The 72,089-nt window shown below is 34.0% G+C and overlaps 1 protein-coding gene and 1 non-coding gene across 3 annotated transcripts; one reads left to right on the top strand and one right to left on the bottom strand.

Moving 5' to 3' along the window:
- Window positions 1-18,335: 18,335 nt before the first annotated feature.
- LOC139903551 (small nucleolar RNA R71) lies at window positions 18,336-18,442 on the top strand. The gene has a single exon (XR_011778364.1). It is a non-coding gene; the product is annotated as a small nucleolar RNA R71 (small nucleolar RNA).
- Window positions 18,443-44,051: 25,609 nt separating this feature from the next.
- Window positions 44,052-49,940, bottom strand: LOC139899445 (boron transporter 1-like). Of its 2 annotated transcripts, none has more exons than XM_071882266.1 (11): window positions 49,692-49,940; window positions 48,767-48,849; window positions 48,464-48,656; window positions 48,008-48,146; window positions 47,760-47,925; window positions 47,431-47,597; window positions 47,178-47,351; window positions 46,991-47,086; window positions 45,879-46,336; window positions 45,460-45,727; window positions 44,052-44,530 (listed from the first exon to the last, which is right to left on the bottom strand). In XM_071882266.1, the coding sequence occupies exons 1-11, from the start codon at window positions 49,793-49,795 to the stop codon at window positions 44,249-44,251; spliced, it is 2,130 nt and encodes a 709-aa protein (XP_071738367.1). In that variant the 5' UTR covers window positions 49,796-49,940; the 3' UTR covers window positions 44,052-44,248. The 2 variants fall into 2 exon arrangements, with proteins under 2 accessions (XP_071738367.1, XP_071738368.1); XM_071882267.1 differs by having other exon boundaries at window positions 44,054-44,530; window positions 49,703-49,720.
- Window positions 49,941-72,089: the final 22,149 nt, after the last annotated feature.

Genomic DNA, 72,089 nt, shown 5'->3' with positions numbered 1-72,089 from the left:
AAGCTTGTGTAAAACTCTTTTTGGAGGTTCAAAATTTATTAAAAATTCATTGCTTATCAAGTCGGAATTATATAAAGATTAAGTTTAAATTTGGTCGGAAATTTCCCGGTCGTCACAGTACCTACCCGTTAAAGAAATTTCGTCCCGAAATTTGATCGAGGTCGTCATGGCTAACAATAAGAATGTTATTATGATGAATATAAGTTGATTCATAGGGTTTTATCATGATTGAGAAATATGGATAAAATAATCCGATTACTCAAAACGTATGAGTGAAGCTATCGTAAAAGAGTGAAATGAGAAAATAGGGATTCGTCTTATCTTTTGACGTCATCACGTTTGATCTTCGGATTAAAGAAAATCTTTGTAATCTATATAGGATTTGATTCTTCAGTGATTAAGGAAATTATGATCCTCTTCGATTTAATGCGATGATTCATCTCGATTTTTTTGTCGGATATATCACTATAAATCCACCTCCTTCGTTTCCTTTTAATTCACACCTTCTATTCTTTCTCTATCAATTCTTACTTTAAAATTATTCGTCAATATGCTTCATCCAGTGCTGATTCTTGATATACTCCTCACTTTCATATCTGTCGTTCTTCTTTTTCATCTACCTCCGGAAGAATCTATTTACTTCTACTATACTCTTAGTTTTATAGTGTTTTTAGTTCTCCCGTGTTTTTTTATTGCCATATGCATCGATATATATGGTTTATAGTTTCTGGGTTGTTGTTGGGTTATATATCTTCCCTTATATTTCGATATCCCTGCTTCTGTCTTCTATAATCATTGTCATTCCCAATTAATGCTCTCTTTTATTTGCTGCGATTTATACCCCAATTTCTATTTCGGAGTTTTGTCCTTTCGTTTCTTCTTCATGCGATTAAGCACCGCTTGTAATGGTCCAGAATTCGCATGTATGAATTTCGGAATGAACATTGTTAATGTTTTAAGAAGGAAATTGTAATGGCACGATCTTGACTTGTCAAATTACTAGAATACCTCGGAAAAGTCCGAATCATCAAGAAATATTTTCTTGATATTTTTGAGGTTAAAGAGAATATAAGAGTCGTGTAACATAGCACATGATGACGTTATAATCTGTGAATCATCACGTTCCATTTAGAAACTCAGCATGACTTACTGTAATATAATCACGTTGATCAAGTGTCATTATATTATACTAGTTCATGCTTCAGTTCCCAACACTACTTCAAAAATATTCCTATTTTAAATTCGAAAGTTTCAGAATTTAGAAACTAAAATAATTTCTTTTATGATGTAATACAGACAGCGCGAATAGGTAAATGATTTCAGATAAGAATAATTATGGAAATATCTTCAGAAATATAGAGGATATTTATAATGAAAGATACGATGATATCTTAGAATTTCTAATATCAGAGGATGATGAAGAATATTGTCCGTAAGGGTTTAGAGTCAGGAGCAAGGTATTCGATAATGACTTCAGCAGACACGGAATCATTTGGATTCTTTGAAGGTAGATTTTGTCCTTATGATTTATCCACAGCCTTCTTCATGGTTTGCTCAATCCGTATTTTTTAATACCAAATCTTCTCTTTTTCTGAGCTTTGCCAACACACTACTCTTTATCATCAAACTTTTTACTGTTAAGGTCGTTTATAGTTTTTGCTGCTTCATCAGCATTTTGAGAACTAGTTCGCAGTTTAGGGTGTTTTTTATAAACTTCACATTCAAAGTATATAAGTCCAGAAGATAGACACATATAATTGTTGGCGTAGACATGCTGCGAGATTTCAAAATAATGATTGCTAATTCTCGATGATTCGTATGACAATTCTCGTTACAAGATGCAGATGAGTAAATGATGGGGTTTTGATAAATATAAAGATTTTTCGGAAAGTCAAAGATCAATGAAGTTGTTAATAAGTTTACTGCTAATGTGTCGAGATATGAAAGGTTCCCCGGTAATAATGATGAAGGGGTAATCATTATAATAAGGCTTATTCGAATGAACAATTGAAGTTAGTTTGCTGGAGCTGTGACAAAACCGTCTATTTTTAGAAGGGATTGAAAAGTTATTTTAGCTAGTAAATGCCAAAAGGTCTGACATGGATACGTGTTAAATTATGACTTTGGTTTCAAGAGTTTTTCAGGTACGTAACTGTGGATAACATGTGGTTGGATCATCATCTCGATTGTTCATTATTTGAAGTGTCTTCAGGTATTTCGAAGGGCTTGAACACAGATTATAATCGTTAATATACATACGATGTTCTAACACAGTTTTAAAGTCAAAGTATAGCTTTGAAAGATGTAAGAATCTAAGAGTGATGATACCGGTTATATCTTGAATTGAATTTGGCGATTTCAAAATCAGAATATGTAATTAGATTTTTGAATGAGTATGGTTGTTTTGATTTCTATAAAAGAATGTATATTGTTGTGAAAGTAGGGAGTATAATGGATGATTTGCTGAATCAGATTCGAAGAATGTAACATATTAATTGTGAATTTATATATCTCTCGGGTATTACCTACCCGTTAAAAAAATGTCACAATTAATATTTTGTAAAAAAGAATTTTATTACATCCTTTATGGAAATATATGTGTATATTTCTTCAGATGTAATATAGATTAAATGAGTTAATATTAAATTAAACTCATTTGATTTATGGTTAAGGCTAGGAAAGATAATTTCTAAACTTTAGAAATTACATAATCGTCGTAGAATGTTTTCTCAATGAAGTTATGAATCAATACTTCATCGTTGTGGTATTCCTTAGTATCTACATGGCGTATGACGTCGATGCTCATGGGACAGATTGTGAAGTTGAGGTTTGCGATGCGGTTGTTGTTGGTGGTTGATAATGCTAAAAATGAACATATATTTCATAGCATTATCCCTCAAGAAAGACAAGCTTTTAGTTGCAACTGTTCTATTTGCATGTGATATTCGTTTGAATAATAAAAGGTGAAGACAAAAGACAGATTCGACGAATTGAAGACGCAAACGACCAAAAAAGCTCAAAAGTACAAAGTACAATCAAAGTGGTTCAAATTATTGATGAAAAACGTCTCAAAATTACAAGAGTACAAGATGCAAAACGCAAAATACAAGATATTAAATTGTACGCAAGGACGTTCGAAAATCCAGAACCGAGACCAAAGTCAACTCTCAACGCTCGATGCAACGGACTAAAAATTATGAGTCAACTATGCACAAGAATATAATATAATATTTATATAATTATATAAAATTATATATATTATATTATATAATAAAAAATAACGTCGAAAAGCAAGAAAACAAAGTAATCTGAGCTGTCCCAGATGGCCATGCGATCGCATGGCCTGGAAGCACGATTCTCATGCGATCGCATGAGCCCAGAATGCTGGCCACATCTATAAATTGCAATGATTTCGGCCAAAGTTTTATATATATCTTTTTCTTTTCTTTTATCCTATGTATCAAATATCACTCCAAATATTAATCTCAATTTGTAATTTTAATTTTAAGTTAGTGATAATAATAAGGTTAGGTTAGTCGAATGTCTTATGGTTTTGCAAGTTGAAACTCTGTCCGTGTACCACTACGCTATTAATATCCACTGTAAGTTATGTTTAATTTTGTTAAATTAATGTCTCGTAGCTAAGTTATTATTATGCTTATTTAAGACGAAGTAATCATGATGTTAGGCTAAAATATTAACACGGGGTAATTGGGCTTTGTACCAAAATTGGGGTTTGGACCAAAGAATGACACTTGTGGAAATTAGACTATGGGCTATTAATGGGCTTTATATTTGTTTAATTAAATGATAGTTTGTTAATTTAATATAAAGATTTACAATTGGACGTACCTATAAATAACCATATACACTCGATCGGACACGATGGGCGGGATATTTATAAGGACTAATAATCGTTCATTTAACCGGACACGAGAATGGATTAATAGTTAATAGGCTTATTAAAACAGGGGTGGATTATGTACAAGGACACTTGGCGTAATTGTTAACAAAGTATTAAAACCTTGGGTTACACGCAGTCGATATCCTGGTGTAATTATTAAACAAAGTATTAAGACCTTGTTACAGTTTAAGTCCCCAATTAGTTGGAATATTTGACTTCGGATATAAGGATAATTTGACGAGGACATTCGCACTTTATATTTATGACTGATGGACTGTTATGGACAAAAACCAGACAGACATATTAAATAATCCAGGACAAAGGACAATTAACCCATGGAAATAAACTAAAATCAACACGTCAAACATCATGATTACGGAAGTTTAAATAAGCATAATTCCTTTATTTTCATATTTAATTTCACTTTTAATTGTCGTACTTTTTAATTATTGTAATTTTATTTCATCGCACTTTTATTTATCGCAATTTCATTATCGTTATTTACTTTACGTTTTAAATTAAGTCTTTTATATAATTAATATTTTACATTAGGGTTTAACTGCGACTTAAGTTTTAAAATCGACAAACCGGTCATTAAACGGTAAAAACCCCCTTTTATAATAATAATATTACTTATATATATTTTTATTTTTACAATTATAATTTGAAACTAATATAGCGTTAAACTAGTTTAAGTCTCCCTGTGGAATGAACCAGACTTACTAAAAACTACACTACTGTACGATTAGGTACACTGCCTATAAGTGTTGTAGCAAGGTTTAGGTATATCCACTCTATAAATAAATAAATAACTTGTGTAAAATTATATCGTATTTAATAGTATTTTCCTTATAAAAATATAACTATTTCCTAGTACGCCTCGCACACATCAAGTATTTTTGACGCAGCTGCCGGGGACAGTAAAACGCCGAAAGCGCAACGCTATAAAAAAAAGATTTTTATTTTTAGTTTATTTTTATAAAAGTAAGCTTTTGTAAAAATACGTTTTTAATATTAAAAATACAAAAATATAAAAAGAAAAATATCTATATATTTATTTTTAAGAGTTTGTTTAAAATATATAAAGTTAAAAAGTATTTTTATTTCTATTTTTGTTTTTAAATATAAGTATTTTATTATTTTATATAAATATATATTTTATATAAAACAGAAAAAAGTAAAAAAAAAAAAAAACCATTCGGCCCGATCACTGTTGCAGCCCAAAGCCTGGCCCGAAACCTTACTCCATGCGACCGCATGGAAATTTAACTATCAAACCATGCGATCGCATCGCCTGAAACCTCAGCCGACCAGTTAGGGTTTAATTATAATTATATTTATTATTAATTAAAAACCTAATTAGGTTTAGATTATTTAATTATTTAGTATTAGTTTTAATTAATTTGTATTTTAAGTTTAATTAGTTTTAATAAATTATAAAATTAATACTTTTATAAAATAAAAATATAAAAATAATATTTTTATAAAAATTGTACTTTTTACAACTTTAAGTTTATTTTTATATTTTGTATCTTTTTTATTTGTTTTGGCATTATATTTGTATTTTTCGTTCATAATTAGTTTTAAGTCATAGTTTTTGCCATAGTTATTTTTATTTCTAGACTCTTAGGCTTTGTCGTAAAATCCCTTAAGTGCTTTTTCTTTAGACTAAGTTTTAGGTGCTTTAGAATTTTGCGACGCCGTTTTTATATTTTAGTACCTTTTTAAGTTATTACCGTTTTGGATATAGAATTCTTTTTAAGCTTTAATATTTTTTAGACGCAACTTTTAATTCTAGTTTTAGTTCCTTTTTAAGGTTCGACGCGCTACTTTATTATTTTTATTTTTCGACGCCTATTATTTTTCGACCTTTTATTTTTTCGACCTTTTCCGACGCGCTCTTTTTTCTTTCTTATTTCTCGACGCTCTAGTTTTTAGGACATAGAATTTTCTATTTCTTCTCTAAAATTTCTTTAAATTTCAACGAAAAATTATTTTAAGCGGTTAAATTGATAGACATCCAAAATTTTCTGGTTCGTAGTAATAGTTGGATTTGTTAGTGGCGAGTTGTGGGCTTCCGATTTAAAGGGTCCTGGCTACCTGCTGCATCTATTGGCTATTCGAAACGTGGGCAAAATCAGAAAAGTCTATTAATTTGATAACTTTAATAATTTTCATCTTTTATAACTAATAGGATATTCAGTGAATGCACCGAGCAAAACGTTCACCACCTTTTGTACGTTCACCACCTGTAACTCGATCAAGACATCTAGCCAATATTGTCGCCGTTGATTTTTCTTTAGAATCGTCATCCAGTCAACCAAGTACTCCAATTCAAATTTCCGATAATCCATTTTTTGAACCCGACCTCACAATTGAGAATCCGAAGAATATTCAGAGACAATTCATAGATCCTGAACCACTAATCTTTCCTCCGGAACCACCAATCATTTAAACAGAAATTGTTGAGGAACCAACCATTAAATCAGAATCCTCTAGTGATTCAGATTCAACAAATTCAATCATGGAAAATATGGAACCTCTAAGTATGGAAGACCGAATGCGAGCTAAACGCACTGGCCAAGGTCACGTAATTACTAAACCAGACATTAATGCGCCAGATTATGAAATCAAATGACAAATCCTACACATGGTAACTAATCAATGCCAATTTAGTGGTGCGCCGAAGGAAGATCCAAATGAACATCTTCGAACCTTTAATAGGATCTGTACTCTATTCAAAATCAGAGAAGTGGAGGATGAACAGATCTATCTCATGTTATTTCCCTGGACTTTAAAGGGAGAAGCCAAAGATTGGTTGGAATCGTTACCTGAAGGAGCGATTGATACATGGGACGTTTTAGTTGAAAATTTTCTTAAACAATTCTTCCCGGCATCTAAAGCCGTGAGACTTCAAGGAGAAATTGTTACGTTCACACAGAAGCCAAATGAAACTCTATATGAGGCGTGGACAAGATTTGGAAAGTTATTGAGAGGATGTCCGCAACATGGTTTAGACACTTATCAAATAGTACAAATATTCTACCAAGGATGCGACATCACTACAAGAAAAGACATATATATAACAGCTGGTGGTTCCATTATGAAGAAAACTGCAACTGACGCTTATAAAATTATTGATAACACTGCTTCCCACTCACATGAGTGGCACCAAGAGAAAGATATCGTTAGATCATCTAAAGCGGCTAGAGCCGATTCTAGCCATGACTTAGATTCCATTTCTGCAAAGATAGATGCTGTCGAGAGACGAATGGAAAAGATGACTAAGGATATTCACTCAATAAGAATTAGTTGTGAGCAGTGTGGAGGACCACATTTGACAAAAGATTGTCTCAGTATTGAACAAACAATGGAACAAAGAGAGAATGTTTCATACATGAACCAAAGGCCTGGAAATAATTATCAGAATAATTATCAACCGCCAAGACCAATTTACAATCAAAACCAGAATTATAACCGAAATATTCCATACAACAACCAACAAGGTCCTAGCAATCAACAAGTATCCAATAATACTTACAATCAGCAAAGACCTATTTTTCAAAACAAACCACCACAAACCGATGATAAAAAGCCAAATTTTAAAGATATGATGTCGAAGCTAGTTGAATCTCAAACAAAATTTTTCACATCTCAGAAACAAACCAATGAACAAAATGCTCAAGCATTTAGAAATCAACAAGCTTCTATTCAAAATCTGGAACAAGAAGTAAGCAACCTAGCAAGGCTGATAGGTGAAAGAAAACCGGAAAGTCTACCTAGTGATACAAATGCTAACCTCCGGAATGAAACAGCTAAAGCCATTACCACAAGAAGTGGTATTACACTTAAACCACCTGAAATGCCTGTAATCTCTGATAACGCTATTCCTACTCCAAAAGAACCACAACCTTAGCAAGATAAGGAAACAGAACCGGTAGTTGAAAAGGTTAATGAAGATAATACAGTTAAGGCAAAACCTTATGTTAAACCATACCAACCACCACTTCCTTACCCGAGTAAAATGAGAAAAGAGAGACTTGAAGCTGAGCAATCCAAATTCTTGGATATGTTTAAACAAATAAATGTCAATCTTCCTTTCATTGATGTGATTTCAGAAATGCCTAGATATGCTAAATTTCCGAAAGATCTAATCACAAATAGAAAGAAAATGGAAGAACTCTCGGCTGTTACTATGAATGCTAATTGTTTTGCAGTGCTGTTGAATAAGATACCAGAAAAATTATCAGATCCAGGAAGTTTCACAATTCCATGTTTTCTGGGTAGTCTTAGTTCAATAGAAGCATTGGCAGACTTAGGTGCTAGTATAAATTTAATGCCGTATTCATTATACACTAAACTAGACCTTGGAGAATTGAAACCAACACGAATAAGCATACAACTAGCCGATCGATCAGTAAAATATCCTAGAGGGATAATGGAAAACATGCTAGTTAAAGTTGGTAGTTTAGTATTTCCAGTAGATTTTGTTATTCTAGATATGGAAGAAGATTCTCGAGTTCCTCTCATATTAGGAAGACCATTCTTAAACACAGCTAAAGAAATAATAGACGTGTTTGGTAAGAAACTGACCCTAAGTATAGAGGACGAGAGTGTTACCTTTGCAGTGGATAGAGCCATGCAACAACCGCAATCTGCAGATGATACATGTTATTATATTCAAACTATAGATTCACATGCAGAATTGTTAGAAGAATTTCCAGAATTACAAGGAACAGGAGAATGTTCTTTAGGAGAAGGAACTGAACCAATTGATGAAACTGAAATGTTAGCTACACTTATGGCTAATGGATACGAACCAACAACAGAAGAAATTCAAATGCTAAAAGAAGAAGACAGATATCGATATAAATCATCGATAGAAGAACCACCGACATTAGAGTTAAAGCCACTTCCAAACCATTTGGAATACGCTTATTTACATGGTAAATCTGAATTACCTGTAATAATATCATCTTCTCTTACTGAAAATGAAATATCTAAACTCATTTCTGTGCTAAAAGCTCATAAACCAGCCATTGCATGGAAAATTCATGACATTAAAGGAATAAGTCCTTCGTATTGCACACATAAAATCCTTTTGGAAGAAGGTCATAAAATGTATGTGCAACGCCAACGAAGACTAAATCCTAATATGCAAGATGTGGTTAAGAAAGAAATAATTAAACTGCTGATGCGGGTTTAATTTATCCAATCTCTGATAGTCCATGGGTAAGCTCAGTTCAATGCGTACCTAAGAAGGGTGGCATGACTGTCATCACAAATGAAAAAAATTAGCTTATTCCTACTAGGACTGTAACAGGATGGCGTGTTTGTATTGATTATAGAAAATTAAATGACGCCACCAGAAAAGATCACTTTCCTTTACCTTTCATTGATCAAATGTTGGAGAGATTAGCCGGAAATAGTTACTATTGTTTTCTTGATGGTTTTTCCGGATATTTTCAAATTCCAATAGCACCCGAGGACCAAGAGAAAACCACGTTCACGTGCCCTTATGGTACTTTTGCTTACAAACGCATGCCATTTGGACTTTGCAACGCCCCTGCAACCTTTCAAAGGTGCATGATGGCGATTTTTCACGACATGATCGAAGAATGCATGGAAGTTTTCATGGATGACTTTTCAGTCTTCGGTGATACTTTTGAATCATGTCTAGTTAATCTTGAACGAATGCTTATTAGATGCGAACAATCAAATCTTGTACTTAATTGGGAGAAATGTCATTTCATGGTTAAAGAAGGCATCGTTCTTGGACATAAAATATCAAAGGAAGGAATTGAAGTGGATAGAGCTAAAGTAGATGTAATTGCTAAACTTCCACATCCCACCAATGTTAGAGGAGTTAGGAGTTTTCTAGGGCATGCCGGTTTTTACCGACGTTTCATAAAATATTTTTCTAAAATTGACACTCCTATGAACAAACTCCTAGAAAAGGATGCTCCATTCATCTTTTCAGATGAATGCATCAAATCTTTTAATATTCTTAAAGAAAAACTCACTAATGCGCCAATCATGATAACTCCAAATTGGAATCTACCGTTTGAACTAATGTGCGATGCAAGTGATTTTGCAATGGGAGCCGATTTAGGACAAAGGATTGAAAAACGATTTCAACCTATATATTATGCTAGTAAGATGTTACAAGGAGCACAAACGAACTACACAACTACTGAAAAAGAACTCCTTGCTATTGTCTTTGCTTTTGACAAATTTCATTCATATCTCGTTCTAGCTAAAACGGTGGTCTATACCGACCATTCTGCTCTTAGATACCTATTTTCAAAACAAGATGCTAAACCAAGATTAATCCGTTGGATCTTATTCTTACAAGAGTTTGATATTGAAATCCGAGACAAAAGGGAGCAGAAAATCTCGCCGATGATCATCTTTCTCGTCTTGAAAATCCCGAATTAGAAGTTATAAATGAATCGGCCATACAAGACAACATTCCTGATGAATATTTATTGAAGATAGATTATAGTGAAATTCCATGGTTTGCAGACTATGCAAACTATTTAGTATGTGGATTCCTTGAAAAAGGATTGTCGTACCAAAAACGAAAGAAATTCTTTAGTGATATAAAACACTATTTCTAGGAAGATCCACATTTGTTTAAAAGTTGTCCCGATGGAATAATACGCCGATGTGTATTCGGAGATGAAGCTAGTAAAATCTTAAACTATTGTCACACAGGACCAACAGGAGGGCATTATGGGCCTCAACTCATAGCAAGAAAAGTTTACGATGCTGGATTCTATTGGCCCACAATTTTCAAAGGCGCACACCTTCTTTGCAAATCCTGTGATGCATGTCAAAGGGCCGGAAAAATAAGTCAACGTGATGAAATGCCACAAAATGTCATTCAAGTATGTGAAGTATTTGACATTTGGGGTATTGACTTTATGGGTCCATTTCCAAAATCTCATAATAATCTCTACATTCTCGTTGCCATTGATTATGTATCTAAATGGGCAGAAGCACAAGCTCTCCCAACTAACGATGCACGAGTTGTAGTCAACTTTTTAAAACGTCTTTTTGCAAGGTTCGGAACACCGAAAGCTTTAATAAGTGATCGGGGTACTCATTTTTGTAATAATCAACTTGAGAAAGTTCTCAAAAGATATGGAGTAACTCATAAAATCTCAACCGCTTATTATCCACAAACAAGTGGACAAGTTGAAAATACCAACCGAGCTTTAAAACATATTCTAGAGAAAACCGTAGGATCAAATCCGAAGGAATGGTCCATGAAATTGGAGGATGCACTCTGGGCTTTTAGAACAGCCTACAAAACTCCAATTGGAACCATACCTTTTAGACTCGATTACGGAAAAGCATGTCATCTTCCAGTAGAAATTGAACACAAAGCATTTTAGGCTTTGAAGACATGTAATCTTGATTTACATGAAGCTGGACGTCTACGGTTAAGTCAATTAAACGAATTAGAAGAATTAAGACAAGAAGCATATGAAAATTCGTTAATCTATAAGGAAAGAACGAAGAAATAGCATGATAAAAGAATAAGAAGTTCAAAAGAATTTAAAGAAGGAGACAGAGTTCTTCTTTTCAATTTACGATTCAAGCTATTTTCTGGAAAATTGAAATCAAGATGGTTTGGACCATTCTTAGTCAAAAGAGTTTTCCCATACGAAACAGTAGAATTAATAAATTCAAATGGGATTAAATTTAAGGTTAATAGTCACAGAGTTAAACATTACATAGATAATCCAATGGAAGTTGAAGATGCAGTTAATCACAATTTCGATACCACAGCTAACTAAGTGTGGGGAGAATCAAGTCTTTAAAGGATAATATGTATTTCTGTTAGAGTTAGATATTCTGTTTTCGTGTAGTTTCCGAGAATGGAATCCGAATGGTCTTTCCCTAGCAGACCCTAAAGAACTAGTCTTCTCCCCCCATTCTGAATTTTTATTTTTTTAGGTTTTACGAGATGAAGACTTCCTGTGAACTAAACCATGGTCTAATGCTACACGCTTTGATCGCTAAACGTAATAATGACACCCTTCCAAGTGAATTGGTATCATTAATCAAAGGCAAATTGGACGAAGTAAGAAAAGAATCCAGGAACGAAAATAATAAGTTACATTTTGGTAAAGGAAAATCAAAATCCGCAGCGAAAAGTAGAGCACGACACCTTGAAAGATGTCACAAATGCGAAAAATGGTCACACGAAGGTAAATGTTCAAATAATCAGACATATTCCAATACCGAGTTCGTTACTTTATGCAAAGAAGGACCATTCATATGTTTCGAAGAAAAATCGTTGAATGCTCGAGGTTACTGATGTGGTAGCGTGGGGTTACGAAATTACTATTATTTTTAATACAAAATACTACAAAATATGACACAAGTTTTATTAATTTACGGATGGGATATACCTAAACCTTGCTACAACACTATAGGCAGTGTACCTAATCGTAGAGTAGTGTAGTTTTTAGTAAGTCCGGTTCGTTCCACAGGGAGCTGGTGATACTTACTATATTTTTAACTATATTTATACAAAATATATATAATTATATAAGTAGTAATATTATTATAAAAGGGGGGTTTTACCGTTTAATGACCGGTTTGTCGATTCTATATTTTAAGCGTAAAGATAAATGACGATAATTAAAGTGCGTAAAATAATGACAATAAATAAAATGACAGTAAATAAAATTGCGAGTAATAAAATGACAGTAAATAAAGATACGATGAGAAATATAATAAAAGAATTATGCTTATTTAAACTTCCGTAATCATGATGTTTGACGTGTTGATTTTAATTTATTACCATGGGTTAATTGTCCTTTGTCCTGGTTTATTTGATACGTCTATCTGGTTTTTGTCCATAATAGTCCATCGGTCATAAATATAAAGTGCAAGTATCCTCGTCAAATTACCCTTATACCCGAAGTCAAATATTCCAACTGATTAAGGATTTAAACTGTGACGCAGCTATCACTTCTGTCAACAATTACACCAGTTATCACTGTATGTAATCCACCCCTATTTTAATTAGTTTATGAATATTAATTCATCCACTTGATCAGAATGAATAATCAATTACCCAACCCAATTGATTAATTAAATGATTATAACAGATTCCATATGAACATCACTAAATAGGACAACCATAATCATTATTAATTATTAGGTTAATTAATTTGAAGATAGGTTCGACAGACTCCAATGAGTTGTCACTCAATTAGACAATACCCCCCATCTATTAATAGTCAATAGTTCAATTTCCACAAGTGTCGGTCTTTTGCCCAAACCTTAATTATGGTCTAAAGTTCAATAACCCCTTCTTAATATTTTAGCCCAACATCACGATTACTTCGGCTCAAATAAGCATAATAATAACTTAGTTACGATACATTAATTTAAAAAGGAAGAACATAGTTTACAGTGGTGATTAATCGCGTAGCGTTACACGGGCAGAGTTTCGACTTTAAAACCCGTAAAATATTTCTTACAATAACCCAATTATTATTAAACTTAAATTAAACTTAATATTATAAATATAAATATATATATTCTTACAGAGGGAAAGAAAGAAAAATGAAGTGAAGGTGTTCTTTTTCATTACTAGGTGAATTCCATTTTATAGGCAAATGTTGATTTGAAATTTTCACTTATGACCCCTTAACTATGCTCAATTAACAACTTTTTATTATTTATTATTATTCTTATTATGAATTATTTAAATATTATATTATATTCTTGTGCATAGTTGACTTGTACTTTCAGCTCCGTTGCATCGAGCGTTGATAGTTGGCTCGGGTACCGGTTCCGGATTTTCGAACGTCCTTTCGTATAATTTAATATCTTGTACTTTGCGTTTTGTAACTTGTACTCTTGTCATTTTTAGACGTTTCTCATCAATAAATTGAACCTTTTGAATTGTATCTTGTACATTTGAGCTTTTTGGACGTTTTGGTCTTTCAAATCTTTGTTTTTGTCTTTAAATCTTCATTTTCGAGCGATTTGCATCTTTCGTCTTCGCACTTATTTATTTAACTATTACAACTAAAAATAAGGAAATTACATTTAAAAACTTTACATATTGGAACGATATTGCTACTAAATATATGTTCATTTGGAGCACTATCAAATATCCCCACACTTGAGCGTTGCTTGTCCTCAAGCAATACAGAACTTGAAATAAAAACATACATGAATCACTTTTTTATTCATCACATTTTGTACATCAGTGATTTTGATATAGCGGTATAAACAATGATAGTAATGATGGTTAAAGGTGGGTGTGTCATCCACAGTTGCCTCGGGTTTAGGTCAACGACACATGCAATCAAATAGTCGATTTACTTTCGGTTTCCAAAGCAAAGTGCACATTTGAAAGGTGGTTTACAGTCCCACATGACTATGAAAATGTAGATCCTTAAGGAAATTGGATCTTTATGAAAACATTTGATCTTTTTGAAAATTTAATCTAGCTTTTACCCTAGATAAGTTTTTCGGAATAACCCTTCACCGGTGTTTGCAAAATATTTTTGTGGGTTGTGTGGGTTTCAGATTTGAAAATTTTAGCTCAACACTTGTGGTTTTGTGTTACCCACTTGCTAACCTTGTATTAGGAAAGCAACACGTCCAGTTTACTTGTCCCGTATATTACCTTTCGGCAAACTACCGTCCGGTTGTAAAGGAAAGCGATGAACAAGAAACTGTTAAGGCAATGTCCCGTGACATGCTTTTAATTATGGTCCAAAAACGTGTCGGATGCTTTTACTATCCTTTGTAGGAGCAATAGTAAAGCTCACCCTTATAATTTGTCGGTTTGACACAAGGTCCTGTCTCCGACCATGCTATGCAACCACCGTTCTTACGGTTGACACCCGATTTGGTTCAGGTGACCTAATGAATTCCAATGAATTCTCAGGACTTTACGTTCAATGGTAATGAACGCATTGAAAATAGGTTTTCAGAAAACAAATCGGTTTTATTTTTGATCAAAATATTTTCTCGTTCAAGCTCGAGTTTAGATATCATTGAATTCCATGAGTTTGTAATTCTCAATCTTTAAGGTCAATCTCTAGGATTGAGTAATATCAGTCTTAAAAGCTGATTTTTGATCTTTAAGGAGATTATCCTTTCTGGGGATTTGATTCATTAGTCTTATCAAGCTAATTTGCACGGTGCCCCCCCCATTATGCGAGATAAATCCTTCTCATGGTTAGAATAAATCTGACCACATGGCGACCCTGTTTGATGCTGAGGTCCGTGGATTTCCTGCTGATTTTAGAGATGACTTTTCTAGATTTTTCGTCAACCTACAGCTGGTCTGGACGACAACTTCATGACCTAAATCAAGAAGCGCGTGTCTTTTTCGGAAGACTTTACTTCCTTTTAATGATGGATTTGATTCATCGTGTAGATCCATCTTTCTTTAAAATATATTACAGTAAACCGGGTAAAACTGATTAGTATCGTCCAAAGCAAAAGTACCTGCAATAATTCTTATACAAAAATGTGATAGATAGTTTTTAATTGAATAACTTGGTACATTCTCCCCACACTTAGCTTTTATTTATTCTTTTCTTTGCCTTTTTATTCTCTTCTATCCCATTTTAAATGAATTCAAGCGTTTTGGGTTGTTTCTCAATTTATGTCCTCGAGGTAACAATAATTTCGGCATTAACACCTAGTTTTATCGTTCATAAATATGTATAAACATGATTTTGAATTCATTTAGTTGAAATTTTTTTCAAATTTTCACAAAATTTGGCAATTAAAACAAGTGTAAACCCGAAAGAATTTATAACCTTTCCCCACACTTGAGATCTTGCAATGCCCTCATTTGCAAGAAATCAGTAAAAATTTAAATTCATGAGGGTGATTAGTGTAGAAAAATAATTAAAAATACCGAGTTTGCAAACATATTGTTGTTATTTCACATTTGATATTTTGTTTCTTGTCATCAAAATTAGTACCTTTTTCTGAACTTAATGACAGTCTTTGAAAGTGCGTTATTTTACCCTGTTTTGTATATAACATAAAATACAAACATACATAATTTTGAAGTTGGGTATATTACCCCACGTTCAAAAATTTATAAAATCTAATATTTTTTTTCGGCATACTTTAAATCAATTAAATTAAAAATAATGATAACAAAATTTCTCGTCCCGCCCTCGGTTAAAGTAATTTCGGTTCAACTACCTAATCTTCAACTCACGACGAATTTTAGAAATCATTTTTTTACTTAATGAAATAAAGTAAATTTTGTTTTTAAATTCACACAAAACTTAAATTTAAAAAGCATATTAATTTCATATAAAACCTACAAAATAAAAAAAAAATCAGAATGGGGGGAGAAAACTAGTTCTTTAGTGTCTGCTAGCGGAAAAGACCAATCGAATTCCATTCTCGGAACTACACGAGAACAGAACAACTAACTCCAAACAGCATTTTCTTTTTAGAATATTTGAATCTCCTCACACTTAGGTAGCCGTGGTGTCAAAATTGTGATTAACTTCATCGTTAATTTCTCTTGGTCCATAATCAACTTGCATATCCGTGACTTTTTCTTTAAGCCATTGGTCGGATTCCTGTGTAATATCCACAATTTCAACTAGTTTCTCCTTTTCTTTAGGTGATAGATTGGATACTAACCGGTTACATAACTTAAAGTTCCCCTTGGTTTTAGCATCGCGAATCCGTTTAATAAGTTTCTTCATTGAACTATTAATAACGGGATCATTTAATTTCGTATCAACAACGGGGTTCTTTGTTATCATGTCATCATTAGGTGTTACTTCATTTTCCCCACACTTAGGCGTTTCATTATTGCTAAGTATTACCGTTGGAGTTGGTAAAACAACATGGTTCTTACCAATCATTTTTGCTAGTTCAACGGTTTTGGTTGGTGGAGATTTAGTCTTTCGAATCATAAAGGTGATCGATTTGTCACCACTGCTAAGTGTCATTCTATCATTTCCTACATCAAATAACGCCTTGGTGGACGCTAAGAATGGTCGACCTAAAATTAGAGGAATGTTTGGGTCCTCTTCTATGTTAATGACAATGAATTCGACTAGAAAGGTTAAATTGCCTACTTGAACGGGTAGGTTGTCAACAATTCCAACTGGGTGTTTAATGGTTTGATCAAAGAGTCGAACACTCATATCCGTTGGATTTAACTTACCTACTCCTAATCTCTTATATAATGAAAGAGGCATAACACTTACACTTGCACCTAAATCTGCTAGTGCATCATACATGACACAATCACTAAGTAGACAAGGAACAATAAATTCACCCGGATCACCTATCCTAGGAGGAGGTTTTGGTGGAACTGTCTTCACCGGGTTTACTTCTACGGCTTTTGTTTCTTGTACTTTCTTATTCTTTTTCTTCTTCTTCTTTCCAGAGGTATCACAATCTTTATTACCTATCACTTGCTCATACTCAACTCCTTTTCTTGGAAACGGGATGGGTGGTTTGTATGGTGCCACCACTGGCTTTACATACTCGGGTGGTGGTGGTGGTGTAACTTCTTCATTGTTACTCACATTTAAAACCTTCCCATCTTCTGGTGCTGGTTTTTCAGAGTTTGTTGACACCATATTAACATTCTCATTCCGAGGATTTACTTCAGTATTACTCGGTAGCTTTCCTTGTTCCCTCTCACTCATCATGCTAGCAAGAGTACCTATGTGTTTTTCAAGATTCAAAATGGAAGCTTGTTGAGTTCTTAATGACTGATCAAACCTCTCGTTTCTTTTGGGTTTGAGATGTAATGAATTGTGTTTGAGATTCAATCAGCTTTGCCATCATTTCTTCTAGATTTGGCTTTTTCTCTTCGGGTTGTTGTGGTGGTTTATACAAGTTAGGTCTTTGTTGATTGAAAGTGTTGTTTTGAGTTGGTTGGTTATTCGAACCTTGTTGGTTATACGAGTTGTTGTTGGGTACATTTGGATTGTAAAGAATGTTTTGATTTCGATTGAAGTTTATCCTTGGCGGTTGATAATTATTTTGATAATTACTTCCCGTCCTTTGGTTCATATAGGAAACATTCTCTCGTTGTTCCATCGTTGGTTCAATGTGACAATCTTTCAATAAGTGTGGTCCACCGCATTGCTCACAACTGATTCGTATTGCGTGAATATCTTTATTCATCTTTTCCATTCGTCTTTCAAAAGCATCTATTTTTACTGAAACGGAATCAAAGTCATGGCTAGAATCGGCTCTAGCCACTTTAGATGATCGAAAGATATCTTTTTCTTGGTGCCACTCATGTGAGTGGGATGCTGTGTTATCAATAATTTTGTAAGCTTCAGTTGCGGTTTTCTTCATAATGGAACCACCGGCTGTTATGTCGATGTCTTTTCGTGTAGCAACGTTGACACCTTGATAGAATATTTGTACTATATGATAAGTGTCTAAACCGTGTTGAGGACATCCTCTCAACATCCTTCCGAATCTTGTCCACGCCTCATATAATGTTTCATTTGGCTTTTGTGTGAACGTAACAATTTCTCCTTGAAGTCTCACGGCTTTAGATGCCGGAAAGAATCGTTTAAGAAATTTTTCAACTAAAACATCCCATGTGTCAATCGCCCCTTCAGGTATCGATTCTAACCAATCTTTGGCTTCTCCCTTTAAAGTCCAGGGAAACAACATGAGATAGATCTGCTCATCCTCAACTTCTCGGATTTTGAATAGTGTACAGATCCTATTAAACGTACGAAGATGTTCGTTTGGATCTTCCTTCGGCGCACCACTATATTGGCACTGATTAGTTACCATGTGTAGGATTTGTCCTTTGATTTCATAATCTGGCGCATTAATGTCTAGCTTAATAATGGCATGACCTTGGCCCGTGCGTGTGGCTCTCATTCGGTCTTCCATACTTAGAGGTTCCAGATTTTCCATAATTGAATTTGTTGAATACGAATCACTATAAGATTCTGATTTAATGGTTTGTGGTTCAGGAGGAATGATTAGTGGTTCTGGATCTTGGAATTGTCCCTGAATATTCTCCGGATTCTCAATTGTGAGGTCGGGTTCAAAAGATGGATTATCGGAAATTTGAGTTGGAGTTCTTGGTCGACTAGATGATGATTCTAAAGAAAAATCAACGGCGACAATATTGGCTAGATGTCTTGATCGAGTTATAGGTGGTGAACGTATGAAAGGTGGTGAACGTTTTACTCGGTGCATTCACTGAATATCCTATTAGTTTTTAAAAGGAAAGAAAAATTATATAAGTTATCCCCTATTTTAATTAGTTTATGAATATTAATTCATCCACTTGATCAGAATGAATAATCAATTACCCAACCCAATTGATTAATTAAATGATTATAACAGATTCCATATGAACATCACTAAATAGGACAACCATAATCATTATTAATTATTAGGTTAATTAAGTTGAAGATAGGTTCGACAGACTCCAATGAGTTGTCACTCAATTAGACAATACCCCCCATCTATTAATAGTCAATAGTTCAATTTCCACAAGTGTCGGTCTTTTGCCCAAACCTTAATTATGGTTCAAAGTTCAATAACCCCTTCTTAATATTTTAGCCCAACATCACGATTACTTCGGCTCAAATAAGCATAATAATAACTTAGTTACGATACATTAATTTAAAAAGGAAGAACATAGCTTACAGTGGTGATTAATCGCGTAGCGTTACACGGGCAGAGTTTCGACTTTAAAACCCGTAAAATATTTCTTACAATAACCCAATTATTATTAAACTTAAATTAAACTTAATATTATAAATATAAATATATATATTCTTACAGAGGGAAAGAAAGAAAAATGAAGTGAAGGTGTTCTTTTTCATTACTACGTGAATTCCATTTTATAGGCAAATGTTGATTTGAAATTTTCACTTATGACCCCTTAACTATGCTCAATTAACAACTTTTTATTATTTATTATTATTCTTATTATGAATTATTTAAATATTATATTATATTCTTGTGCATAGTTGACTTTTACTTTCAGCTCCGTTGCGTCGAGCGTTGATAGTTGGCTCGGGTACCGGTTCCGGATTTTTGAACGTCCTTTTGTATAATTTAATATCTTGTACTTTGCGTTTTGTAACTTGTACTCTTGTTATTTTTAGACGTTTCTCATCAATAAATTGAACCTTTTGAATTGTATCTTGTACATTTGAGCTTTTTGGACATTTTGGTCTTTCAAATCTTTGTTTTTGTCTTTAAATCTTCATTTTCGAGCGATTTGCGTCTTTCGTCTTCGCACTTATTTATTTAACTATTACAACTAAAAATAAGGAAATTACATTTAAAAACTTTACATATTGGAACGATATTGCTACTAAATATATGTTCATTTGGAGCACTATCAGTTACGCCTATGTAGCTATGGAAAACTAATTAGTCCGACTATCTTATGAGTGGGCTAAAACAGGTCACTGAGAATTCTTTCTCATAGGTAAGTATGTACAGTTTTTATTTTTATTTTTATTATTTTTAACCTTTAGATAATAAACGCTAAATCGTTCGCTATAAAGTATTAAATTGATACTCAATAAAATTAGGTTTTGCGACCGAAATTATTGATATCATACAAAAATTTATTACATCACTGCGAAATTTACCGTTTATTCTTAAGGTATAAATATCTTTAATCAATCAACCCAAAATATTTCAAAAATTCGTCAGGAGTAAAACTAGGTTATGGAACCGAAATTACTTTACCGAAAAGAGGGGCGTATATTTTTGATAATATTTGATTGATTGAAGTTGGATAAAAGACTAAAAAGATTTTTAATTTTATTTTTACTTTATTTTTTAAAATAAATATTAAATTATTATTTTAAACTTTTTAAAATCAATATATTTAAGTTTGTAAATATTTGAAAAAATTAATATTTTTAATATAAGTTTGTATGTATAAAAACAAAAATATAATATAAATTTGGTGTGAATTTTTAAAAATATTAATAATATGAATTTTTAATTTTATGCATTTTAAATTTAAGTTTGGTGTGAATTTAAAAACAAAAATTTACTTTATTTCGCTAAGTTAAAAATTGTTTTCTAAAAATTCGTCGTGAGTTGAAAACTAGGTCGTTGAACCGAAATTGCTCTACCCAAGGGAGGGACGAGAAATTTTATTATCATTATTTTTAATCTTATTGAATTAAAGTATGCCAAAAACATTTAAAAAAAACCCAAAAATCTTTGTTTTTAAAACTGAGCTTTGAATTGACAAATGTTAAAATTTTGTCGAGGGACGGACTAGGACATCGTTCCGAAACGCCCTCATCCTAAAAAGAAACAAAATTTTAATTTTTAATTAATTTTATGTTTTATTAGTATAAGGTTTTAAAAAACAAAAAATAAAAAATAAAAAAAAATCAACTGTACCCGGACCCCATGCGATCGCATGGGATTTGGCCTTCAGAGCCATGCGATCGCATGGAGCTGAAATATTGGCCAGGATAAAAAAGCAGTCGACTGGTCTGTCTTTCTCACTTCAAACACACACATATCACGAAAATACCCCAAAATCCTCTCTAAAATTCGCAAATTTTCACCGTAATTCGTCAAATTTCTTGCTCTAATCATGCCTAGGTTCGAATTCTTCAACAAAAAGGTAAAAATTACACCCCTAAACTCATAAGTTTTCTAGTTTTTGTGATAATTACCAATATTTTATCTAATTTGATTTTGTTAATTTCTAGTGTAATTAGTGTTAAATTGTTTGTATATTATGCATGTATAACCTAGATCGATGCTATTTAACATGATTTGAAGCCAAAAACTTTAAAATTTTTAAAAATCTAGGGTTTGTGTTCTTGAGCAATTTGGGGCTTTTTAATATAAACAAGTTATGGCCAATTTTTGTCATGAATTATTGCTAAATTAAGTAGTGTAACATGTTTAGGTAGCTAAATGATCCAAACTTTGATCCTAAACATGATTTTTGAGAATTAAAGTGGACTTTTTAGGTATAAAATTCATGAACTTGATTAAATTGATGTAAATGCCATTTGAAACTTGTTTAATTGCTAGTAATGGTTGTTTTAACATGTTATTTGAGTTAAACGCTTATGAACTTTGTATACATTTTCATATATGCTTATTTAAAAAAGTGTAGAATTGTAAAAATTGTGAAAATGTGTATAAGTTTAATTTTGATTGAACATGTCATTGTGATTAATTTAGTTTGTTATTTTGCTAACATTAATGCATATTTGGATGCACAAATTTTGTGTTTAATGTGTTTTGCAGAAATTTACCAATACGGATGGTGCATCATCATCATCTAGACAACCACAACAAGAACCTGAACCAGAATATGAGCCGCAATACGAGCCAGAACCCGAACAAGAACTACAACAGGAATAACAACATCAACCTGATCAACACGTACCTTATTATGATCCGCTACAATTTGTTGATGACTTCATAGTATTTCCGATGCATCCGCCAGTAGAATACCCAACGATTCCTGAACACACGTTGCATCCTAATCTGAGATTCTATAGAAGCTGGAGGGATTACAAGACATATCAAAGTAATAAATTCAAACTGATACCGAAAAATGTAGAAGTGCCAAGGGTAATCGATTAGGAGCCTTTAGAAAGGGTCCAACTAGTTAACTCAGTTAGGGAGCATCTGATTCAAAGGTATGGCAGTTCTTCTTTTACCGATTGGGAACATTTATTCACCATTCGTAGACCTGTATATAAGGAATGGTGCATTGAGCTTATGAGTACTATAGCATTAAATGTAGATCTAGATAGATTAGATGATTGAAGTTTTCTTAGATTTATACTTGGCAGTAGGATGTACAGGATGTCCATGTTGGACATGGCCAGGGCTTTGTAGATATATACTCCTGGTGAATTACTACTACCCGATTGTATGAATTTGATTTATCGTGGTGAAAGGGTAGATAGGAATTTTGACGCGAACACCGTATGGAGGCGTATTTCAAACTATAATATTTTTACGCTAGGAGCAAAACACTCCTACTTACATATTAACAAAGCCGAGCTTCGTATAATTCATAGATTTTTGGCTAACTCGATTACACAGAGAGGTCACAACAAGGAGAAAATGACCTTACATGATTTATTTTACCTAAAGTGTATTCGAGACGCAAGAAGCTTTGTTAATATCCCCTACTGTGTTGGTTTTTATTTGTCTAAAATGGTGGAAGGAATACAGGAAGGGTGGATAATAGGAGGAGGTATTTTTGTTACTCTCATTGAAGAGTATTTGGGTGTAGATAGGGAACAAGGGGGTCCACTTTTGGTATGTAGGGAACAGGTTGAGCCTTTAGGATTGAAGGTCTATCAGGTGCTAAGGTATTAAAGAGCAGACGCAACCAGGCAGTACCCTATGAAGGTAATCATCCTCAGGTAGAGAGAGGTTCAGATGAGGAAATGGAGGAAGCGGATGACATTAGGGATGTCATTAGGGAGGCTATGACTGACGTCTACCAGCTTGTAGATGAGGTAGATATGACAAACGCGGAGAGATTTAGTCGGATGGAGCAGTGGCAAGCCCGGAATGATTACGAGCATTCCAGGCAACGACAGCATGATAGATGGGACTATCATCAGCGTCAGATTATGAGCCGGCTGTCACCTCAGGATCACTACGTCCCGACCCGACCCGCTTACTATCCTCCACACCAGCCCGAGATGAGACCACCATTTACTCTCTACAACCCTAACCAGGCATACCAGTTGTAACATCCCGCATTTTTCCGTTAAATTATTTTAACGCCCGTCTTTTTCTTTTTAAATAATACCCTTCGTATCTAAATTCGTATCCTTTGTTATGTAACATTTTAAATATTTTCGTTATCGGATTTTAATATCTCCCGTACTCCCGTGTAACTTAAAATAATTCGTTCGGTTATTTTCCGCACCCGATTCAAAGTTGAGGGACCAAACTTGCCAAAGTATCAAACTTTTGACTAGGTCAAAGAGTCAACCTCCTTCATCCCTTTCATTCATCCTCCCTTTTCCATTTTTGATACTTTCAAACTCTCTCATTTCTCAAACAAAAAAATCATCATCCAAATCTCACCAAGGAAGTAAACATCAAAACAAACTACATATTCTTGATCCTCTCATCATCCTCTTCGATTTGATGCTAACTACTTCGATTTTGGGTAACATTTCTAAAACACTAGATTTCTTTAAATTCGTGTTCTTGACTTATAAAGTTGTTAATTAGTGTCTATGGCTCATTGTGATGTCGTGTATGTAATTTGTATGCCCGATTCGTTGTTTTTGGTGTAACTAGTTCAATATGAAAATTTCTTGCTAAATCCTTGATTTTGGATGATCAAATGTTGTTAGATTGTTAAAGTGCATGTTTTAAAAGTGTTACTAGTATCTTTAGCTTCGTTTTGATGTATAGGTTGATTAAGGAAACATCAAACTCATGACTATTGATTTTTGTGAATTTTCGTTAGAGTTTGATAGACTTTAAATGAACTTTTGATGATTTGAATGCCATGAAATGTTGTTAGTAAGTATTTAGTTGTATTACATGTTTCATTACCTTCAAAACGGCATATCATATGTATAAATTGGATTCCCGAAACTTAAATTGCAATTGATGAACTTGAAACCTTGATTTGGAACGTTTAACGAACTTTCGACGAGGTTTTTGTTGTCTTAAATGATGATTTTGATTTATGATATGTGGTTAGTTGTATTCCTTGTCGAAATAGCTTTCCGATGATATAAAATACATGTTCTAATTGTTTGCGGATCATAAATTGTGATTGTTTGAAGTTTGGGTCGTGCACTTGAGAAATTCAGCAAACAGGGCCTGGAAGGCAATTGGGACGCCGTCCTGATATTTGGGACGCCGTCCCACTCTTCATATTGGGACGCCGTCTTGATATTTGGGACGCCGTCCCACTCTTCATATCAGGACACCGTCCTGATTTTTGGGACACCGTCCTGATACACTAAAATGGGCTGTTTGCTTTGATCTTTTGACGTAAAATGTTTACTATGCTACGGACCTCCGATTAACATGAAACTTGGCTAACATGCTCATATATGATTATATAACTTATAAAAATTGTCGGATACCCAACCCGACCCCGTTGACTTTTCAGTTGACTTTGACCCGACCAAGTTTGACTTTTTGTCAAACTTAACCAAATACTTATGCAACCTTTCTAACATGATTATTTACTTGTATCTTGCATGAAACTTGACTAGTTGATTCACATGTTAATATAATCGAGTCGTAATGAGCCATAGGACTAATTGAACATCTTTGACCGTTTGTGTTTACCGTTATTGATATAACCTATATGTTTAGGTCAAGACTAGCCTTGTCTTTGCACGCGTTTACTTGTTGAAGTACTTTTATAACTCTCGCACTCAAGGTGAGATCATAGTCCCACTTTTACTCTTTTAAACTTACTTTTGGGATGAGAAAACATAAACGATTCTTTTGAACTAAGTGAACACAAGAACGGGAAAACAAACATTCTACATACGAGTTTAGAACGAAAATCCTCAATCCGATTATCATTAGTTACATCAGATGGTGTAAGCGAGAACTTATGTTATATGGCCATATGGGTTGACAACCCTCATCTTTGACGGTTCGCTACCGTCTACGGATGAAATATATTTTCGAGAATCAGTGTTTGTTCTAGCACTATGGATGGGGTATACAATGGATGGAATGTTAAGCTTTGATAATTGGGTGCTCGTGAATATTAACTTTTAGAATGTATTACTATTATTTCAACTTTGCAAACCTTGTGGTTCGACTTACTTACTTTTACTCACTTACTTACTTAAACCTATGATTTCACCAACGTTTTTTCTGTTGACAGATTTCTATGTTTTTCTCAGGTCTTACACGATATGTGAAACATGCTTCCGCTCATTATTTGATACTTGCATTGGATGTCGAGTATACGTGCATTTCATGGAGCGTCTTTTGACTTTACTTTAAACCGTGTCGCCTAGATTTCATTCGTATTATAACGTTGTAACTTAACTATTGGTTGAACAATTCTTGTAAACTTTGAAACAATCTTTATTTTGAAATGAAGGCGACATATTTTGGTCAAAAGTTATCTAAAAGACTTATAATCAGGTAATGGGACCCACGTAGCCGACGCCGTCACTTGACGATTTGTCGGGGTCGCTACAAGTGGTATCAGAGCCTTGGTTGTAGGGATTTAGAGTTCATTTGTGTCCACCCCGAGTCATAGGGTACATAGGTGAATCTAGACTACAACCGGCATATAGACTGAAGTAGGAATTATTTGACTAATTGTGCATTTATACTCGAACTCTTCTATCATATCTAACTCGTATTCGATCTTGATCTTACGTTGATAAATTTTGTTGATGCGCCACCTTGACTTTATGAAGTAATGTTAAATGCACATGAGAATCAGGGTAATATAATTTCCGGGATTATATTACGGTGATTCACATGGACGTTCCGACATTATGACATAGAGAATTTAAGGCGAGTCAAGGAAAATTTTCTCTCTATCCTTATTCCATGCCACGGTTAGTATTGTTGAAAATACTAACCAACGATATTCTTGTCTCATGAAGGAACAATGGCTCACCAAGGTCAACACAATACTCCTCTCGAAACTCTAGAACAAGCTCTTCAACGAATGATAACCACCGCCGTGGGTACGGCCGTGGCCGATCACTTTTCTAACAACAACAATCATGGAGCCGGTAATTCAATCGAAGGTTGCTCCTACAAGAACTTCATGAAGTACAATCCTCCCACTTTCGATGGAACCGGGGGACCAGTTACTCTCACCCGATGGTTTGAACAAATGGAGACCGTTTTTAACACAAGCGATTGTCGAGACCAAGATAAGGTCAAGTTTTCCACCCTCACTTTCACCGGTATTGCTCTCTCATGGTGGAACATGTATGTACAATTAGTGGGAAGCGATGAAGCCCACACACTCTCTTGGACCGAATTAAGAGAAAGAATGATCACCGAATACTTCCCGCGCGACGAGACTCGAAGGCTCGAACAGGGTCTAAGGAATTTAAAAACGGTCGGAAATGACCTCGAAGCTTATAATCAACGGTTTACCGAACTAGTCTCGATGTGTCCAAATCTCATGACTCCCGAATCCCTAAGAGTCGAACTTTACATGGATGGCCTCCCTAAGAGCATTCAACACAAGGTAATGACATCTCAACCCACTAACCTACAAGAGGCTTTAACAATGGCCCGCCAAGCCTTAGAAACGGTGAATGAAATGGAAGCACCGGCACCAATGGTCGAGAACCACCCGAGTAACAACAAAAGAACATGGGAAGCCTCTCAATCAAGCAACCACAACAATAACAACAACCCCGCCAAGAAGCCTTTTACCTCCAACGACAAGAAAGGCTATGCCGGAAAACTACCTTTTTGTAACGAATGCCACAAGCATCACTTTGAAGGATGTGGCAGGTTTCGCCACCGGCGCCAAGGACCCGTCGCTCGAAAGATGCCCAACGCACACAGAACAGGTGCTTGCTTCGAATGTGGCCAACTGGGTCATTTTAGGAATGTGTGCCCAAATAAGAAAATCAACCCCAACGCACGCCGTTGAACCTTCAACATCGACACCTAGGATGCCCGGAACGACGATGGACTAGTAACGGGTACGTTTCTTCACAACAAACCGTATACTTCATACTTATTCGATTCCATTACCGCTAGGCGTTTTATAACCAAGTCTTTGACTCGTGCTCTTTGCACTCCACTTTTTCCCTAGACACTACTTAGGCAATTTAAGTGACCAACGGAATATATTGTGTGCCTATAAATTTTATCAGAGGATATACGTTAAGAATTATGACTTGACACCTATAGAACTAAGGAGCTCAAAACCTATTCGTTAAGGAGAAATTTTTTTTTTCTTTCTTTCCTACAATTATGTATGGATTTTTGTGAACTAAATAATTTTCGGTTGGAAACCGATACCCACTTCCTCGTATCCATGACCTCATGATTATTTGCGTGAAACTCGTGTGTATTCCAAATCGACCTCCGTTCCGGTTATCACCAATTGGGGGTTAAGGGAGACGATGTCTCCTAAGCCATCTTCCGAACTCACAACGTTAGTTGTAAATCTCTCTTGGTACCATTCAATTTATCCAAGGCACTCTCGTATCCACAAACCTCTCGAACCCTGTATGCAAATTCATATAGACTAATTCGTTATCGTATTTATAGATGATATCTTGACCTATCCAAGTAAAGAAGGAAAACGAACAACATCACCATCTCCCGCTCGAACTTTTGAGAAAAGAGCAACTCTATACCAAAGTCTCTGAGTGAGAATTTCTGTTGAACGAAGTCCAATTTTCTAGACCATGATGTTTATGGTCAGGTCGTTACAATCAATCTCGAAATCAAGCCACATGTAATCAGGAAACTCTCCCAACTCAGACTTGTATTCGTAAAAATCTTAGATCTCACCGGTTGTTACCGAAGATTCATTTCTGACTTTTCTCGTGTTACACAACTTTAAACCTCTTCATGTCTGAGCCTTGAACGTGATTCTTCACACCAACCTTCCTAGCTAAATTCGTATAGCACTAGATGGAACTCAAACATGGAAATATTTCTACTTGAACGCCGAAAGGCATACTCTCTCGACTCAAAATCAACGTAACTAAAATTCGTTATTTTGCGCGAAGAATTCGAATACTAAATTGTGGATCCGATCAACTTTCTCGTCATCACGTACCACACTACATACCTATGTTATTTCACCGTTACCGTCTGATATTACTGGAATTTAAGATAACACACAATCCAATGATACTTCACTCTTCTTTGACTTAACGCCCTTGCGTTGCTGATAATCGTCCAACCATTATTCAACCCCGAACTATACAATTACGTGTACTATCTCGTTTCTCTTTCAGACTTCATTTTTTTTTTTTTTGACAACTAGAGGCACGTTATGGCAACCTCGAGATGTAAGCTCATCCTATTCTAAGTCCTCGTTTCACTCCTATCTTTATCGCTCGCACTTCCGTTTAAGGGAACTCCTTGTAACATTTCTCCATGGATAGAGAAATTTCTCATATTACCTTAGTATTCGCCACGAGGGTGAATAGTCCTAACGAACATTTTTTTTTCTTTCTCGAACCCTAACTGACTTGTTCAAACATATCTTAAGAGGTCCTATTCTAACACGGTGTACCATTGCCAATTACCTCGGATCAAAATACTCGTATCGCTTCTAGTTTTGCAAGAAACCTTGGAAACCCACTTGGACATACGTACCGCGTATCTCCCACAACCGACGAACCGAGCAAACGTACGATTCAATCTTGGAAAGACATGTTACAGACTGGTATTGTCACCTTTAGTAGTTCCTTTTACGACGACAGCTATCACTCGTATATTAACGCAGCACTTCCGAAACCCTATATGACCGCTAATGTCATACCCCTGTTCATTTAACCAAAGCATGCGGCAAGCAAATCGCCGAATCTGAACTCCATCAAGAAACAACAATTGAGATCGTTCAAGTCCGAGGAGGGCTAGAGACAACCCATGGTCGCCAGAAGAGTTATACCAAACTTAGATGAAAACCTCACAAATCCCAGTGTGTAATCGCGTAATATTGAGAAACCGCACCTTGGAAAGGTGAAATCCATTTTAGGAAATCGAGAAAGGCTATATCTGCAATATTGAACCTTTTGAAACCTTGGGGCGTATTGGAACCGCTTCCTACCGTTTAGAACTTCCGATGCAATTAAGTTTCCGTTTACCCTACTTTTGATGTAACAAACTTAGAAACGTGTCCTGCGGAACAGGAACGTGCAATCCTGCTAGATACATCAACTATTGATGACAAACTTCTCTTCATAGGGGAAAACCGGTTGAAACTGGGGATCGTAAAACCAAACCTTAATACAACGTAAAACCCTGACTATCCAAATTCATGAGAACACTCAAGGACGTACTTTCACTTATTCATAGCATTGACAACGTAAAGTCTCGAGTAGGAGATATCGACTACTACTTTCAACTAAATTTCGGGACGAAATTTCTTTTGAGGTGTGGATAATGTAACATCCCGCATTTTTCCGTTAAATTATTTTAACGCCCGTCTTTTTCTTTTTAAATAATACCCTTCGTATCTAAATTCGTATCCTTTGTTATGTAACATTTTAAATATTTTCGTTATCGGATTTTAATATCTCCCGTACTCCCGTGTAACTTAAAATAATTCGTTCGGTTATTTTCCGCACCCGATTCAAAGTTGAGGGACCAAACTTGCCAAAGTATCAAACTTTTGACTAGGTCAAAGAGTCAACCTCCTTCATCCCTTTCATTCATCCTCCCTTTTCCATTTTTGATACTTTCAAACTCTCTCATTTCTCAAACAAAAAAATCATCATCCAAATCTCACCAAGGAAGTAAACATCAAAACAAACTACATATTCTTGATCCTCTCATCATCCTCTTCGATTTGATGCTAACTACTTCGATTTTGGGTAACATTTCTAAAACACTAGATTTCTTTAAATTCGTGTTCTTGACTTATAAAGTTGTTAATTAGTGTCTATGGCTCATTGTGATGTCGTGTATGTAATTTGTATGCCAGATTCGTTATTTTTGGTGTAACTAGTTCAATATGAAAATTTCTTGCTAAATCCTTGATTTTGGATGATCAAATGTTGTTAGATTGTTAAAGTGCATGTTTTAAAAGTGTTACTAGTATCTTTAGCTTCGTTTTGATGTATAGGTTGATTAAGGAAACATCAAACTCATGACTATTGATTTTTGTGAATTTTCGTTAGAGTTTGATAGAATTTAAATGAACTTTTGATGATTTGAATGCCATGAAATGTTGTTAGTAAGTATTTAGTTGTATTACATGTTTCATTACCTTCAAAACGGCATATCATATGTATAAATTGGATTCCCGAAACTTAAATTGCAATTGATGAACTTGAAACCTTGATTTGGAACGTTTAACGAACTTTCGACGAGGCTTTTGTTGTATTAAATGATGATTTTGATTTATGATATGTGGTTAGTTGTATTCCTTGTCGAAATAGCTTTCCGATGATATAAAATACATGTTCTAATTGTTTGCGGATCATAAATTGTGATTGTTTGAAGTTTGGGTCGTGCACTTGAGAAATTCAGCAAACAGGGCCTGGAAGGCAATTGGGACGCCGTCCTGATATTTGGGACGCCGTCCCACTCTTCATATTGGGACGCCGTCTTGATATTTGGGACGCCGTCCCACTCTTCATATCAGGACACCGTCCTGATTTTTGGGACACCGTCCTGATACACTAAAATGGGCTGTTTGCTTTGATCTTTTGACGTAAAATGTTTACTATGCTACGGACCTCCGATTAACATGAAACTTGGCTAACATGCTCATATATGATTATATAACTTAGAAAAATTGTCGGATACCCAACCCGACCCCGTTGACTTTTCTGTTGACTTTGACCCGACCAAGTTTGACTTTTTGTCAAACTTAACCAAATACTTATGCAACCTTTCTAACATGATTATTTACTTGTATCTTGCATGAAACTTGACTATTTGATTCACATGTTAATATAATCGAGTCGTAACGAGCCATAGGACTAATTGAACATCTTTGACCGTTTGTGTTTACCGTTATTGATATAACCTATATGTTTAGGTCAAGACTAGCCTTGTCTTTGCACGCGTTTACTTGTTGAAGTACTTTTATAACTCTCGCACTCAAGGTGAGATCATAGTCCCACTTTTACTCTTTTAAACTTACTTTTGGGATGAGAAAACATAAACGATTCTTTTGAACTAAGTGAACACAAGAACGGGAAAACAAACATTCTACATACGAGTTTAGAACGAAAATCCTCAATCCGATTATCATTAGTTACATCAGATAGTGTAAGCGAGAACTTATGTTATATGGCCATATGGGTTGACAACCCTCATCTTTGACGGTTCGCTACCGTCTACGGATGAAATATATTTTCGAGAATCAGTGTTTGTTCTAGCACTATGGATGGGGTATACAATGGATGGAATGTTAAGCTTTGATAATTGGGTGCTCGTGAATATTAACTTTTAGAATGTATTACTATTATTTCAACTTTGCAAACCTTGTGGTTCGACTTACTTACTTTTACTCACTTACTTACTTAAACCTTTGATTTCACCAACGTTTTTTTTGTTGACAGATTTCTATGTTTTTCTCAGGTATTACACGATATGTGAAACATGCTTCCGCTCATTATTTGATACTTGCATTGGATGTCGAGTATACGTGCATTTCATGGAGCGTCTTTTGACTTTACTTTAAACCGTGTCGCCTAGATTTCATTCGTATTATAACGTTGTAACTTAACTATTGGTTGAACAATTCTTGTAAACTTTGAAACAATCTTTATTTTGAAATGAAGGCGACATATTTTGGTCAAAAGTTATCTAAAAGACAAATAATCAGGTAATGGGACCCACGTAGCCGACGCCGTCACTTGACGATTTGTCGGGGTCGCTACACCAGTACACCTATCACCAACCATGGAACCCAGACGACGACATGAACTGGAACCCCTATCCACATTGATATAGTTCCTGTTGGTAATTTTTATGATTTTTTATCTTTTTATTATTTCTATTTATTTATGTTTAAACACATTATATTTTGATACTTTTATTGTAATGTTTAATATTTTTATTATGTTGTACTAATATTTCATATTTGATTTGAAAGTGGGATTTTAAGTCCCATTTCAAATTACCATGCATGTTATTATTTGTATGTATGTATATTGTCAATTGTACACAACAGGGTAAAACAGCGCATTTTCAAAGACTGGCATTAAGTTCAGCAAAAGCTACTAATTTTGACGACAAAACGAAAAACAAATGTGATGTAACAACAAGAAGGAATGAACAAATGATGTGCACCATTTATCATTCAGCAAACAAACGCCAATATGTTTGGAAACTTTGGTAAAATTTAATCATTTTTCTACGCTAATCGCCCTCAATAATTTAAATTGTTACTGATTTCTTGCAAATGAGGACATTGCAAGATCTTAAGTGTGAGAAGGGGTTAAATTCTTTCGGATTTTTAAAATTTTTAACTTATACACTTGGTTACCATTAAAAATATTAGTAAAGCAGTAGCTGTATTAGAATCTAGTGCTCTCTGATAATAAAGAACAGTCCTAGTCTTATATACTGACTACCCAATTCTAGTAAAAATTTTCAAAATTTTCAATTAAATGAATTCAAAATCATGTTTATACATATTTATGAACGATAAAACTAGGTGTTAACACCGAAATTATTGTTACCTCAGAAAGGACATAAATTGAGAAACAACCCAAAATGTTAGAATTCATTTAAAATGGAATAGAGGACAATAAAAAGGCAAAGAAAGAAAAATAAAAGCCAAGTGTGGGAAAATTTACCAAGTTATTTTGAACATATGTCACATATTTTTGCACAAATAATTGAAAATACATTTGTTTTGGACGATTTTAATCAGTTTTACCTAATTTACTGTAATATATTTGAAAGAAAGATGGATCTACACGATAAATCAATTCCATCATTAAAAGGAAGTAAAGTCTTCCGAAAAAGACACGCGCTTCTTGATTTAGGTCATGAAGTTGTCGTCCAGACCAGCTGTAGGTTGACGAAAAATCTAGAAAAGTCATCACTAAAATCAGCAGGAAATCCACGGACCTCAGCATCAAACAGGGTCGCCAAGTGGTCAGACTTATCCTAACCATGAGAGGATCTATCTCGTAAAATGGGGAGGGCACCGTGCAAATTAGCTTGATAAGACTATTGAATCAGATCCCCAGAAAGGATAATCTCCTTAAAAGATCAAAAAATCAGCTTTTAAGACTGATATTACTCAATCCTTGAGATTGACTTTTAAAGATTGAGAATTACAAACTCATGGAATTCGATGATATCTAAACTCGAGCTTGAACGAGAAAATATTGTGATCAAAGTTAAAACCGATTTGTTTTCTGAAAACCTATTTTCAATGCGTTCATTACCATTGAACGTAAAATCCTAGGAATTCACCTGAAATTCATTAGATCGCCTGAACCAAATCGGGTGTCAACCGTAAGAACGGTGGTTGCATAGCATGGTCAAAGACAGGACCTTGTGCCAGACCGAAAAATTATAAAGGTGCGCTTTACTATTATTCCTACCAAGGATAGTAATTGCATCCGACATGTTTTAGACCATGAACATCTGCATGTCACGGGACATTGCCTTAACAGTTGCTTGTTCAACGCTTTCCTTTACAACCGGACGGTAGTTTATAGAAAGGTAATATACGGAGCAAGTATACTGGACATGTTGCTTTCCCAATACAAGGTTAGCAAGTGGGTGACACAAAATCATAAGTTTTGAGCTAAAATTTTCAAATCTGAAACCCACCAAACCCACAAAAACATTTTGCAAACACCGGTGAAGGGTTATTCTGGAAAACTTATCTAGGGTAAAAGCTAGATTTAATTTTCAAAAGATCAATTGTTTTCATAAAGATCCAATTTCCTAAAAGGATCTAAATTTTCATAGTCATGTGAGACTGTAAACCACATCGCTACTACCATTGTTTATACTGCCAAATCAAAATCACTGATGTACAAAGTGTGAAGAATAAAGAAGTGATTCTAGTATGTTTTTATTTCAACACTATATTGCTTGAGGACAAGCAATGCTCAAGTGTGGGAATATTTGATAATGCTAAAAACGAACATATATTTCATAGCATTATCCCTCAAGAAAGACAAGCTTTTAGTTGCAACTGTTCTATTTACAAGTGATATTCGTTTAAATAATAAAAGGTGAAGACAAAAGACAGATTCGGCTAATTGAAGACGCAAATGACCAAAAAAGCTCAAAAGTACAAAGTACAATCAAAGTGGTTCAAATTATTGATGAGAAACGTCTCAAAATTACAAGAGTACAAGACGCAAAATGCAAAATACAAGATATTAAATTGTACGTAAGGACGTTTGAAAATCCAGAACCGGGACCAAAGTCAACTCTCAACGCTCGACGCAACGGACTAAAAATTACGAGTCAACTATGCACAAGAATATAATATTTATAAAATTATATATATTATATTATATAATAAAAAATAACATCGACAAGCAAGAAAACAAAGTAATCTGAGCTGTCCCAGATGGCCATGCGATCGTATGGCCTGGAAGCACGATTCTCATGCGATCGCATGAGCCCAGAATGCTGGCCACATCTATAAATTGCAATGATTTCGGCCAAAGTTTTATATATATCGTTTTATTTTCTTTTATCCTATGTATCAAATATCACTCCAAATATTAATCTCAATTTGTAATTTTAATTTTAAGTTAGTGATAATAATAAGGTTAGGTTAGTCGAATGTCTTAAGGTTTTGCAAGTTGAAACTCTGTCCGTGTACCACTACGCTATTAATATCCACTGTAAGTTATGTTTAATTTTGTTAAATTAATGTCTCGTAGCTAAGTTATTATTATGCTTATTTAAGACGAAGTAATCATGATATTGGGTTAAAATATTAAGACGGGGTAATTGGGCTTTGTACCATAATTGGGGTTTGGACCAAAGAACGACACTTGTGGAAATTAGACTATGGGCTATTAATGGGCTTTATATTTATTTAATTAAATGATAGTTTGTTAATTTAATATAAAGATTTACAATTGGACATACCTATAAATAACCATATACACTCGATCGGACACGATGAGCGGGATATTTATAAGTACTAATAATCGTTCATTTAACCGAACACGGGATTGGATTAATAGTTAATAGGCTTATTAAAACAGGGGTGGATTATGTACAAGGACACTTGGCGTAATTGTTAACAAAGTATTAAAACCTTGGGTTACACGCAGTCGATATCCTGGTGTAATTATTAAACAAAGTATTAAGACCTTGTTACAGTTTAAGTCCCCAATTAGTTAGAATATTTGACTTCGGATATAAGGATAATTTGACGAGGACACTCGCACTTTATATTTATGACTGATGGACTGTTATGGACAAAAACCAGACGGACATATTAAATAATCCAGGACATAGGACAATTAACCCATGGGAATAAACTAAAATCAACACGTCAAACATCATGATTACGGAAGTTTAAATAAGCATAATTCCTTTATTTTCATATTTAATTGCACTTTTAATTATCGTACTTTTTAATTATTGTAATTTTATTTCATCGCACTTTTATTTATCGGAATTTCATTATCGTTATTTACTTTACGTTTTAAATTAAGTCTTTTATATAATTAATATTTTACATTAGGTTTTAACTGCGACTTAAGTTTTAAAATCGACAAACCGGTCATTAAACGGTAAAAACCCCCTTTTATAATAATAATATTACTTATATATATATATTTGTATTTTTTACAATTATAAGTTAAAACTAATATATCGTTAAACTAGTTTAAGTCTCCCTGTGGAACGAACCGGACTTACTAAAAACTACACTACTGTACGATTAGGTACACTGCCTATAGGTGTTGTAGCAAGGTTTAGTTATATCCACTCTATAAATAAATAAATAAATAACTTGTGTAAAATTGTATCGTATTTAATAGTATTTTCCTTATAAAAATATAACTATTTCCTAGTACGCCTCGCACACATCAGTGGTGGTAATGGTACTGTTGATGTTGTTGATGGTGGTACTGGTTATGTTGCTGGTGATGCTGCTGGTGTTTGTAACCTTTGCACCATATTCTCCAAAGCCACTACCCGAGCGCGAAGCTCGTTGACTTCTTCTATTACACCGGTGTGATTGTCATTTCTGACGAGCGGATAAATAAGATCTAGAATTTGGTGTAGTATATAATCGTGACGAGATACTCTGGTAATGAGAGTGAAAATGGTGTTTCGGACAGGTTCGCCGGTAAGTGCTTCAGGTTCTTCGCCAAGAGGGCAATGTGGTGGATGGAAAGGAGGCTACGATTAAGGAGGCTACGAACCCATCCCCAATTCATCCAGAATAGATGATGACTGATTGGTTGATCCATTCCAGTCAAACTGCTTTCAGAGCTTGAGTGGGATTCCATTTCGGAATCCGAGGAACTTGAACTGATGACGAATTCCATTTCGTACGATTTGATAAAGGATTTTTCGATACGAAATGATTTTTCGGCTATCGGGTTGTATTCTAACTACATAGAATATCTATATATATAGATCAAAAGATTTCATAGATTACGGAGGTATTTACGGAATATGTCAGGCTAAGTTTACGGTAATAGATACGATAAGATATAATTTAGCAGATACGCTAAGATATGAATTTTGTCTATACACTATTCATGCAATCAATGCAGCAAGACGTGTCTAGACTAAGAATTATAAGCAGGTAATTTCCTAAGGATGATAAGTAGGTAATTTTCGACACAAATGATAAGCAAAACTTTTGACATGCAGACACGGTCGAAGTCCAGACTCACTAATGCATCCTAACGACTTATCAGTTAGACACACTAATGCAGACCTGTTCGCTAAGACCACCGCTCTGATACCAACTAAAACGATCCGTCCATATTACTATAAACGCAGTACGTTATTCATTGGTCCCATAGCGAGGTATTTGACCTCTATATGATACGTTTTAGAAAAATATTGCATTCATTTCATAAATAAACACACACCATTATTATACATAATGCATGTTTTTAAACAAGTGGACGATTATTTAAGAAATAATCCCCATGATACATCGGTTTCTAAATACTACACACGTGACATAACAATCGAATATAATACATGACAAATGTTTTATTGAATGCAACACTTCATTTAAACAAAAGCATGAGACTCCATGCACAGCTTGCTCAGATAATGCAACAGCGAAAGACTTTCTTAAGGACCTGAGAATAAACATGCTTAAACAGTCAACACAAAGGGAGATATATAGGTTTAGCATCGATATAAATATAGACCACAAGATTTTCATAGTTATAAATATATGTACACTTGCAAATGTATAAAAGTATTCTATAAGTTGTTGAGCGCTTCGGTAACCATACTTAACCATTAATGTGGCATATTCCCTTTATTATGAAATCTCCCTACACTGTACCAAGTGTAGTAAAACGAAGTACTATGCAACCGTTTACGATACTAGAGCGACTAGCCCGGTTGGGGTTGTCAAACCCGATAGATCTATCAATAGGATTGGCACTTACATGTTCTTACAACATGTAAATATTAGTTACCAAGCTATTAGGGAATATATGCAAGGTGGTACAACTCAACGTAGAATATATTTTAAGTACTTGTGTCCATGGCGTAAAACATAAAATGGATGTATTCTCATCTCAAAATATTTTAGAGTTTAAAAATGGGATTATATACTCACGGTAGTAAAAGTATATTAATAATAAGTTTTTAACTTATTAAAAATATGGCCGTCGTCCTTGGATTCACGAACCTATAATAATAATAACGATTCAGATAATAATACATGTGAACAAAATTAATATAGCAAGTTCATATCATATATTCAATCACATGTGATTGTTTAAGTTTATATTTTCAATCACATATGATTATTTATATTTTCAATCACATGTGATTATTTAAGTTTATATTTTCAATCACATGTGATTATTTAAGTTTTCAAGTTTAGTAGTCCAAAATAGTTCGAAAAGTCCAACAGTCCAACAGTCCAATAATCGGTATATATATATATATATATATATATATATATATATATATATATATATATAATCTTAGAATTACCCCACGGCGTATTGTGTACGTATTGTCTTGCATCAATCCAGAGACGTATTGTATACGTATTGTCTTAGAATTAACTAAGACGTATTGTGTACGTATTGTCTTAGGATTTATCAAAACGTATTGTGCACGTATTGTCATGGAACGTACCAAGATTATTATATATATACAATCTCGAAATTAATCAAGATTATAATATTTTGTTATAATAATGATAACATGTCCAAATATATATAGGATATAGGAAAAGTTAACAAGGATATGGTTAATATAGTTTTTATAATATAAATTTCGTCCATACCACGTTAATTTTAGCAGATTTTGTTTTGCTCGCCAAATATTCATTACAACTCCGTTTAAAGTGAATCAAATTGATATGGATTCCTTAAGAAGTCAATTTTACAAAACCAATTCGAAAAGTTCATCCCAAGTAGTAATTTTTAAAGTTTTACCCTCTTTTTGTGTCGGTGGACAGATTTGGAAAAATTCCGGCATCCACCCAATATATGATCTTTGATAAAATACCTCCACTTTGTATAAAATCATGAAAAAAATACTGAAAATCTTATTTACATATATTAACATATTTCCAAAGTCTTAGCCTCGAACTCAAAGTCTAAGATAGGTTTTTAATTCCCAACCCAAAACAGCCCGCTTTTTACTGAATGGAGATTAAAGGATATATGTTAAGTTTCAAGGTGTTCTTCATATGTACAAGTTATAAGTTCTTATATTAACTTAATATAATATCATAATACATATAAATAAGTGTTACTAGAGTTAAGTTAGAAAGATTAGATTAGTTTTTCAAACAAGTTTAGAATCAACTAAACTATGTTCTAGTTTATAAACTCTTATATAGAGAGCTATAAACATATGAATTGAACAAGAGTTGAAGTAGAGTTTTTAACTCAAGTTTAGAATGTAAAGTTGCTGGAAAGAAGTAGTAGAACAAAACTTGAGAGAGTTCTTGCAAGTGTGTGTGAAAATTGGAAGTAAAATTTGGAAAATGAATGTGTAAAAATGAGTTAGAAATGGTGCTTATTTATAGGCTTGAAAATTTGGCTTTTAGTGAAAATATCTAAGATAAGTTAAAATGTATTAAGTCATGGATGACATATTAAATTGATTAGGTCATGGATGACATATTACACAAATAATTGCAGATTTCTATTGGTATATACCAATAGTAAATACTTCTAGAAGCTGTGTATAATACGGGTAAAAATACCGTATGAATGCGAGTAGAATTCTTGAGAAAATTGAACAGAAATATGAGTATAGCTATCTTTTATATGTATTGGTATATTATAAAGTGTATTCAATACTTGTAAGGATGTATTTATACTCGTAATACATTATATGTAAATACATTTTAACATAAGTTAATTACGTCGTTTAAATAGTAACATATATATTGTTCAAAAACTCTTTAAATTAGTAGTATGAAAATATATATACAATACTTTGTTAATATACTTAATGAGATATTTAATTATCATATTTTCAAGTTAAATATATATAAATCCATATATATATATATATATATATATATATATATATATATATACAATAATTAAACAATTAAACAATTAAATCAAGTTATGACGTTCGTGAATCGTCGGAATAAAAGGGTGAACAAAAGCTTGTGTAAAACTCTTTCCGGAGGTTCAAAATTTATTAAAAATTCATTGCTTATCAAGTCGGAATTATATAAAGATTAAGTTTAAATTTGGTCGGAAATTTCCGGGTCGTCACATAAGAGCAACTTTGTTGTCTTCCTCAATACGAAGACGGACCACAAGGTCTTCAACGGTCATTTCCTTTCGCTTATGTTTCAAATAATTTTTGAAATCAACTCAGCTTGGTGGCAGTTTCTCAATCATAGCTGCAACTTGGAAACTCTCACTGATTACCATTTTTTCAGCATGTATGTCATGAATTATGACCTGTAATTCTTGGATTTGACTCATAACAGTCTTTGAGTCAACCATCTTAAAGTCCAAGAATTTAGCTACTACCCATTTCTTGGTACCAGCATCTTCAGTCTTGTACTTTCGTTCTAAAGACTCCCATAATTCTTTGGCAGTCTCTATTGTTCAGTACACGTTATAGAGAGAATTCTCCAAACTATTCAAGACATAGTTCCGGCATAGGTAATCCAAATGTTTCCAAGCCTCAACCGCGCTCACAGTTTGAACATCCCCAGCAACAAGTTGGGGAGCGGTTTCAGTTAAGACCCTCGTAAGGTTCAACGTTGTCAGATAAAAGAGCATCTTTTGCTGCCAACGTTTAAAGTCCACACCAGTGAACTTTTCAGGTTTCTCAGCATGAGAAACTGCCGCATTCGGTAGTGGTGCAACTGTCGCAACAGTAGCATTAACAGTGGAGGAGCTTGGGATCGATATTGTCGCACCAGTATTCGTAGCAGCAACGGTAGTGGAATCCGGGCTCGACTGAGTATTCATTCTGAAAAGGAGTTCGGATTAGTAACAAGGTTGATTTTACAAATAATTAATAGCAACACTAATGAAGTACATATATAAATTTCATGTACATTTAAATTCGAATACACATGCAATAGTAAATATGATCTACAATTTTACATAAGTATAACATAATATTATCATGGTTATACAAAACAGTGATTAATTTAACAAGCACTATTAATACATATGTATTAAATAATTGCACATGCACATGGTCAATTAAGTAACTGTATATATTAAATCTAGATTATGTTCATGATTTGAATCACATACAATATAAACAATAAATATACTAAATCAGTTTATATTCAGGTCAGCAACTTATATAGACGGTCAATATAAGTGGGTCAGATCATGAACAAAATAGCATAACAGTTTCGGTTATATGAGCAGTTTTAATGACATCAAATAACTCATGTTTAGAGTATAACTCAAATAAATGGGTCAGTCTTTAATTGCAGACTAACAACCGCAACAGTTCGATACAGATGCATATATAGATATACGTATATATTAATAAACCTAGTTCATAATATTCACTACCATAGTAAAATACTACTAATATGCAGTTCGAACAGTAAAAATAGACGCATAGCATATATCAATCTGATAGCAGGAACCATTTCAGTTTCGTTTATTTTTGGAGAACGGCAGAGCCTGTTTGAGTCTATAGGAAAAATTAAGCAAACGAAACAGATAGTAGTCGGTGCAACAGACTGAATAAAATAACATACAATACAAACAATGATATTATGCGTAAGTATAGAGTAAAACGATTAAACCGTAAGTAGAACCGGGCTTGTGTCTAACACAATTCCCTTAAACAGATTCGTCGTCTGTTCCCAGGGTACACCGGTTCGAAGCAGCGTACTGCCGGACTTATAACACTTGCCTGAAGGAGTCGGATACGTGAAACTGAGATGAAACGGATTCGTGTACTGTGTAGTTGCAGGTTTTTGTTGTGTGTTTTGTTTCTGCAGTTTGAGCCACTATTTATATACAGAAAAGTTGCAAGTGAGTGGGTAATCATTCCAGCTTAATGATATATTCCACTCAATCATTTCAACAACTCCAACAAGTGAGTGGGTCACTAATAGCTCATCACCAACCTACCTGTACAATCATGATCCAACAACTCCAACAAGTAGGGCTGTAAATGAGCCGAGCTACTCGTGAGCTACTCGAGCTCTGCTCGTTAAAAACTCGATTCGAGCCTAGCCTAAACGAGCTCGAGCTCGAGTTCGAGCCCAACTTAGGGCTCGTCTAATAAATGAGCTCGAGCTCGAGCCTAAAATGCCGAGCTCGTTTAAGCTCGCGAGCCTAAACGAGCTTTTACATATATTTATATTTATATTTATATTTATATATATAATTAATTAATTATAAATATAAATAATTTGTTACTAATTAATTTTAATTTTATTTATAAATAATATCACAATATTTGAAACTTTTGTTTACCCGATGCATCCATCTTGAGACCCCAAACCCAATAAAGATAACACCCAATTTCTTTTCCCAACATGACCGATGGAGCTCTCATCTTTTCAACTTCTCAATTTTTATTTACCCCTTCTTCGGTCTCCCTTTTCATCTTTAATGGTAAAATCTGTTTATTCTATTCACTCGTTCCTTCCTCAGTCTCAAAAATCCGAATTTCAAATTACAAATTACATCAAGAAATTACTTAATCCTTAATAATCTTTCAACCACTTCATGTATATGCATGATGTTCATAGCTTTGCTTTTAGAGTTATATATTTATAAGTTGTTATATCTATTATATTATAGTTATTGTTATTGTTATTATATCATCCTTATTCTGCACAATGACATACGCAAGCATCCAATTTGGGTGAGTTTGTCATGGAAAGTATATAATCATCTCCAGTATAAAACATCATCTTGCAGTTCGAGACGATATACATATGCAGTCTTTAGCATTATTGATGACGTAATAGTAATAGTAATAGTAATAGTCATATGTATATGTATTTATATATGTTAATGTATATTGTAAACTTTAAATTCTTACAGATTATAATTATAATATAATGGATATGCCTTCAAAGAATGTAAAAAATCTTGTGTTTGAATTTTTATGAATGCAATCCAGGTGATTCATGTTTCTGGCCAATTGAACTTGAAATCTAGACTCCATACCCTTAACGAGCTTACTCAAGTAATTTAGCGAGCTCAATATTTATGTAATGAGTCGAGCTTCGAGCTAAAATGCGTTTTTTAAAAATAAACGAGCTTAAAACGAGCCTAGCTCGAGCTTTTAACATATTTCACGAGTCGAGCTGAAAAATTAAAGCTCGAATCGAGCCGAGCTCAAGCTTTATGAAAATCAAACGAGCCGAGCTCGAACACTACCAAGCTCGGGCTCGGCTCGTTTACACCCCTACCAACAAGTGAGTGGGTCTCCATGGACTCCACAACTGTATGAACCAAAAATAAATCGTACTTGGAAAAAACCGGCCTCACACGAGCCCAGATTTTCGGAGCTGCATTTGTGCGGGCACACCCATTGGATTACAGGAAATCCCAAGTTTTTGCACCCCCCTGCGCGAGAGTAGGTGCTAGAGTAAAATATGGCATAAGGTCTTGACATACGTTTGGAGATAAGAACTTATATACCTCTCATAAGTTTATCTCCACTCCTATGTGGGACAAGATGCATTACACTACCGTTTTAGACACACTTTAGCTCGTTTTAAAGTCCTCGGACTACAAAATCCACTAAATAGTTACTCATATGTATTACAATATCATATATTAATATGTGTCCAAATTTTGGTAAAACCCATTTGTTTTATCCAAAATTTCCAACAAGAACATTTATAATAACACGAATTAATGAAAATCTAAGTTTTGTTTAGTCGAAACAAAGTAGAGATTTATTCTAAACTGTCTGAAAACAAGTTAATATACATTACTACCATAATAATTACAAGAAACCAACACAGGTTATCCTGTTACAACAATAACAGACTGATTGAAAATCAAATAACGCACACTAGCGATACAAACACGTGAATTAAGGAATATATAAAGTTGTTCAATTTCGGGGACTTTTTCCCAAAGAAGATGGTGCAATTGGACTAAAGGGTTCTCTTGTTGCAGACCGAGGACTATGCATTGCTCTTAGTTCATTAACTCTAGGACTGTACATCGCTAGCCGTGGGCTTTGATGATTCTTTCCGTCTCTTGTTGGTGTTGCGCTGCAACTCGTTATTTTTGAACTACACGTTCGCCTAATCTCACCTCTGCTTCTTGTTACCACCTCATCTAGTATTTCTCCAGCATCTACAACTGCAGATCTAGCCCCAAATTCTCCCTCCTAATTCACCAAACAATCAAACATATGATTAGAAAAAAATAAAAAGATATAAACTTTTTATTAAAGATTTAAGACCATTGGCCTAGAGACAGGCAGTATCGAGGTGACGTTACATATATGTTTGTGTATTCATGTCAAAGTTGAAAAGGACACGAGACGGAGACGAGTCGGTCAGGACCTTGAAAGGTTGAGCCGAGACAGACATGTTGACTAACGTTGACTTTTAAATAGAAATGTATTGTATGTAAATATTTTAAACTAATTATTTTAAAAATAAATGATTTACAAATTAGATGATGTCATGTTAAAGTTTAAATACTTTCTATAGTTGTAAGTTTGTGTTTAGCCCAACTATTTTTTAAATGGGCTTGGGATTTTCATTTACAAACGATCAACACCACACAAAAAGTCAACTTTTGACCAACATTGACCGACATTGACCTGAATTTTTCCGTCTTTGACATGACTTTTTATCATTGACCAACTAATTAGATATATGTTTTTAGGGACGAGCTAGTCACCAAACCGCCGTTTGCAACCATGATTCCAGTGGCGGAACTTGAACCCGGACACAGGTGGGGCGAATGTAAAACTTTAATAAAAGTTTCAATGCCAGGAGGGTAAATACTAAAAAAAACCTTATTTTTTAGTAAAAAAAAAATTTAGTGTAAATTTTTTTTTTTTCAAATCCGGAGGGGGCGGGCACCCCTCCGGATATAACTAAGTTCCGCCCCTGATCTTACCTCCCCGATACCCCACATATGTGGGATTGAGTTTTGTTGTTGTTGTTGTTTATCAATTACCCGGATAACATGAACAATAACTATCAAAGAGATTGTGGTTGATGATTCATGTCTCATATGGTACAAGTGTATATGTGTGTGTGTGTGTGTGTGTGTGTGAATACTTGTGTTAAATAAGTGGTTTACCTGAGGATAGTTAAAAGGTATAGCAGGAGCTTCCTCGTATGATGCAGCATCCAAATCCTGAAGATGAACGCCTTTAAAAAACTTAGGCAATACGTATTGTCGAACAGGAACTAGCAGCATGATCATCAACGGGAACAAAAGTCCAGCTATCGGAATCCACGTCAGCCCAAAACAGATCAGAAGATACGACGTTTGGAATAAAGTAAACGTCGCAATCGTTTTAAACGGCACCGTTTCCACAAACGTCGCGTGGTAGTCCTCTAGAACCCTAAAAATACCAAAAGTGAAAATTTATTAAAAGCGTTATTGGAAGTGGATTTAAATATTAAATACAAAAAATATTAATTAAATAATTAAATATTTTATTAAAAAATTGAAAAAGTAATTTTGGAATTAAAAATTAAAAATTAATAAATTACTTGAATCGTCGGCTCGGTGCAGTGAAGAGAAGTAAAATTCGTTCCCAAAATTGATTTCCCGGTAAACTTTCAATCGCCATGAACGCAAAGTAACCCCAAAGGACTGAAGTCGGAATCAATTTTAAAAACGGCATAGCAGCAACACAACCGCCAACCATTAACGATTGAAGTAAGTTACTCACGCGTTGTTCTTTTACTTCAACTGGCAACAAATCGTCTATCTCTTTTTCAACATCGAATACACTTTCGTCGACCGGTGCATCAATGTTCCCCATGCTTTGGGCTAATTGAAGTGTTGATTCCTTTAATTCTTTTAATCCACGATCGGATGGTGTTTGGTGGTTTAAGGGTGTTTGCATTTGTTGATACGCGTCTTGCATGTTGTCGTATAATTGTCCTAAGCTTGAGTTCATCCGCATACTTTCTCGTGCAGACTCGACTAGTCGATTTCGAAGCAACTGCACATTTGTACAATACTGGTTTACATTTCATGTACTATATCAGTCTTTTTAGTAATAAGTTACGTTCGGAATAACAGGGCGAGTACTCGGTTTCTGCAACCCAGAGTACTAGTATTTGCAACTCGGGGAGTACTCGATCAAACTTGGCCTAAACTCCGGACTACAGTCAAAATTCGGTCAAAGTCAAACTTGGTCAACATCCCAATACACCCCGAGTACTCCCCCAAAACTAGGGATAGCTAGGAAAATCATTCAAGCCTGGTCAACACTCGGGCAAATTGGTCAAAGTCAAACTTGGTCAGCATCCGAGTTGCAGAGTACTCCAAAAAAGTGCCGGCCAAGTACTCCCCGAATAGCGATTTCTGCAGCCTTAGATATAATTTAAGGTATAAGGTTTTTCCCTATTCCGACCCCATACTCTGATGTACGTAGCACACCAGGTAGTATTACTCCCTGATTGTTTCCAACCCTTCCCTAGCCACCGCAAAATATTCGTCGTAGGCGGGATTCAAACCCGAGACCTCTTGCAAAGAACTCAGTGCCTTAACCACTGGACTATCTTGTGACGGCAAGATAGTTAACCTTAGATATTATTTGTAAATTATTAATATACCTACATACAAAAGAGACGCTAAAAAATTTGGATGGTACCTGGTGTTTGAGAGTTGCAAGACTCTTGGTATGCATAGGGGATTGTGGGATGACACCGTTAGATGGCGGGATTCCGAGAAGACCGCATAGTAATGTCTGCCATGAAAACGTAATTGATAAGAATCATGATAAAATGATGAACATAAACGTTAAAAGTATGTGCAAACTAGGCAATTTAAATACACACCAAGAATCCTAAAAGGAGCAAGTCGTAATGAAAAGAAGACGGTTTTCGCAAATTGAACTCTTTTTGTTGAGCAAGTTGAGACGCTACACTATGATCAAAGTAGTACAATACGGCGATCATTGTTGCAGGAACAAAAGCCCCAAATATGAAGAGAATAGGTACATCTAGCATATCCTGCACATAGTCGAGTTTTAAAACAAGTTAAGAAGCTGAACAATAAGCCAAATGAAAAAAGAGATTATAAAATTATTACCTTAATGACGGTCCAATTCTGGTATGCACCAGGAGACCAAGGATTTGGGCTAAAAAGGCGCCGGGGGATACCTTTCGGGACACTTCCGGAAGGTGCGTAGGACACGGCGGTCCAAACAAGAACCATCAGCGGCACACCGTAATCTGCGATAAGGCTTCTAATCCAACCTAAAAAGACCAAAAAGAAAACATTAAATAAGATTAAAGCAGCTTGAAAGCAGGTTGTCGCTTCGAGATTAGTCTGTTCGCAAAGCGAGTCGAAAACTCTGAAAGGGAACCAAAAATAATAAATATAAAAATAAAAAGTAATTTCATCAGTGTATGGCGTACCTGAACCATATCTCCATGATCTAGCTTTTCGGCTTTTCAATCCAGTTATTAAAAGACCAAAAGACAATACAAGTGCGAACATTCCATTTGCAAATCTCCATGAAGATATAAACTCGATTGACTTCAAATTTGCCCGTTCTGGTATGCGAAACTCGTCTACTAGTCCCTGAATCCATGTTTTATTCAGAACCAATCTGATATAAATATATGATATGATATACATAACTTAAAGAATACTATTGGCTTACTCTAATAGCTTGTTGCATAAAGAGCATGGCAATAAGTAGACCAAAAAGTTCACCAGCCACACGTGTAAACCGGTTAATAATCGAACATGCTCCAAGTATAGCTAGCATGAACAGCAAAGCAGCTGTCCACACACATACCCTGTAAATTTAAGTCACAAAATAATCATACAATCAAACAAATGAATATAATTAATAATTAATTATAAAAAATTACATGAGGTATGATTATAATTAATTATACAAAATTACAAAAGTTACAATCAACAAATGGCCATTATAAGTAATAACCATGCCACGTCACCGGTTAACAAGTTATATAATGTCAAATGCAAGGGCAAGCAATTATTAAAGGTTTGATACAAACAATAGCAAGTTTCTTTAAAGTTAGATATGGAGTATAATCAATAATAACTTTAGCGCGAATGACATATAACGAAAGTTTTAAAGTAAACTCACCATCCGCTCCAGGCAAGAAATAGATTGTGACCTAATTCTGGTCTTTGTTTAGCAAAGTTGTACATAAAGGTGTACATTAATACCGTAGGCTCAGCAACACCTAAAATCAACAAAGGTTGACCTCCAATTATTGAATGTATGATCCCACATATTGCAGTTGATGCTAATGTTTGTACAGCTGTCAATGCTCCTTCTACAGATACCAAATCAATCACAAACTTAGTTTTTTTTTTTTATTTTTTTTTTTTATACTTAAAAATATAACAATCAATGGCATTAATTCTATAGTTTCTAGTTTGATACCTGTATTTCGATCCAATTGTTCCCCGAATGATATAACTGGAATTGCTGATGCGAAGAATATATATGTTGTCGGAGCCAAAATTCTATTAAATTCAAATTGATCAAATGATGAACAGTATATAAGACCGTTACAAGAATTTATTTAGACAATATACAGAATACAGAATCAAAATTAAATATAAGCAAAATATTCATGAGGAAGGTGACAAGATTCACAACTTTAGTAAAAGTAATTTTTGCATATCCATAAATAAAAGTTCACCAAAAGGTGTACATAAAATACTTCGCTTCAACTTCACTTCTCATTAAAAAATTTAAAAAATTATGTAACTCAATAGATCCTAATACTAAGCATTTTCACACATCTTTAAGCCAAGTTTTTTTATTTAAATCAGTTAAATATATTGTTTTCTCTTTAGACTTATTGGCCAAAAGGTATTAAAAATTTTAACAAACAGTTATTTTAAAATAATAATTAACCTTCATATACAACCATTTTACTCATACGCGTACGATTACAAAATTCCTACTTATTATCTATATAAAATAAAATAAAATCATATTAATATTATCTTTATTGACTCATTTACATACAAAAATTAAAAATATTAATGACTGGATATTAAGTTTAAAAAAAAAAGTACGTTGTGAAATATTCGTCCATTATTAACATATTCGTTGGAAAAAATTCGTATATGTTAATTAATAATTAATATTAATATTAATTAAAATAATTTGATGATTCATATTCCAGTGAATACCGATATTTACGCGATATTTACACGGTGAAAACATGATTCCCATAGATCCATCTTCATTGTGGATCTACAGCTAGTTATCGGAGGATTCGATGTAAAAAATAGTATTAAACGAATTATTAAGTTAAAAAGAATGCGAAATAAATGTAAATTAGAAAAACGTGTACCGGAAACCTACACGGAATCCACCGGTCCAATCTTGTTTGTAACACTTCAACCGTCCGCTGACGTCATTTTTGATTCCTTGAAATGGAACAAATGTCTCTTCCATTTTCGTCGAAGTTTAAAAGTCTATTGGAGAATGAAACTTTGTAGATTTATGGAATACTCATCATATTAATATAAAATAGAAAAATAAGAAATTAAAGTATAAATTACTTTGACATTTTATGGGCGGAAAGGAATGCAAATCTGAGTTGAGTTGAATAATGTGTTGAGAAACAAGAAGAAATAAGGTTTGATTTATACCAGTGAGAGCAAGTGGTACAGGTGTGGAGATTAAAAGGGAAAAAAATTTAAAAATAAATAAATATAAATTAAAGTGTTTAAATGGAAAGTAATAATGGTTGGTCAAAGAATGGATGAAATTTTAAAGAGAAAAAAAAAAACATTCACTGTCATGTATGAGTATGTATTTTTAGTTTTTTACTACTAGAATTGATTTGAATTGAAGCTGTGAACACGAAGCAAAGAAGATAAAAGATTTGGGGGAGATATACAGACTGACAGACTATAAAGCTAGCTGGCTTCATTTGATATTTTATTATTACAAATATAAATAAATAGTAATAAATAAAGTAAATAAATAATATTAATACGAGTAATATAATATTGTTTGTGTAGCGGACGAGGAAGATGACTTTTTTTACATTTGTAGACCTTCATGGTTAACTGGTTTGCTACTTGAACTTCTAAAGTTTATCATATGACATTTGAGATCCTCAAACAAATCGTTTGTTTTGAGCTAAGTTCAGGCCTTTATGAAAGTAGTATCTCTATCAACGGGTAAATATGTGATTATTTACTTCTTAAACCTTCATACTTTGTTTTCGCTAAGAATATCGAGTATCGTTGATATTGTATTAATTTCAAAAACAAACTTCAAAAGTTCATCATAGATTTAAGGTTTAACTAAAGAGAGATATGACTTATTAGAGTCCAACAAACACTAAACATATAAGCAATTAGCTCCTTAACTATGACTAAGACACTCATGGACTTATATATTAACATTGACATTTATCCTCGACCAATGTATGATTAAGTTTACACCCCACATATAAGACTTTGAATCTCATTATACATGGGGTAATTATTACTTTTTTTTTAAAGGCAAAATGCAATTTATATTAACTGAACAAAGGCTACATCTTACAAGATCACACGCACTGAGTAAATGCGTTTAGAACAAGCCGAGACTATAACTATTAACTATATAACACGAACATGAAAAATCATAAAACAGGATGGTGCATAGCTGTTAGCCATGAGCCCATGATCATCAGTTATATTTGGTTGCAAGAGCCATGAATTCCAATCGAGGATTAGAGTTTTTGAACGCGGGGATATCCAAAGGTAGCTTTTCGCTTGAATTTCGTTAACCACCATCGGCACGGTCCAACTCCTTTTCTCGAAAATCTTTGAGTTCCTGTTTCTCCATAGCACATAACCACATACCCACTCGATAGTTTGCCACACTTTGGATGCGTTGTCCTGTGAAGTACCCACTTTCCCTAAAAACATGTCATTCAGTCCCGAATGATGGGGTGCTGCACTATCGGAAAACCCGAGTCCATACTTCTTTTGCGAGTGGACAGGTGAGCAATGCGTGTTCGACTATTTCAACTACTCCGTAATAAAGTGTAGGATCGGGTCATATTAAGGTCCGAACGAAGTTAACAAATATGCTTATATTAAGATCCGACTTTAAACCTCGTTTAGATTTTGTGAACCTTGATTACGACTATTTATAACAAAAATGATATGGTGAAGAAAGTTGGAAAGTGACAAGTCTAGGGGTGTTTATGGCGAACAAAGCTAACAAAGTCCAAGAAAAGAATCGTGCATGCTCACAAGGTATACAATGTTGTATTCAATTTAGTGCTTCAATAATAAACAACATTAGTTTTATATTAACAATGGCATGCAAGTTGCATCTAGAATATCCCAGTGGTTATGTGAACAAATACAAGATACTCCATAACTGGTTGAAAGTTGGTAATAAAGGCCACAAAATGAGGTTGGATTGATGTGTCTACATAACAAATACATAAACAAATACGGAGTATATTATGTCAAAAACAAACATAACCTAACTATGATAATAATACTATTTTCTACCTCTCGTTTTATTTAAACTTCTAATTACTACTCGTATTTTATCCATCCCACGAAAATTATCTACTTACAAAACTAACTGTTGAAAATCACTAAACTTCATTTTCTAAACTCATTTATATTACTCTTAACATCGAATTTTAAATAAATTTTAGTTAAACAAGTTTAACATACATTGATAAAATTTACAATTCACATATCTATCATAAATTACAAAAAAAATTGTTAATGAAATTACTATAGGATATAGGGAGTATATAATTTTCATACAATTTATGGGTACAAAAAAGAAAGTGATATATTTGGGTAGCTGACTAGCTTATATATAATCTTTGGATTGAGTTTGACGAAAGTCTTTAATTATAATTGATATTAATGTGTTTATTTGTGTTGTATATAATTGTTACATATAAATTTTGAAGTGACAGTTATTAAATTACAATACTTTTATACATGTTACGACAACTCGATCTAGAAATTAATCGTCATTGAAAAGAAAAGATCATAATCTATAATCTATATTTATAATATACTATTAACATAGAAAAATTATAATCTCATTTATAATTTATAATACTAACATAGTTTACTTTTCTTCACATCACATGTGAAGACATTATGGACACTATTTTATAAATGGTATTTTGACTTGCCCTTTATATAAAATACAAGAATAATAGCTTTATGGCAACTTCCTAAAACAAAGTATTAATCATTGGGAATTTTGTAACTACTTGACATGAAGGTTCTTCTCAAACTTATATGCAATATATTTTGCAACTCGACTCTCATTCGCGTCCACATTTTACTATCATAATTTGAAAATATTATAAAGACACAATTACTTAATTGATAAGTTTCTAATATTTGTTAAAAAAAAAATGCACCAAGTGACATTTTCTCAATTTTAATATAAATGACCTTAAAGTTCGCAATTCTAACATGACGGACCCCTAAACTAACAATCATCAGTGTTTTTTCGTTAAGTCCAATCGTATACCAAACATGTTAAGGTATTTAGTCGATACATTTTTCCTTTCCCCTTTCCCCTTTCTCTTCATCTTCAACAAAACAAACTTATTCATATCGTAGTTCAAACGTGAATAACTTGTTTAGGATTTGTTTTGTCAAAGATAGAGGAAATGGGAAAGGAGAAATGTGAGTTGATTGACGAATATCCCCTTATGTACCACACACATGTGTTTAATTAAAGAAGAAAGACTAACAATTGTTAGTTTATGGGTCTTAATTAAAACTATTGCAGCTTTTTAGGGTCGCACGAATCAGGATTGAATAAAGGTCACTTGTGTAATATCAGACAAATATCAGGAACCAATCGCGTAATTTTGTCTATTAAAATCATAAAAGCTAAGGTTGTTAATGACATTTTTTACTCTCATTAAAATTATAAAGAGAACAATATGCTTTATTTTCTTTAAATTATTTTATAGTTTCGCACTCAAAACATTTACAATGCTTATTATATCAAAAGGTTTGAAATGTTCATCATCTACCTAACGATTACTTTCCCACCTCAACCGTTATCCTCCACGTTCAACCACCTTTCATCCACCTTCAATCTATTCTCAATCAGATTTTCATATAATCAATCCTTAAAGTAACCCCTCTTCTTCGTTCTCGTCCCCTCATCCACCTCTTTGATCTCGTGAGTTGTTCGCGGATGCCTTGAATTTGCTTCTATTGTCACTGATGCCGGCTTCCATTTCTTCTCCAGTGAATGTTCGTAATCGATCCTTGGATCTTAGGGCTACTTCGATTTTTATTGGTCGATTTGATGCCTCCCACTATGAGCGAGTTTTATGGAAGTTTTGTGTATATTTGAGAAGATCATAGAATTTAATGATAAGTCGGTCGTCATTATGCCTTCGCCAACTTCGATTTCATGAGTATGCTTCTAAAGCAAATAGGAACTTGAATGGGTCGAAGCTTTTGGGGAAGATCATGTTAGTTGGTTTTGCGGAGCACAAACGAGCTCATGTTAAACTTAATGTTTTTATGATTTCGATGACATCTTTCTGATGGGTTCGAGCTTTGTTCTTCGAAGGCATCAAGGTGGTGTAAGTTATCCTGGGCTGTTTGACTCAAGTAAAAGGGTAGCCTGGTGGATTTCGTGCCTAAGGGGAATGTCAGGAGCTTAGCATGTGATTTCGGTGATGTGTTGTATGTCGCTGGATCTTTTTTTGAATTGAAACAAGTGGCTTTGTTGTATTTTGTCGTCGAAACTTCAAAATCGAGCTAAATTAGTGGTGATTTCTTTGAAAAGAAATTTGGTGGGTACGATGATTCATGCGTTATTTGGTTGAGGAGATCACTTATTTGAAGATGTTTGATGTTCTAGTTTAAGGATGGTTTTATATCGGCTTGGTTACGTAATAGGGAGGTGGTTTCCTCCATTATTTCGGTTTCTGTTGAGACTTCTTTTGGTGGTATGTGTGACCTCCTACTTGTAGTGACCCGAACTTTTCAATGTTTATAGATATATATTAAATGAAATTGTTATTTACATGATTAAGTGTTTCTAACATGTTAAGCAATCAAACTTGTTAAGACTTGATTAATTGAAATAGGTTTCATATAGACAATTGACCACCCAAGTTGACCGGTGATTCACGAACGTTAAAACTTGTAAAAACTATATGATGACATATATATGGTTATATAAATAGTTAACACGATATTATGATAAGTAAACATATCATTAAGTATATTAACAATGAACTACATATGTAAAAGCAAGACTACTAACTTAATGATTTTGAAACGAGACATATATGTAACGATTATCGTTGTAACGACATTTAATGTATATATATCATATTAAGAGATATTCATACATCATAATATCATGATAATATAATAATTTAAAATCTCATTTGATATTATAAACATTGGGTTAACAACATTTAACAAGATCGTTAACCTAAAGGTTTCAAAACAACACTTACATGTAACGACTAACGATGACTTAACGACTCGGTTAAAATGTATATACATGTAGTGTTTTAATATGTATTCATACACTTTTGAAAGACTTCAAGACACTTATCAAAATACTTCTACTTAACAAAAATGCTTACAATTACATCCTCGTTCAGTTTCATCAACAATTCCACTCGTATGCACCCGTATTCGTACTCGTACAATACACAGCTTTTAGATGTATGTACTATTAGTATATACACTCCAATGATCAGCTCTTAGCAGCCCATGTGAGTCACCTAACACATGTGGGAACCATCATTTGGCAACTAGCATGAAATATCTCATAAAATTACAAAAATATGAGTAATCATTCATGACTTATTTGCATGAAAACAAAATTATATATCCTTTATATCTAATCCATACATCAACGATCAAAAACACCTACAAACACTTTCATTCTTCAATTTTCTTCATCTAATTGATCTCTCTCAAGTTCTATCTTCAAGTTCTAAGTGTTCTTCATAAATTCTACAAGTTCTAGTTTCATAAAATTAAGAATACTTCCAAGTTTGCTAGCTTACTTCCAATCTTGTAGAGTGATCATCCAACCTCAAGAAATCTTTCTTATTTACAGTAAGATATCTTTCTAATATAAGGTAATACTCATATTCAAACTTTGGTTCAATTTCTATAACTATAACAATCTTATTTCAAGTGATGATCTTACTTGAACTTGTTTTCGTGTCATGATTCTGCTTCAAGAATTTCGAGCCATCCAAGGATCCGTTGAAGCTAGATCCATTTTTCTCTTTTCCAGTAGGTTTATCCAAGGAACTTAAGGTAGTAATGATGTTCATAACATCATTCGATTCATACATGAAAAGCTATCATATTCGAAGTGGTAAACTTGTAATCACTAGAACATAGTTTAGTTAATTCTAAACTTGTTCGCAAATAAAGTTAATCCTTCTAACTACACTTTTAAAATAAACTATACACATGTTCTAAATCTATATGATATGCTAACTTAATGATTTAAAACCCGGAAACAAGATAAACACCATAAAACCGGATTTACGCCGTCGTAGTTACAACCGGGGGCTGTTTTGGTTTGGATAATTAAAAACAATGAAAAACTTTGATTTAAAAGCTATACTTCTGGGAAAATGATTTTTCTTATGAACATGAAACCATATCCAAAAATCATGGTTAAACTCAAAGTGAAAGTATGTTTTTCAAAACAGTCATCAAGATGTCGTTCTTTCGACGGAAATGACTACCTCTTTCAAAAATGACTTGTAACTTGTATTTCCAACTATAAACCTATACCTTTTCTATTTAGTTTCATAAAGTCAAGTTCAATACGAAACTGTGGCCGCTTAAATCACTCAAAATGGATTAGAAACGAAGAAATGGCGAGCAAAACAAAATTGGTAAAAACTACTCATTTTAGCTACGTGAAAATTGGTAACAAATCTATTCCAACCATAACTTAATCAACTTGTATTGTATATTATGTAATCTTGAGATACCATAGACACGTATACAATGTTTCGACCTATCATGTCGACACATCTATATATATTTCGGAACAACCATAGACACTCTATATGTGAATGTTGGAGTTAGCTATACAGGGTTGAGGTTGATTTCAAAATATATATAGTTTGAGTTGTGATCAATACTGAGATATGTATACACTGGGTCATGGATTGATTCAAGATATATATATTAATTTATTCATGTACGATCAATTATGGACTTCTAACATCGGACCGCTAACTGGACAACTAAAAATCATCAACACGTAATAAAGAAAATATTGTGAATATATTTCTATTATATTTTGATATATGTATATATTGTTATAGGTTCGTGAATCAACCCGTGGCCAAGTCAAATTCTCGACGAAGTGATATTTGGTGAAAGTGAGTTATAGTCCCACTTTTAAAATCTAATATTTTTGGGATGAGAATACATGCAGGTTTTATAAATGATTTACAAAATAGACACAAGTACGTGAAACTACATTCAATAGTTGAATTATCGAAATCGAATATGCCCCTTTTTATTAAGTCTGGTAATCTAAGAATTAGGGAACAGACACCCTAATTGACGCGAATCCTAAAGATAGATCTATTGGGCCTAACAAACCCCATCCAAAATACCGGATGCTTTAGTACTTCGAAATTTATATCATATCCGAAGGGTGTCCCGGAATGATAGGGATATTCTTATATATGCATCTTGTTAATGTCGGTTACCAGGTGTTCACCATATGAATAATTTTTATCTCTATGTATGGGATGTATATTGAAATATGAAATCTTGTGGTCTATTGTTACGATTTGATATATATATATATATAGGTTAAACCTATAACTCACCAACATTTTTGTTGACGTTTAAAGCATGTTTATTCTCAGGTGAATATTAAGAGCTTCCGATGTCGCATACTTAAATAAGGACAAGATTTGGAGTCCATGCTTGTATGATATTGTGTAAAAACTGCATTCAAGAAACTTCTTTCATTGTAACATATTTGTATTGTAAACCATTATGTAATAGTCGTGTGTAAACAGGATATTTTAGATTATCATTATGTGATAATCTACGTAAAGATTTTTAAACCTTTATTGATGAAATAAAGGTTATGGTTTGTTTTAAAATGAATGCAGTCTTTGAAAAACGTCTCATATAGAGGTCAAAACCTCGCAACGAAATCAATTAATATTTAACGTTTTTAATCAATAAGAACGGGACATTTCAGTTGGTATCCGAGCGTTGGTCTTAGAGAACCAGAATTTTGAATTAGTGTGTCTTATCGAGTTTGTTAGGATGCAATAGTGAGTCTGGACTTCGACCGTGTTTACTTGAAAAATGATTGCTTAACAAATTTTGTTGGAAACTATATATTTTTAACATGTGAATATTATGTGATATATTAATCTCTTAACGCGTTTGATATTATGTGATAGATGTCTACCTCTAGAACAAGTCCCATTGACTCACCTAATAATAATGAAGAGTCAAATGTAAATTGGAATGATTCGTGGACTGATTCACAAGTTCCCGAAGAGGAACCGGAAGAAGAGTCGGAACCGGAAGAAGAATCGGAACCGGAAGAAGAAATAGAACCAGTGGGGAAAATAATAAAACGGTTAAGTAGAAGAAAAAACCTCAACCAACCGACCAAAGTTAATTATGGTCAATGGTGTTTCCGCCAAGGAAGCAAAGTATTGGGAGGATTACCAATTCTCCGATGAATCAGATCCCGACAAGGATTCCGATGATGTTATAGAAATTATCCCGACACAATTTAATAAGGCAAAAGAGAACAATAAGGGAAAGGGCATAAAAATAGATAAATTTGATTCCAAACCCGATGAACTTTATATGTATCATCAACACCCGTATTTCTTAAGTTGTGACAATAACCCGGGAACCTCTAAACCACCAGGTTTTTCTAAACCAATGTGGAAAACGACGGCTCGTATTAGGGGAACATTATATATCCCTAGAAACTTGGCAAAACGAACCAAAACCGAAGAAGAAAAAAACGAGCGAGTTGGAATAAGATAGTTGTATTCGTGTGGTGTAATATATGTAATATAGTGTGCTTATGCTTTATGATATATGTAAAAATTGCTTGTATTAATAAGTATTTTTTTTTATGAATCTAACTCTTGTCTATTTTACAGTATAAAAAACACAAAATGGATAGACAACCCAATATTTTAAGAGACCTACCCGGAGACATGATTGATGAAATCTTGTCTAAAGTCGGTCAGAATTCCTCGGCACAACTATTTAAGGCGAGATCAGTTTGTAAGACATTCGAAGAACGTTCCAAGAATGCCTTGATTTATAAAAGGCTTTCGTTCAAAAGATGGGGATATCACATTGGGAAATCCATAAGTTATGATGTGTTTACTTTGACGCATATATTGCGGGGAACCCAAATGCTATTTTACGCAACGGGTTAAGAAATTATTTTGACTCAATATATCCGAATATAGGACTTCGTGATTTAGAAAAAGCGGCTAACATGCAACATAAAGAAGCATGTTATGTTTATGGGTTAGTAATGTTCGCTTCTCATTAAAGTGAGAACAAGAACATCGGGCTACAACTATTAAACAAAACGTTCCCACAAGTGACGGAGTCGGTAATTGGGGTAAGAAATGAGGTTTTTAGGTTATTAAGAGACTGTTGGTCATTACGTAACCTTCATCCTTTTGACGACGTTACAACACATTGTCTTACTATCGGTCACAATGGTTATGTTCCACAAAACCAAGGATGGGAAGTGGTATTAGTAAAACCAGAATGCATGACTTGTTTCTGGACGTATGAATTACGTGTCTTTATTGCCTTTGCTGAACGCCTTATTTATTAACTAGAATTATCTTCACAACTACTTTGTATCAAAGTTTTATGTGCTATATTTCATGCTATAAAAAAAGCAGTATTGTAAGTTTGCAAGTTATTGTATAAAGGTTTGAATATGATATTTTTTTTTTGTGATAAGTTTTTCATATAGAATTGTAGTAGTTGAAATGGTATGTTATGTGATGACCCGAAAATTTCTGACCAAATTTAAACTTAATCTTTAACATTTTCGACACGATAAGTAAAGTCTATGAAGTTGAATCTCAAAATTTTTGAACTACTTTTATATATTTAAATACCCTTTGGTTGTTTTCGACGTTTCGCGAACAATTATATGTAAATAGATACATATATACTGTAACTTGAAAAGTTAACAATGTATTAATTGTTTGATATCGTACATTAAACTTATTGATTTATATATCTAAATGAAAATATATGATTTCAAGTTATTTATTAAACGATAGTAACATTCGATTATTGATTCGATTAATATTTAGATAAGTTAACTAAAACGTTTAAGACGAACCAGTAAAACACTAATTTGCTACAGTATTTTCAAATTGCTACAGTACCCAAAATGCTACAGTGTTTTCGAAAATCACTATTTGCTACAGTGGATTGCTACAGTAAAAACACTATTTTAAAATGTATTTTAACAAATATCGAGACGATGATTTATAGAAGTAAATGACCAAAACATTCAAATGTATAAGTTATATTTCGAGTGATATAGTTTATGGATAATTTAAGGCTATATTTTGACAAAGGTACGTGACACGAAACGTAAAATGCAAGTTTACTAAATGTACGAAAGGACATTCGAAAAACCGGAACCGGGACATAAGTCAAGTGATGACGTTCGACTTATCGGAACAAAAATTACAAGTCAACTATGCATGTAAATTTAATATAATATATAATTAATTATATAAATTAAATATATTATATATATTATATTAATATAAAATCATGTCGACAAGCTAATTGACAAAAAGTTCTGAGCTGGAAATCTTAGCCATGCGATCGCATAGCTATCCAGTACAAACCCCATGCGATCGCATGGGGTGTAAAAATGGGTCAGGTGCTATAAATTCTCGAGTTTTGGCCAGTTAATCACACACACACATACACAAATATACATATTACTCCGTATTTATTTTATTTATTTATTTATTATTATTATTATTATTATTATTATTATTATTAATAAGATTATTATTAATCTTATTATTTTTATTATTAGTATTATTATTTTTGCGATACAAAAATAATAATGTACATAAAATATTATGACGGAGTGCTGTCCAAGTAATTTTCAAAACAAGTTTCCGAGCGAGCTAGAGCTAAGGAAAATATGGGTTATTGCCAAGGAAATTATGGGTAATGTTCGAGGGTATTTTTGTGAATCAAACCTCGTGTTTATCATCTCCGATGCGTCTACGTGCTTTCCTACAATATTGTATATCAATATTAAACAGTGAGTTTCATTTGCTCCCTTTTTAATTGCTTTTGAAATCTATATTTTTGGGCTGAGAATACATGCACTTTATTTTAAACAATGGACACAAGTACATACTAAATTCTATACTGAGTTTGAACCGAAAATCCCTTAGCTTTGGTAACTAGTAACTGCCGGTAATAAGAACTGGTGGGCGCGAGTAGTAGTATATGGATCCATAGGGCTTGATATCCCCGTCCGAGCTAGAGCGCTAGCCTTTTAACGGACGTATGCTATTTGAGAAGCGTACACGTTGGTTTGCGTGTATTATTAAGATGATTATACAAAGGGTACAAATTATATAAACGTTAAAGTTTAGTTACCAGGGTGCTCAATTTTGTAGAACCGATTGATAAACGTTTCGGATGAAACAACTGAAATCTTGTGATCCACCTTTTATGTAAAACCTATTGATAAACGTTTTGAATAAAACAACTGAACTTTTGTAATCCACATTGATATACGGATTATGTGTAATATTAAAACTATGAACTCACCAACCTTTGTGTTGACACTTGAAGCATGTTTATTCTCAGGTTTCTAGAAGTCTTCCGCTGTTTGCTTATACGTGATACAAGATATGTGCTTGGAGTCATACATGCTATATACAAGAAACTTGCATTCACCAAACCATTACCATGTATCTTATTTTGACTGTATTGTCAACAGATGTATTATTGTAAACCATTTAAATGGTGATTGTCTATACGTAGGAATCATCAGATGTTAAAAACCTGGAATTTATATATTCATTTATGAAATACCTTTTCAAACGAATGCAATGTTACAAAATGTATCACATAGAGGTCAAATACCTCGCAATGAAATCAATGAATGACGTGTTCGTCCATATGGATTTGGAGCGATCATCACAGTTTGGCTACTAAGTATGAACTTAACGGGTAGGTACTACCCGAATTAAAGAGTATAAAACGCTAATATGAAAAAAGAGCTTTTATAAATAAGTTCATATTACGCTACGAAATACTATTGACTACTCTTGATATTCTATATGATTAACTCGTTTCATTTGACTATTTTGAAGGAAATGGCACCGACTACTCGACACACCTTGAATATGAGCGAAGAGGAATTTCGTGCCTTTCTTGCTTCAAACATAGCCGCAGTACAGGCTGCGCTACATACCAACAATAACCTTAGATCTAGCAGTACAGGAAATCGTGTAGGATGCACCTACAAAGAATTCACTGCCTGCAAACCTTTGGAATTTGATGGAACCGAAGGACCGATCGGATTGAAACGGTGGACCGAGAAGGTCGAATCAGTGTTCGCCATAAGTAAGTGTACTGAAGAGGACAAAGTGAAGTACGCTATACATACCTTCACAGGTTCTGCGTTAACATGGTGGAATACCTATCTAGAGCAAGTAGGACAAGATGATGCTTACGCACTACCGTGGTCAGCATTCAAGCACTTGATAAACGAGAAGTACCGTCCCAGAACCGAGGTCAATAAGCTCAAGACAGAACTTAGAGGGTTACGAACCCAAGGATTTGATATTACCACGTACGAAAGACGATTCATAGAATTATGCCTATTGTGTCCGGGAGCGTTCGAAGATGAGGAAGAGAAGATCGACGCGTTTGTGAAAGGATTACCGGAAAGAATCCAAGAAGATATAAGTTCACACGAGCCCGCCTCCATACAACAGGCATGTAGAATGGCTCACAAACTAGTGAACCAGATTGAAGAAAGAATTAAAGAACAGACTGCTGAAGAGGCCAATGTGAAGCAAGTCAAAAGAAAGTGGGAGGAAAACAGTGATAAGAATCACCAATACAACAACAACAGCAATTACAACAATAATCGCAACAACTATCCCAACAATCGCAACATCAATCGCAACTACAATAAACGGCCCAACAACAACAACAACAACAACAACAACAACAACAACAACAGCAGCAGCAACAGCAACTACAACAATCATCCCAACAATAATAATAACCGCAACAATAACAACAATCAGAAGCAGCTATGCCAAAGGTGTGAAAAGTATCACTCGGGGTTCTGCACCAAATTTTACAACAAGTGTAAAAGAAATGGTCATAGCGCGGTTTAGTGTGAGGTCTACGGACTAGGGGTTAACAGAACGAAAGGAACAAATGGTGTCGGAATGAGTAATGGCGGAGCAAGTAGTGTCGGAGCAAGTTATGCCAATGTAGTTTGTTATAAATGTGGAAAACCGGGCCACATTATTAGAAATTGCCCGAACCAGGAGAACACGAATGGACAAGGTCGCGGAAGAGTTTTCAATATTAATGCGGCAGAGGCACAGGAAGACCCGGAGCTTGTTACGGGTATGTTTCTTATTGACAATAAATCTGCTTACGTTTTATTTGATTCGGGTGCGGATAGAAGCTATATGAGTAGAGATTTTTGTGCTAAATTAAGTTGTCTATTGACGCCTTTGGATAGTAAATTTTTACTCGAATTAGCAAATGGTAAATTAATTTCAGCAGATAATATATGTCGGAATCGAGAAATTAAACTGGTTAGCGAAACATTTAAGATTGACTTGATACCAGTAGAGTTAGGGAGTTTTGATGTGATAATCAGTATGGACTGGTTGAAAGAAGTGAAAGCAGAGATCGTTTGTTATAAAAATGCAATTCGCATTATACGAGAAAAAGGAAAACCCTTAATGGTGTACGGAGAAAAGGGCAACATGAAGCTACATCTTATTAGTAATTTGAAGGCACAAAAACTAATAAGAAAAGGTTGCTATGCTGTTCTAGTACACGTCGAGAAATTACAAACTGAAGAAAAGAGCATCAATGATGTTCCCGTCGCAAAAGAATTTCCCGATGTATTTCCGAAAGAATTACCGGGATTACCCCCACATCGATCCGTTGAATTTCAAATAGATCTTGTACCAGGAGCTGCACCAATAGCTCGTGCTCCTTACAGACTCGCACCCAGCGAGATGAAAGAACTGCAAAGCCAATTACAAGAACTTTTAGAGCGAGGTTTCATTCGACCAAGCACATCACCGTGGGGAGCTCCTGTTTTGTTTGTCAAGAAGAAAGATGGTACATTCAGGTTGTGTATCGACTACCGAGAGTTGAACAAACTTACCATCAAGAACCGCTACCCACTACCGAGAATCGATGACTTATTTGATCAACTACAAGGCTCGTCTGTTTATTCAAAGATTGACTTACGTTCCGGGTATCATCAAATGCGGGTGAAAGAAGATGATATTCCAAAGACTGCTTTCAGAACACGTTACGGTCATTACGAGTTTATGGTCATGTCGTTTGGTTTAACTAATGCACCAGCTGTATTCATGGACCTTATGAACCGAGTGTGTGGACCATACCTTGACAAGTTTGTCATTGTTTTCATTGATGACATACTTATTTACTCAAAGAATGACCAAGAATACGGTGAACATTTGAGAAAGGTGTTAGAAGTATTGAGGAAGGAAGAATTGTACGCTAAGTTTTCAAAGTGTGCATTTTGGTTGGAAGAAGTTCAATTCCTCGGTCACATAATGAACAAAGAAGGTATTAAGGTGGATCCGGCAAAGATAGAAACTGTTGAAAAGTGGGAAACCCCGAAAACTCCGAAACACATACGCCAGTTTTTAGGACTAGCTAGTTACTACAGAAGGTTCATCCAATACTTTTCCAGAATAGCAAAACCCTTGACTGCATTAACGCATAAAGGGAAGAAATTTAAATGGAAGGATGAACAAGAGAAAGCGTTTCAGTTATTGAAGAAAAAGCTAACTACGGCACCTATATTGTCATTGCCTGAAGGGAATGATGATTTTGTGATTTATTGTGACGCATCAAAGCAAGGTCTCGGTTGTGTATTAATGCAACGAACGAAGGTGATTGCTTATGCGTCTAGACAATTGAAGATTCACGAACAAAATTATACGACGCATGATTTGGAATTAGGCGCGGTTGTTTTTTCATTAAAGACTTGGAGGCACTACTTATATGGGGTCAAAAGTATTATATATACCGACCACAAAAGTCTTCAACACATATTTAATCAGAAACAACTGAATATGAGGCAGCGTAGGTGGATTGAATTGTTGAATGATTACGACTTTGAGATTCGTTACCACCCGGGGAACGCAAATGTGGTAGCCGACGCCTTGAGCAGGAAGGACAGAGAACCCATTCGAGTAAAATCTATGAATATAATGATTCACAATAATCTTACTACTCAAATAAAGGAGGCGCACCAAGGAGTTTTAAAAGAGGGAAATTTAAAGGATGAAATACCCAAAGGATTGGAGAAGCATCTTAATATTCGGGAAGACGGAACCCGGTATAGGGCAGAAAGGATTTGGGTACCAAAATTTGGAGATATGAGAGAAATGGTACTTAGAGAAGCTCATAAAACCAGATACTCAATACATCCTGGAACGGGGAAGATGTACAAGGATCTCAAGAAACATTTTTGGTGGCCGGGTATGAAAGCCGATGTTTCTAAATACGTAGGAGAATGTTTGATGTGTTCTAAGGTCAAATTTGAGCATCAGAAACCATCAGGTCTACTTCAACAACCCGAAATCCCGGAATGGAAATGGGAAAACATTACCATGGATTTCATCACTAAATTGCCAAGGACTGCAAGTGGTTTTGATACTATTCGGGTAATAGTTGATCGTCTCACCAAATCAGCACACTTCCTGCCAATAAGAGAAGATGACAAGATGGAGAAGTTAGCACGACTGTATTTGAAAGAAGTCGTCTCCAGACATGGAATACCAATCTCTATTATCTCTGATAGGGATGGCAGATTTATTTCAAGATTCTGGCAGACATTACAGCAAGCATTAGGAACTCGTCTAGACATGAGTACTGCCTATCATCCACAAACTGACGGGCAGAGCGAAAGGACGATACAAACGCTTGAAGACATGCTACGAGCATATGTTATTGATTTCGGAAACAGTTGGGATCGACATCTACCATTAGCAGAATTTTCCTACAACAACAGCTACCATTCAAGCATTGAGATGGCGCCGTTTGAAGCACTTTATGGTAGAAAGTGCAGGTCTCCGATTTGTTGGAGTGAAGTGGGGGATAGACAGATTACGGGTCCGGAGATAATACAAGAAACTACCGAGAAGATCATCCAAATTCAACAACGGTTGAAAACCGCCCAAAGTCAGACAAAAGAGCTACGCTAACATTAAAAGAAAAGATATAGAATTTGAAATTGGAGAGATGGTCATGCTTAAAGTTGCACCTTGGAAAGGTGTTGTTCGATTTGGTAAACAAGGGAAATTAAATCCAAGGTATATCGGACCATTCAAGATTATTGATCGTGTCGGACCAGTAGCTTACCGACTTGAGTTACCTCAACAACTCGCGGCTGTACATAACACTTTCCATGTCTCGAATTTGAAGAAATATTTTGCTAAAGAAGATCTCACTATTCCGTTAGATGAAATCCAAATCAACGAAAAACTTCAATTCATCGAAGAACCCGTCGAAATAATGGATCGTGAGGTTAAAAGACTTAAGCAAAACAAGATACCAATTGTTAAGGTTCGATGGAATGCTCGTAGAGGACCCGAGTTCACCTGGGAACGAGAAGATCAGATGAAGAAGAAATACCCGCATTTATTTCCAGAAGATACGTCAACACCTCCAAATGCTTAAAATTTCGGGACGAAATTTATTTAATGGGTAGGTACTGTAGTGACCCGAACTTTTCCATGTTTATAGATATATATTAAATGAAATTGTTATTTACATGATTAAGTGTTTCCAACATGTTAAGCAATCAAACTTGTTAAGACTTGATTAATTGAAATATGTTTCATATAGACAATTGACCACCCAAGTTGACCGGTGATTCACGAACGTTAAAACTTGTAAAAACTATATGATGACATATATATGGTTATATATATAGTTAACATGATATTATGATAAGTAAACATATCATTAAGTATATTAACAATGAACTACATATGTAAAAGCATGACTACTAACTTAATGATTTTGAAACGAGACATATATGTAACGATTATCGTTGTAACGACATTTAATGTATATATATCATATTAAGAGATATTCATACATCATAATATCATGATAATATAATAATTTAAAATCTCATTTGATATTATAAACATTGGGTTAACAACATTTAACAAGATCGTTAACCTAAAGGTTTCAAAACAACACTTACATGTAACGACTAACGATGACTTAACGACTCGGTTAAAATGTATATACATGTAGTGTTTTAATATGTATTCATACACTTTTGAAAGACTTCAAGACACTTATCAAAATACTTCTACTTAACAAAAATGCTTACAATTACATCCTCGTTCAGTTTCATCAACAATTCCACTCGTATGCACCCGTATTCGTACTCGTACAATACACAGCTTTTAGATGTATGTACTATTAGTATATACACTCCAATGATCAGCTCTTAGCAGCCCATGTGAGTCACCTAACACATGTGGGAACCATCATTTGGCAACTAGCATGAAATATCTCATAAAATTACAAAAATATGAGTAATCATTCATGACTTATTTGCATGAAAACAAAATTATATATCCTTTATATCTAATCCATACACCAACGACCAAAAACACCTACAAAAACTTTCATTCTTCAATTTTCTTCATCTAATTGATCTCTCTCAAGTTCTATCTTCAAGTTCTAAGTGTTCTTCATAAATTCTACAAGTTCTAGTTTCATAAAATTAAGAATACTTCCAAGTTTGCTAGCTTACTTCCAATCTTGTAGAGTGATCATCCAACCTCAAGAAATCTTTCTTATTTACAGTAAGATATCTTTCTAATATAAGGTAATACTCATATTCAAACTTTGGTTCAATTTCTATAACTATAACAATCTTATTTCAAGTGATGATCTTACTTGAACTTGTTTTCGTGTCATGATTCTGCTTCAAGAATTTCGAGCCATCCAAGGATCCGTTGAAGCTAGATCCATTTTTCTCTTTTCCAGTAGGTTTATCCAAGGAACTTAAGGTAGTAATGATGTTCATAACATCATTCGATTCATACATGAAAAGCTATCATATTCGAAGTGGTAAACTTGTAATCACTAGAACATAGTTTAGTTAATTCTAAACTTGTTCGCAAATAAAGTTAATCCTTCTAACTACACTTTTAAAATAAACTATACACATGTTCTATATCTATATGATATGCTAACTTAATGATTTAAAACCCGGAAACAAGATAAACACTATAAAACCGGATTTACGCCGTCGTAGTTACAACCGGGGGCTGTTTTGGTTTGGATAATTAAAAACTATGAAAAACTTTGATTTAAAAGATATACTTCTGGGAAAATGATTTTTCTTATGAACATGAAACCATATCCAAAAATCATGGTTAAACTCAAAGTGAAAGTATGTTTTTCAAAACAGTCATCAAGATGTCGTTCTTTCGACAGAAATGACTACCTCTTTCAAAAACGACTTGTAACTTGTATTTCTGACTATAAACCTATACCTTTTCTATTTAGTTTCATAAAGTCAAGTTCAATACGAAACCGTGGCCGCTTAAATCACTCAAAACGGATTAGAAACGAAGAAATGGCGAGCAAAACAAAATTGGTAAAAACTACTCATTTTAGCTACGTGCAAATTGGTAACAAATCTATTCCAACCATAACTTAATCAACTTGTATTGTATATTATGTAATCTTGAGATACCATAGACACGTATACAATGTTTCGACCTATCATGTCGACACATCTATATATATTTCGGAACAACCATAGACACTCTATATGTGAATATTGGAGTTAGCTATACAGGGTTGAGGTTGATTCCAAAATATATATAGTTTGAGTTGTGATCAATACTGAGATATGTATACACTGGGTCATGGATTGATTCAAGATATATATATTAATTTATTCATGTACGATCAATTGTGGACTTCTAACATCGGACCGCTAACTGGACAACTAAAAATCATCAACACGTAATAAAGAAAATATTGTGAATATATTTCTATTATATTTTGATATATGTATATATTGTTATAGGTTCGTGAATCAACCCGTGGCCAAGTCAAATTCTCGACGAAGTGATATTTGGTGAAAGTGAGTTATAGTCCCACTTTTAAAATCTAATATTTTTGGGATGAGAATACATGCAGGTTTTATAAATGATTTACAAAATAGACACAAGTACGTGAAACTACATTCTATGGTTGAATTATCGAAATCGAATATGCCCCTTTTTATTAAGTCTGGTAATCTAAGAATTAGGGAACAGACACCCTAATTGACGCGAATCCTAAAGATAGATCTATTGGGCCTAACAAACCCCATCCAAAGTACCGGATGCTTTAGTACTTCGAAATTTATATCATATCTGAAGGGTGTCCCGGAATGATGGGGATATTCTTATATATGCATCTTGTTAATGTCGGTTACCAGGTGTTCACCATATGAATGATTTTTATCTCTATGTATGGGATGTATATTGAAATATGAAATCTTGTGGTCTATTGTTACGATTTGATATATATATATATATATATATATATATATATATATATATATATATATATATATATATATATATATATATATATATATATATATATATATATATATATATATATATATATATATATATATATATATATAGGTTAAACCTATAACTCACCAACATTTTTGTTGACGTTTAAAGCATGTTTATTCTCAGGTGAATATTAAGAGCTTTCGCTGTCGCATACTTAAATAAGGACAAGATTTGGAGTCCATGCTTGTATGATATTGTGTAAAAACTGCATTCAAGAAACTTCTTTCATTGTAACATATTTGTATTGTAAACCATTATGTAATAGTCGTGTGTAAACAGGATATTTTAGATTATCATTATGTGATAATCTACGTAAAGCTTTTTAAACCTTTATTGATGAAATAAAGGTTATGGTTTGTTTTAAAATGAATGCAGTCTTTGAAAAACGTCTCATATAGAGGTCAAAACCTCGCAACGAAATCAATTAATATGGAACATTTTTAATCAATAAGAACGGGACATTTCACTACTTCTATGGATCCCGTTGATGGTGTTGCTCCCGATTTGTGCGTAGATGAAGAGTTATGTACCACGAGATCTAATTTAGGTCGTGGCTACTAGTCTCATGTGTAAGGCCAACAGATGAATTAGATTACAACAAGGCTTGAGAAGGTTAAGAAGGCCGAGTCAAGTTGATTCTTGTGATGATAAGAGTTGTGGTTGTTCTTGTGATATTTGTAGGGCTAATGTTAAGGCTCAATTCGAACGGTTTCGAGGCAAATGGAATGATTGCGGACGTTTCCAATGCCTTAGCATCGGATGGTGGCATTGATTCCTCTCTTGTTGTTTTTCTTCCAAATGATGTCCAAGTAGTTGATGATGTCTAGGTATTTGATGTTGTGCAAGACTTCAAGTAGTCGATGATGGTGTTGGTTGTATTGGGGTGAGGTGCTGGCTTCAGAGGTTGCTAGTATTTTCAGTATGTTTTCCTTTTCTAAGATTGAAGGAGAACTTGTCAATCCAAAGAAGAAAAAGAAAAAGGTTATGGACATTTATCGTTTGGGGTTGTTCATGCACGACTATGAGGAGGTTGATCCGTCTCCTCGGAAGAAGACTTTGCCTTTTGTGTTTGGTTTGTTTTTTTAGGTGATTGCTTGGTTTAATGTGGTGGTTTGTTTTCCATGCTTGTTCTTCTCCTTTGGTCCGTTCATATGTGATAGTTTATTTGGATGTTTGTGTGTTGGTTAGTTCTAGTTTTCTTCTATTGTTAAGTGTTAGGGCTTTGTTTGGTTAAATTTCTTACGTTCAGGTGTCTTTGTATTCCATTTGGTGTGTTTTCGTTTTAACCAGTCCTTTGTATCGTTTGTTTCGGGTTCATTCATCTTATCACCAAAGTTTCTATGATAATTTAGTTTTTCAATTAGTTTTTGAAAAATCTGGTTTTGGTTTTAATAAAGTATCAAACCCGCCATTATGTGTAGGTTTGAAACACATATCCAGTAATACAAAATCCATTAAACAAACACGTATTAGTAATCAATCTATTTATTCATGTGCATCCCTTAATATAATTGAGTGAAATACGATGAAATATTGATGCAACGTACAAAAAGTAAGGAAGTTATGTATGATGGGAGTAATCTAGGTCATGTATGCAATTGGAAACCTATCTAGGTGTAATTAATTGTTTCCTTTTATTTTTAGAGAATCAGCTAGTTATATTTTTGTACGTTCTATTCGTTATATAAATGCAAATGATACTTTATAAATAAGATACGTGTATATGACACGGTAAAGTATATTTAATGAATTTTTCCTTTAGTAGTATTTGTCTTTAATACTTATCTATCTATCTATAGTTTCTATTATATTGCTAAAATGATGATGTAATTATTAGGCTAATTCCTTTGTTAAGAAAAAATCAAAAAGAAAAAGAAAAAAAATCTAACCATGGTAGATGATGTCATTAATTTAAATAATTTTTAATTAAAATTTAATCTTATTAATTAATTATTATTATTAATTATTAAATCTTATTAATAATTATTTTAATTATTAAAATTAAATTATTTTAATTAATTATTTATAAAAGTTAGGCAGAAGGAAACCAATTCTACATTTATATTTTAATTTACACTCTTAAAATAAAATGACAACCATTATTATTTCTTATGGTTGGATGTGGATTGTTAAATATGCATTTTAGGTGTTTGATGAAATGTTCAGCTGACGAGTTTCTAAGTCGAACTATGTGGTTCCACGGGCCATTAAACTTTTCTTATATCATATCTTATAATTGATAATACTAAATACAAATATGATAGTTTATTATATTTCACTATTAATTAATTGGTGATGCTAACCCGAGGTTAAGGAAGAAGGAGAACGAGGCTTCCACTTCGGGTGCCCTTAAGCTTAAAGACAATAGTGATGGCTTGGATTACGAGGACGCGATTCAGAACTTGTTTATGGCTCCTCAAGGTGGAAGGGATGGAGGTTCCTCCGTTTTCCGGAGCGGAGGTATGTCCGTGGAGGCTTTCGCGACATTTGATAATATGATGACACGTTTGGCCTAGGAGAGTGCGCCGGGTGAAGGATCCGCCAATGTGTTATCGTACAAGATAGAGAATCGGTCCGGAAAGAACTCTTTGAAAGAGATGATCAATGGAAGATTGAAAAGAGCGGGTCCTAGAGTTTGATTGTGGTGCTTTGTCTTGCGTATTTTGTTCGGTATCGTCCTTTTATTTTCATGTTGTTGTCGGTTTTGTCTAGTTAGTATTTTGTTTTTTAGGTTTCGGGTTGTTAAGGAGACTCGTTTATAGATAGTTTGCGTCTTGATGTAGCTTTCTAGGTATGAGCTTCCCCGTT

Source organism: Rutidosis leptorrhynchoides, chromosome 3 (genome assembly GCF_046630445.1).
Source record: "Rutidosis leptorrhynchoides isolate AG116_Rl617_1_P2 chromosome 3, CSIRO_AGI_Rlap_v1, whole genome shotgun sequence".
NCBI lineage: Eukaryota > Viridiplantae > Streptophyta > Magnoliopsida > Asterales > Asteraceae > Rutidosis > Rutidosis leptorrhynchoides.
This window is presented reverse-complemented; position numbering and strand designations above follow the sequence as displayed.

Coding starts and splice junctions, on each gene's coding strand:
- LOC139899445 (XM_071882266.1), bottom strand. CDS start 49,795: ATGGAAGAGACATTTGTTCCATTTCAAGGAATCAAAAATGACGTCAGC. Junction 48,850..49,691: donor GGATTCCGTGTAGGTTTCCG/GTACACGTTTTT, acceptor TGAATTTAATAG/AATTTTGGCTCCGACAACAT. Junction 47,598..47,759: donor ATCATGGAGATATGGTTCAG/GTACGCCATACA, acceptor TGGTCTTTTTAG/GTTGGATTAGAAGCCTTATC.